The 72,089-nt window shown below is 40.5% G+C and overlaps 2 protein-coding genes across 2 annotated transcripts; one reads left to right on the top strand and one right to left on the bottom strand.

The window, feature by feature from the left end:
* Positions 1-17,774: 17,774 nt before the first annotated feature.
* Positions 17,775-60,529, bottom strand: LOC132991941 (probable E3 ubiquitin-protein ligase HERC1). Its single transcript, XM_061060952.1, has 79 exons — positions 59,529-60,529; positions 58,485-58,580; positions 58,205-58,387; positions 57,363-57,575; positions 56,677-56,775; positions 56,484-56,580; positions 55,900-56,043; positions 55,649-55,776; positions 55,194-55,338; positions 54,631-54,802; positions 54,165-54,299; positions 53,673-53,838; positions 53,316-53,441; positions 52,622-52,846; positions 52,318-52,470; positions 52,003-52,135; positions 51,126-51,329; positions 50,783-51,004; positions 50,371-50,544; positions 50,059-50,173; positions 49,719-49,836; positions 49,224-49,425; positions 48,843-49,131; positions 48,702-48,750; positions 48,342-48,387; positions 47,485-47,738; positions 46,705-46,902; positions 46,447-46,567; positions 46,083-46,323; positions 45,835-46,001; positions 45,535-45,687; positions 45,346-45,443; positions 45,082-45,177; positions 44,037-44,204; positions 43,693-43,932; positions 43,513-43,596; positions 43,026-43,251; positions 42,263-42,551; positions 41,173-41,927; positions 39,996-40,209; positions 39,235-39,404; positions 38,451-38,534; positions 37,168-37,354; positions 36,946-37,073; positions 35,503-35,711; positions 35,132-35,391; positions 34,746-34,798; positions 34,450-34,647; positions 33,525-33,690; positions 33,186-33,435; positions 32,473-32,701; positions 32,075-32,352; positions 31,188-31,315; positions 30,649-30,776; positions 30,172-30,399; positions 29,553-29,680; positions 29,244-29,443; positions 28,973-29,087; positions 28,681-28,809; positions 28,418-28,516; positions 27,733-27,906; positions 27,365-27,649; positions 27,198-27,263; positions 26,899-27,024; positions 26,666-26,804; positions 26,318-26,499; positions 25,648-25,803; positions 25,407-25,533; positions 25,149-25,247; positions 23,620-23,789; positions 23,348-23,486; positions 23,087-23,256; positions 22,764-22,933; positions 22,049-22,214; positions 21,859-21,935; positions 21,504-21,756; positions 21,273-21,425; positions 19,437-19,742; positions 17,775-18,323 (listed from the first exon to the last, which is right to left on the bottom strand). The coding sequence occupies exons 1-79, from the start codon at positions 60,498-60,500 to the stop codon at positions 18,138-18,140; spliced, it is 14,421 nt and encodes a 4,806-aa protein (XP_060916935.1). The 5' UTR covers positions 60,501-60,529; the 3' UTR covers positions 17,775-18,137.
* A 5,597-nt stretch (positions 60,530-66,126) lies between these two features.
* Positions 66,127-67,854, top strand: esm1 (endothelial cell-specific molecule 1). Its single transcript, XM_061061772.1, has 3 exons — positions 66,127-66,569; positions 66,951-67,094; positions 67,268-67,854. The coding sequence occupies exons 1-3, from the start codon at positions 66,263-66,265 to the stop codon at positions 67,360-67,362; spliced, it is 546 nt and encodes a 181-aa protein (XP_060917755.1). The 5' UTR covers positions 66,127-66,262; the 3' UTR covers positions 67,363-67,854.
* Positions 67,855-72,089: the final 4,235 nt, after the last annotated feature.

The raw sequence follows: 72,089 nt of genomic DNA, 5'->3' as shown, positions 1-72,089 counted from the left end.
TCCCGCTTCTAAAATATTGAGACTTTAACAAGCTGTATATTAGATTGACTGACCCAATCTTTATTTATTTATTTTTTTACTGCATTTCAAGCCCTTTTTTATTTGGGTGGTGTTATCTATCCTTTTATGAGTCTCTTTAGTAGTGGAGTGTAATTTGCTTGTTTCTGATGCAGACCTGTTTATAGGTGTTATTTTAGTCTGTTGTTGTGCACCGTGACAATGTAAACCTTATCAACCTGCTTTCAGATGTAACTTTACTAAAAGACTTAAAATATCACAAAAAAACAAATGTGCTTGGCACTCACAATTTAACTGCATCAGAAGCTCAGCTAAGCAGCATGCTATCTTGGCAGATTCATCACTACAGCATGCAGGAAAAAAAACATCTACCCTCATTATTTGTGTTGCTAACATGATTGCAGTGCTCTGAAAAAAAAAATCCATCCTAGAGATGTTGCTGCCCCCTATAATCAAGAGGTCAGAGGATAAATATTGGTTTCTTCCAAACAACAAAACAAGCTGTGGGAAGTGAGGCTCTGTCCTCAAGCTCATGCAAGCAGATAATACACAACCTGGACTACACAATATGGCAAAGGGCCAACATAAACAAGAAACTGGTGAAGATTGAAGAAAGCAAATTAAAAAAAAAAAAAAGAATTGCTTATTCTTCTCGGCACTGGCAGAGAACACCAGAGCTAACCTGTAATGACAAGAATGAATTAACATAGAGGGAAAAAGAGGAGCATTTAATTTCAATGCACAGTCCACTCTGCAATGTAAATAATTAAAGTGTATACGCTGTAGCTGGCTCACAAAGAGGTGAGCCAACAGGTTGAACAGTGTGAAACCCTGCCAACATCAGTATAAATGCATTCCCACACATAATCTATCAGTCTGGGAAGGATGGTGGACAACATGTGGGATAGTGGGTGTTCCGTCTTTCTATTAGCTGCTGCTCTCTCTGCCAAGCTTGCAATAAATCTGCTCTGCCGGGACAGACTATGGATGACTCAGAGTCAATCCACCTCCTTCCATCACAGTCATGCATCACAGGAGAAAAACCTTCGGCTCTGCAGCTGTAACCCCCACTGACAAAACGCTCTCAAGCAGTACAGAGGAGCTCCAGCTGAGGAGATACAAACTGTCGCTGTATTTCAGTTGGCGGTGGCGGGAAGTTGGCAGCGTCCAGCGGTTGACTTATGTTACAACCATGAGGAGGCTTTCAAGAAAATTAGGTTTCAGAGGCAGAACATGCAGCTGCTGATGGATTGCTCTCAACCTCAGACCTTTATGGACATCAGGGCAGGAGGCGCCTTCCTCTTCCCCGCCCCTTGATACTCCAAGCATAAGATGGCTCGATGGAAGGTCAGTCTGAAGTCTTTCCAATAAATCACATTATACAGCAGCAGTTTCAACCAAGTTATCTGATTGGACAAGAGGCTAATATACATGGGGTGCTAATATAGAGTTTAACAGCACTGGGACTTTTAACTATATGTATCACTCCGCCTCAGGCGTTATGAATACTGTTGATGAACAACACAGCAGATCATTTTTGTTTGTATCAACTACGGACCTCTGAATTACACCCAGTGGCGATTCGAGACTCTGTTGTGGCCCAAGGCAAAAATCAATTGGGGGGCCCTCGAACCAGCGTTCAGAAGGGCAATAAGAGTGAATGCTGCCAGATGGGGCCCTCTTAGGGAGGTTTTCTACTGCCATTGCAAAATTTGTACATTATGGTTCTCTGCTTTAGTTTATATTCTGTCAGCCCTCTAGGGCCCCCTTCTGGCCTGGGGCCCCAAGCAGTTAACCTCTTTGCCTGTTGACAAGCAGCGCCTCTGATGACACCAGCTGCCAAAGCAAATGTCAACAGACTCTTATTCAGTGGGAAGATAAAAAGAGTCTGAGGAGGAACATGTTGGCTCGAAACGTCACTTAAAAAAATCCTTGGAATGGGATCTTCTCGGTGTGCGGATCTTGTTTTGCTTTCCCTATAGATAAAAGGTGTTCAATATACAAAGTAGGTAATCTGCAGTAACGTTTGGACAAACATAGCTTGCCTGCAAGAAAATTATAACGTTTTGCTTTGTAATGGACCAGTTTGAGTCATGATGGTTTTGTTGTTTGAGATAAATTCATGATTAAATATACAAAGAAAAACAATCTGCTTATTTTATACTATCACATGTCCCTTCCAGAACTATCGTATATTAAATCCATAATGCACTCAAGGCTGTGCTGTGATCATCTGAGGAACTCAGCCTACAACTTTGTGCCTCTGACGAAATAGCAGCATTTCTCATATTCATCACATTCCCTCTTATGTGATGTTTTTTTAGTAACACGTGTTTCTGGCTGTGTATCCTGCCTGTTCTCAGACAAGTCAAGTCATACATTTGGATCTCAAGGCCACTTGACGTTATCCGAAGTAATGAAAACTGGCTGCAGCAGCTGTCTGAGACATGTGACTGAGTGAGGGAAGTAGCTATATCATGATTGATAAGCCCAAACATTGCAGTAATTGCAGACACTGTGCCAGCCCGCCATATCAGCTTGAAACAAACACACATGCACGCAAACTTTAAGCACCAATAAGCACCAACCACAATACAAATGGACATTTGTATCCCATTCATTCACTCATATTACTCTGTCAGCTTTCTTTTTTTTCTGCCGTTTCCCCATCTTTCCTTCCTTTTGTTGCTAGACAAAATCTCTTATGCAACAAACCAAAGAGCCTGTCTCCCTGTATGATCTGACTTCATGTTCATGATAATAACGCAGCCAGAGAAACACGTTAGGAACAGCTGGTACAGCTACCAGTCCAAATGTACCCAGTAACATCCTCCCGCTTCCTGCCAGCATCCGTGCCCCCAGAGTTCACCGTTCCCCTTGTTTCATTATGCAACTCTTTTTCTGCCTGGGATTGTTTTTTCGTTTGAGATGCATCATGGTCATTATGTATTTTCCAGGAGAGATGCAAGTTTGGTACTCTTTCTTTAATCCTGTTTACCACTGATAAGTCATGCTAATTTGAAATGCAGTTCTCTAAAAGCCAACGGCAAAGAAAAGGTTGATTCAGCTGCTGTATCTATTTTAAATGATGCTGTAATGTATCGTTTCTCAACATAATTGCTCTAACCTGAACACAATACAGCATCATATACCAAACTGAATCATCTGACTCTATATCTATTGTTAAACTCTCTCATAGTAAACACAAATTACACTGTAGGCATGCAAGGTAGGTCACACACTGTATCGTCTATTATTTAAGAAAACGCTCATGACTTCATGTATAGAGGTCAATGTGGGTTAATTCACAGTACAGGCTACAGTTTCTGTTTAGATAGCAGATGTATGTACATACACTGCAGGTGCATGTGAAATTACATTCCAATAGAGCCTTTTTCTACACCAGTATACTGTAATATCCCAGTAGCGTGATGGATATCAGTATGGGAACTCCACAACACTGTTATGTCACAGTATCTCACAGAAATCCTCCGGCTTATGTAATTACATTTAGCAATAATCTAGGTATTTACAATAAATTCCCAATTATAATTATTTTACAGCTCAACGCAAAGTGATCTGAGTATTTTACTATTAAATCATAGTTCAGTATAGTTATAGCCCCATAATGCTTTGACACAATAATCTGACATTTCTAATAATAATATTTGCATAATGTAAATATTAGAACAATGGGTCCATAATCGTACTTTGTTGTTACGGCTAATACCACTTTCAGAATTGTTACTGACATTGAAGCTATACATCTAACTTAATCTTTGTTGTTTTTGTTGTTCTATTTGTCTCTATTTCTTTCTTTCTTTATTCGTCTCCCACTTTCCAAGCCCGACACAGCTGCGGCAGAAAGCTGTTCCTCATGAGTCTGGTTCTGTTTGAGGTTTCTGCCTGGAAGGAAGTTTTTCCTCTCCACTGTAACTTTGCTAAATGTTGCCAAGTGCTTTGCACATACAGTAGTGGATTAATATTTGGTTTCTGTTAATAATATGATAAAGAGTAATTGGCGCTATAGAGATTGATTGATTGATTGATTGACAATACATCCAACTTGGCAGTATAACATTATTTCAGTTTGATTAATGTCTAATAAGATAAACCTCTTCCATGTAATCACACTGGCCATTTGTCCACTTAATTAAAACTGGCCTACTGTACCATGTTACCAGGACATGACAGCTACAGTACTGTACTCCCACTAAATGATAAATGAGGGAGACTTTACAGATGCCAGCAGGCACAAGTGTTTCCTTGTTAGCACTTTCTGTCTCCTCACACACACTGCCGGACCTTTGTGTGTATGTGTGTGTGTGTGTGTGTGTGCATGCTTCAATGATAATTTAAACATGTGTGCATTTGCATATTTTATATCTGTGTATCAAGCTCTTGCTCTTATTATCTGTGCAGTTTGACATTTCATGCACGTATAAAATAACACATTTGCATAAAGTCTTTGGTAAATAGATTTGATTTGAGGTAATTGGGAGATAATGGTGGTTTGTATGCTACAATCATTCTTGATTATTCTGGAAAGGTGGGCAGAGGCTCTCAGGTTTCTCAGTGCCCCCTGTGTCTCTCTGTCAGCAAACAGGAATGTGTTTACACGTTCAACCACCACCTGACACTTTGTGTGTAATGCTAGAACAGCACCCACAATAGTCACACCAGCACTGCTGGACAAGATTTGATCACAGACGTCTCCAACGCAAAGAAAGGACTATGAATAAAGGCTCAAAGTAAATATCTCAGATTGTTCTCCTTCATAAAGAAACATTATGTAAAGACTATTAAAGACTAATGCATTAACCATTTTATGCTTTTCCACAATCCAAATGTTTCATTCCCAGACGGTGCAACGTGCTTAACATAAACAAAAACATTATTGCTAGAGAGGAGGTGGTTGCATTTGCAGGTTTTGGATCATACTCGAGGCACAGTTCGCTGTATGATTAATATTACAGTTAACCAAGAAGCTGATTATAAATCACAGGCCCTGCTTAAAATATAATCCCTGAGTCTCTGATGTCAGCACAACTGTACACAAGGTCTTTTATGTAGGTCAGGTTCATAGATTGTATTTTTCAAACATGCAGTGGATTCTTAAATAACCTTGTCTAATTAATCAGTCACACATATTTAGAAATCCCTCTTTAATAAGAATAAAAATGTGCTCGATTTGAAAGGAAAAATGTAGAAATATTCAGTCTCTAAATGCCATCATACACATTTTCAAGCCCTCTCAATGCACGCAAACACATGCAGTAATGCTGGTTCTGTATTGAACGGCACACTTGAGTGTATGAGCAGCCCCATCCCAAGCCCTCTTGACCGTCACAGCTCTTCACACTAATTCCCTGATGCAGCAGCCACTTGTACATACTGCACTGATTCTGAATAAAGAAACCATTTGTTTGCCTGAGACTCTGTGTGCATAGACGAACAATCTCATCCTTTTCATCTTCTTGTTAAATGTAATTAAAAAGCCTAATATGTTTCACAAACAATGCATAACGAGGCCAGCAGACAGTATTCTTTCCCCTCATAGACTGAGTAAAGAGAATAATCACATTCTAACATCAAAGTTTATTGTGGTTACATTAAAATTCCCCTTCAAAGTGAATTATATTGGTTCTTGGACTTAATTGCAATTAGAGTTTTACTATGTGAGCGTCTTTGTTCTGAGAGTCTGAAGTGTGTACACAATGCTGTGGAGCCTCTAATACACCTGCAGTAAGGCATGTGTTCATGCAGTAAACTGTGTGTTCTCTGTCTGCGTCTCACATACTGTAAAGGTACTGCATGGATGCTCACACACTGCATTGCAGCACTTTACTGCCCCCTCCCCATCAGAGCCTTTGATATTCACTCAAAGGGGTTCACTTTGGTGATCCCTTTTGATAATGTCATGTTATGTCCTGTGCTAATCCCTCTCACTTTCTATAACCGTCCCTCTCTTTTCATCCCTTTTATACTTTCAATTGCAACTTGAAAGTGCTGAAATTCTGCTTATTTCTGTCCATTTTCATGTTTCTAAGCATGTATAAATCCTCAATTGTCTGGTCTACACCCGGAGACAGAAAAGGGGAGGTATCGTTCAGGGTTTACACGTTATAAATCAATCAGTTTTCATTTCTAATGCTACAAATGACAACAAAACTTTTCACTTACACTTACATAAAGGACAATTCAAGCTTGTACTCTGCAATATATTTTTTTTTACAGTGACCCAACATTGATCTGCTATGAGTACACATTTAGTTACAGTGGTAAGTGAAAATGTCAGGAAGAAACTTTGGGCAGAGCCAAACTCATTGGTGGAATATTGTCAGCCAGGACTGACTTGGTAAGAGATAGATGGATTTACAGAGACGAACAGAAAACAAGATAACGAGAGGTTTTTGTAGAGATTCATAATAATAACAGGCCCACAGCAGTAGGCAGTCCACAACAACAATCCACAGAAACCTTGAAAAAAAGAGAGAACATGAACTCTGGGGAAGAAGTAAAATTAGTAACATGCATGAATGGGGCATGAAGCTAGAGAGAGAGAGAGAGAGAGAGAGAGAGAGAGAGAAGGAGACTGGAGCTCCATGTATAAAGTCATGAGGAATCCAGTGAGCACTGTCTGATAATTATTTTTGGGTCATATGGTCAGTGAAAAAACGTTCACTTTAGAACCGGCTTAAAACCTCAAGAAACGTTTATTTAACACAAAAAAAAAAAGAAATCTGAGCCTAGCATAACTAGGTGCTGATTCAAGGCGAATCAAATCCGGCCTTGACAAAAAGCCTTATCAGAAAGGAGAACAAGGAAGAGTGTCTACCTTAGGAACAGAAAATTATAGATGATTCCAAAGAAGAGCGGCTGGAAAATTGAATGCTCTACCTCCCATACTACTCTTAGAGACTTTAAGCACCACAAGACCCATATCTCACTTTCAGAGCCGGACACGGTCTCAGCAGATGGCTGTTCAACACGTGTCCGATTCTACTCAAGGTATTTAAAGGACGTTTTTCCTTGCCACTGCTACTTTTCTAAAATGTGCCAGGTGCTGTGCTCAAAGTGGATGAATGTTGGGTCCCTGTAAATAATAATTATAAAAAGAGTACATGGTAGACCTGTTCTTTTTGTAAAGTGTCTTGAGATAATATTTATTAAGATTTGGTGCTGTAGAAATCAAAAAGGTGATTGAACTGATTGAAAATAAAGGTTGATAAACAGCTATTTAGATCTGTGTGATGACCCTGCAGACATAGCTTGGCAGCCTGTGTCGCTCACATGGCAACTGACTGTAAGCATGTTTTTATTGTAAAGCATTGTGTGCGTAGTATGCATACATTATCCCAGGTGTCTGGTTTATACTGTATGATACAGCCCTACTTTGTTTGGTATTTTAAGCCAGCAGGGAGCTTAACTAGGTCCCTCCACAACACATGTCGTCCTTTGCTTTCTCCTGCGTCATCATCTCTGTGTCCTGACCCTACACTATGTAAATATAGGGTTTGGATTTGTAAACTGTTGTAGTGAAGATATGTGGGCTTTTGTTGCCCCAGAAAATAGATCTTGGAGGGTCTTAAAAAACAGCTTCATATAATATTCTGAAACACATCAAAGGGTTGTCTCTTTTATTTCCGTTGCCAAACACACCAGACTTTTCTTTTATCCACTGTCTGCACCAACCAAAAGTGCATAAAGTATTCATTCATATTACGCTCCACTTCCTGTGCTTGGAAATATTTGAACATCTCTAATCTCGCCCAAAAATAGCTCACCCCAAACCAGCTTGTGCATTTATACAACCTTTTTTTTTTTAAACTAATAATAATGGTCAAGCCCATCAGACAACAACACGGCCAGATGGAGCACACCAGATGTTCATGATTACTGAGAATACGAAATGATTCTTGATCTGAACATCATTAGCAAATAAAAAAAGGGAGACAAGGGGAGAGGTGGGTGAGAGAAATTCCTGTTTCTGGCTCGGAGTCAACTAAGCAATAGGAATGCCCTTCATGTTTTGATCCCATTGGGAGAGAAGAGGCATGGGCTTGTTGGTATTGATGTAATCACTGCTTTATGAAAAAAAAAAAAAGATGTGCTTGTCTCGCAAGGTCCCTCACCCAGATGTTGTTGCGTAATAGCTCATTGAAATAAAGCTCTGTTGTTTAGCTTTGGCTTCCAACCTCTGTGAGCAGCTTTGGCTGTATGAAACTCTGCTGATGCCCACTGCCAGCCACAGGAGGTAAAGCCCCGACCATCGATAATGTAGTGAGTGTAAGCCAAAGGATGGACAGGCGCTCTGCTGGGCAACATCTGTAAACCAGATATATTAGCCAGCTGTAGCTTCATCCGTATTTAGCATGATGACGTATTATTACATGGCTTTAAAATAAAGAGGATTCAATGAGCCTCAGAGAGTATTGTGGATTTTATTGGCAGTCATGAGAAAATGGAGACAAAGAAATTTCCCCCCGTCAGTCCCTCTGTTTTACCTTAAACCTCATTAAATATCCAAATAATATTTTTAAGTTGTCACTTTAAACACATGAGCAATTATCTTCTCAGTCGCAAATATTAAGAAAGAAATTAAAAGTGACATGTTCTTTTCATTTAAAAAAACAACAACTTTAGTTTGATAAGAAATGGAGGGAACTATTAACCTCGATAATGATCCAAAAGATGAAAATGTAAAACAACAAATATCACAATAAACATTTTAAATAGCTATTGAGTCAACTATTGATTCAGTTACTACTGAGAAAAGTTCTGGAAACCATTGACAGGGCTGTTGGGTCTCATGTAACATGGTAATGAGCAACATGAGTTTTGGCAGGCTTTTGCCACACTAGTAAATTACTCCACTGCCCAGATGGCTTTTTTCCTGCTCTATGAATTATCAAAGTGCAGGAAAAAAAAAAACTAATTACTTGCCTCACCTGACAATAGCAGAGCTGTCAATCGAGCACTAATACAGACAAAGCTTTCCACCACCTGGTGTTTAACCGTCAGTAGTGGTCATAATGTCCTAGTATAAATGTATATTGGCTGGAGATGTTTGTTTGCTGTAAATGTTTCTCACAGATTTGTCGAAGTCAGCTGTGGTAAGTAGTTGGAACATTAGATTGGGTTCTAAGATTCATATTTGTAAGGTAGCTTTACAACAAATAGACACATTTCAGTTTATTTAAATATGCAGATGATATGGTCCTTGTTGGCCTGTTAGAGAAAATGCTTCTGGTGAAGCTGCATATTCACTCCGCATAAAGGCTCTGGAGACATGGTATCACACCAGCCAGCTAGAAATGAATGTAGCCAAGACAAAATACTAAATTATCTGCACTAAACAAGATCTAAAAATTGAGCCAGTTTCACTTGATTGCCAACTTGTTGAAACTATGGAACACTTTAAATACCTCGGCACAATTTTGGACCGCCAGCTGAGCTTCTCTGAAAATATCTTCAAGGTATATCTTCAAGAAACGCTCACAGCGACTTTATCGCCTTAAAAAACTCAGTAGTCTTTGTGTCAACAGCAGGAAAAATAGTGGGCAAGCCACAAACACCTCTGTCTCAATTATTAATGATAGGACGAGGAAGAAAGCAAGGAGTATTATAGCAGATAACTTCCATCCTCTCTTCTACCAGTTTGAGCCACTGAGCTCTGGGAGGCGCTATAGAGTCCTTCTGGCAACTAAAAATGTCTTTAAGAAGTCATTTATTCCAAGTGCAGTAAACATCTTTAATCTTGTAACATGACTGCAAATTCCCACCTGTAGTGGAAATTAAATATTTATTCTATTCTATTCTAATTACCAGCTTGGGAATGTCTGAAGATGTTACCTTAACTTAGACCTTAATTGGGAATCAAAGCGCAACATACCAAATTCCTCTAATGACCAATAATTGTCCAACAATTGAAAATCTCAATCAATGAAACAGGTGCAATGATAAATGTTTAACAGTCCTCTCTTAGAGTTATTCTGGAAAGGTCCAATAGTATGAGAAGATTGTGTTGCCCTTTCAGACACTGTTGCATTATTAATCAGAGCAGTCTCACATGCTTTGCCAACTAGTCTCACTTATCCTCCTTAAGTCCAATGACACACCTCAGCTTTTCACTCCACTGGCCATTTGAGGGGAATTACAGCTAAAGAGCAAGTTGGTAAAAGGTTGCTATCGTGACAGAAACATCTGCTCACTGGTACATCAGAGAGCAATAGGCCTACATTTGAATCTTTTGTTAAAAGAGAGTTTTTATAGCCGAACTGTTCCCCAGATTGAAACCATAAAAAAACTCCTTAACCTTTTCAAGAAGCCCAATCTAAATTGAGATGCATTTTAACACTTAACACTTAAGTTTTTCCTTAATTGAGCAGAAAACATGGTGGAAGAGAGTCATTTTTATTCTTTATCATTGTTATCCCATAAAGATCCTGTTTGAGGATTTTTCTTAAGATTAGCACTTTTTTGTTGAGTTGTTGAAAAAATAATAAAGACTCTTAAACTTAAGTCTTAATATTAAGCTAAAGCCAGCAGCCATTCTGCGTATCTATAAGATCTGGAAACAAGGGAAAATGACTAGCCTGGCAGTGAGGTAACAAACCTCCTGTTAGCAATCCCATTTAGCTCAGCCTAACAATAGGCTACATCTACAGTTTATTTTACTGTACTGTTTTGCTACTAGCAAAATGATTGGCAGAGGTCTCCACCCTTACCAAACAAAATAAATAAAACAGTTTTAAGTTACAAATGAATGTCCTTCCAACTTTACTTGGAAAAGCTAGCTTGGCTGTGAGCCTAGCTGCCGCCTACTTTAGCTCGCTAGCCGAAGAAAAGCTCTCATCTAGTCAATATAAAAATGCTGAGGCTATGTAGTTGGCAAGCAATGGCATGTACAATTTTTGTATTCTGATGTGGGATTAGATGTGTTGCTGAACGAAAAAAGGGAAGAAGAGCAGAAGCTTTGTACTGAACAAGCAAATCTGCTTTCATGTTTTGTGGCTAACTTAGCTAACCACCTGGCTGTAGCTTCATAGATTTGATTTAACGGGCAGACATCAGAGTGCTACAGATGAAAAGAAAGCTAACAAAAATGTATGTAAGGTTTGTGGACTGATAATTTACATTCTGGTAAATCAATCACACGGAACAAAGTGACGATCAAACGTTTAAACTTTTAACATGTCCAGGAAGTCGAGCTCATTCATAACCCATCTCCTACTGGAACTGTACCACAGTCTTAAGTGTCTTTGAGGTGCATGGGTCACATGCTGCTGGTCCTTTTCTGTCCTGTCCTGTAATAAGAGAATGAAAGGTGCCAGCCAGCATACTTAAACAGGCCCTTAGCAGACCAGGTACACATCACATCACCGCATTACCTCAGTTATTCACTGACCCGCGCCCAAGTGCCCTTGTTTTCAAAGCAGCCCTCATCCATTCACTCGGATGAACTGAGCTCCCCTGATTTTGGCGGGGAGTGAGAGGCGGTGAGGTAAAGGGGGGGTGGGGGGGGAATCAGGTGACCGGTTACACTCCTGTGTAGCCTCAGTGAGATAATGTAGGTCACACCCTCCTTTGACTAATTAAAAATTCAGGTTGGAGAGACCTTGTACATTCTACAGAGGCGTGAGTAATATATCAGAAACCAAAATTAAAGGACCAATATGTAAGATATCTACTGAAATAAACCATAAATTAACCTTACTATATCATCAGACATTAAGGAAACCTGCAATGTTGAAGGGCTGACTTCTCTGACAACAACGCAGCAGCCAGTACGTCCTACTCCAAAGTTTGGATTCCAGTGCTGAATGGTTTGTTTTTGTTTTGCCAGAGAAGGTAGGTAGTTGTGAGGCCCCACCAACACAACAGTTTTGGACATCCCTCGTTTTGCCAGGCAAACCGCAAACCAACAGGTGTTGCAGCGATGGAAGTGGGCAAGCTAACTGGTTCAGATAAAACTGATCTAACCGACCTAAAAAGTCTCTGCATTTTTATAAAGCTCCATGACCAGAAACTAAAACTAGGATAAATATTAGAGATGCTTTTGATAAAAAGAGAACAGAAAGGTTTCAAGACCAATGCACAGCTGGATAAATACTAAAGCTTCAGTGTCCGCTACATGACATCCTGCATCTTCGTTGACTCTGGGGAGGTTGGGGTGGGTGGAGACAACTCTCATCAATCTTTTGAATTTGGACTGCAGTATCTTTGGGCTTCAAAAAGCTTCATCATAAACCAATAGGTGTTGTCACCAGGACTACGTCCATGTTTATACAATCTATGATTTGTATACTACGTTATTTGCAGTTTTGAAACATGGACAACAATTGTCAAAATGATAAGTCCATAATGCAAATAATAATATATTGTCCCTGCATCTCTTTACATAACCACCCTGATGTAAGAGATGAAAAACAAAAGAGTGTTTGGTTGGAAAACAGATACAGCGATAAATGATTCAAATGACTTTACACTTTCCTTGCTGATATTGTAATTTTATTTTGACATCTGACAGATAATAGGAAGCTCAGTGGAGCAGGCTCAGATCTGCTTTTAGAGCCTCAGGATGTTATTTTCATGGTAAACACTCGAGCGTTTTAGATGTTTATTAAATAGAGGAGGATAACTTCCAACGTGGTGATATTGCATTTGCACAAGTCTGTTAATGGTACAACCAGAACCCTGCAGATGGAGAGGTAAAGAGTTCATTACAAAAAAAAAGAAAAAGAAACCTGATTTGGATTATTGCTCCTATTACAAGTCGAACAGAGGCCATAAACAATCAAGCTATTGAACTCCATAATCTAGAGTACAACTACATTTAAGGAATAACAAAAAGGTACATGTGAAAGGTTAGATTCCACGTGTGTGTGGTATTTCTTGGACAGTATTTCCTAAATAAGCTGTTTGTAACATTATCGTTTTCCCAGATGGAAGAAGCTGACACACTGACTAATACATGTATCAAAGAAGAACCAATTATCTCCAAATGATTCAGCTGGACGTAGGCCCTGGAACATGCTGGGCATTATTGACATTTTCTCTGCACAGGCTTTGAGTAATCTTAAAGTGGGAGTAGCAGAATTTAAGGCAGGGCTCGTTGATGTCAACGAAAGTAATGTTTCATTGTTTTGGGTAATCAATTAATTCGTCTGTTTAAAATTATGTATGTGCAAGTAGACAATTCAAAATATTTTAACTTGAAAATAAAAGCAGAGGAAAGCAGCTGGCCAACAGTACAAACAAAAGCTAACCCCCACCAGTGAAACTCACTAATTAGCACAAAAACCAAAGAGACACAAAGACGTTCTTGAGTCTTACATGGGATTACTTACTGACCTCCATAGGGTATATGCTGTTTTCCTGCAAACATCCAAATTGTGATATTTACATGAATAATCAGAATAGCCTGATCAGAATAAAAAGGCTTCATGTAAAATATTCTGTACTGTGTTCTTACTCTTAAAATGGCTGAATGAAAACACTAGGGTGTCATCAGCATAGTGATGCCATTCAGGTAGAAGAAAAGTTGAATAATTCTGGCAAAAACATCTATGGCTAAAGACATTTAAAACCAGTTCAAAAGTGAACGTTTTTCACAGACTTATGAAAGTGTCAATTACACGTCTCAATCTGCATCTGTCACACATGCACAGACATATTAACAGAGATTCCCATGTCATGACATATATAATGTGAAGATAATTTTTCTTTTACTGTGTATGCAGCAAATGGGCAGAGCTGGATTCCTTCATCATTTTGCCTATATGCAGCATACCACTCACCACCAATCAGCCACCATGTCCTCTCCTGCTCAGTTTCCCGTCAGATATCAATCAGCTGTCAGTTTCTGTCTCTGTATTCAGAGCTGTAAAGCTTCTTTTTCTTCTGAGGGGAATGTTTGTAAATGCTCTCTTTACAATGCCTCTTAACCTTCTTGTTAACATCACACAGCCAATAAAGCGCCGTATTTATGATTTTTGTATGAAACATAAAATGGTATGAAATTATGTATTCGCATCGATGGGATTTCACCCACCGCTGAAAATGGTTTTGAGAAAATGTTGTTACAATCGTCATTTTTTTCACCCTTTAAATTCTTAAAAGGAAAAGTTGTGTTTTCTGACACATGAATGTTAAAAGCGGGTTGAAAAAGGTTGAGAGGTAGGTCTTGAATCGACCGACCTGATTTCAGCCTGTTGTTAACCAAATTTCAAGGTTAAAGACACGGTTAGTGCTCAGTTGGGACAGTGTGATATTTGTGTAGCATATGAAGGGAGACTCATGAATTACATGAGCATTGATTAAAATTCATTTTAAAATACTGTATGCTAGTAAACTAAATCAGAGCTCGTACTCTCTTTAACTGGGTGCTTGCAGCACTGCTGCTGTCACAGTACTTATGCTGAATTGCTTTCATGCAGAGTGCTAAATTATTATGTCAACTCCCCCCTCTCTCTCCACAGTGCTGCCTTTATTCATGTAGCTCACTCGATAACAAACATGCCATCCTGAAGGATTGCATGCATAGAAATCCAGCTGTCTTTGATTCACAGAATAACATTTCTGTGTTTTGTAATGGATGAACTAAGTTGAACAAATTAAGAGATCATGTGCTTTTTGGAAACTGAGCAAAGATGTTTTTTTGTGAATTGCACCTGGGAGGAAACAAACCCCTCTGCCCTAGTTAGAGCAGTGACGCGCAAGCAATTCTTGTTTTGAAAACAAGTTCATCACGCAAACTAAAGCCAGCTGCACTTATATGACCTAACATGTCAATCCAAAGAGATCCATCTGTCAATGTTCCTCAGGTTGTAAAAGGTGTATGATCGGAGTAATTTGACCATGTTCTGTCTGTCGTCTTGTATGTTGTCGTCTTGTATGTTGTCATCCATTTGTACGGATCAAAACAGCTGATGGAAGACACAGAGTGACAGAGATTTGCTGACAGTGATATGCACCATCAGCTATATATGCTCTCTCTCCTCCTGTGTGTGTGTGTGTGTGTGTGTGTGTGTGTGTGTGTGTGTGTGTGTGTGTGTGTGTGTGTGTGTGTGTGTGTGTGTGTGTGTGTGTGTGTGTGTGTGTGTGTGGGTGTGTTTACTGATGAGCTCTGCTTAGTCTCAAAGGTCTCTTGAACTTTCCCATCTTAGCACAACTACCAGCCTGCCCTCCTGTGGGAATAGGAAGTATTACATATTTATAACCTTGTCTTTAACACGTCTGTTGTGGAGCATACCGTCTCCAATACTAAAATGTAGATTCTTCTAATGAATGTTGATGTCTTGGCCTAGAGAAAGGAGCACATTCCTCTTCCCTTAAGAGTCAAATGTGTATGTAGAAATATGAGTAAATAATTGAGTTCTCCAAAAGTACTTGATGAATTTGATTTTTTTTTTTTTTTTTTAAGTTAAAGAATGTTTCAGTGATGTATTTCCTTTATAAGTAAGCCATGTTTGGACTTCAGAAGGGAAGTTTGGTATTTTTTTCCCTTTGTTCAACATGTTTGAGTCTCATTCACTCCAGGGGGAGGAGAGATTGATTACACCTGCAGTCAATCTGTCCCTGATTACAGAGCTCCTCTCTGATTGGCCCATGAGGACAGGTGACAGGGTATTTAATGTGTGTGAGATCAGCAGACTGGTTGGTGTGTGTCACTTTTGAGAAGGCTGTGAGGAGAGCTGGTTTTTCTGTTTGCCTAACTCCTCCTGTTTGTGTGAGTCGCCAGCCTGAATCACTTTCTGTTTTATCTGAGAAATCTGCAACCTGGTTGTCGATCCTTTTTCCACTCACGCTGCCTTCCAGAAGTACAACAACTATGATATTAAAAACCTGAAATGAAGTCTTACAGTTACTGACAGTTATTGATCTGCCTTCATTCTTACTGTGTATTTAAGATGTTCTTTCTGCAGGGATAATATACCTCTGTCTTCTGTCAATCCAATATAAGGACTTTGCTTTATGATCGTTTCTATTGAGTAAACATGAGGTCCTTGTCATAGTTTTTTTCTTCATATTTAGTCTGAGTAAGAAAAAATCCTGTAAAATGATTAAAATCCTGACACATACAATGTTAATACAAAGACAGCTTTCAAGTCTTCCTGACTTCTTTTCTGTGCAGTTGCTGAACTTGTAGGAGACAAAAAAAATAAAACTGTAGGAATGAGTTGTTATTTCTTCTTTCTGAGTTCTTAAATCTATTTTAAAAAAGGTTGGTTTGAACATACATTCCCAGGCAGGATGGTTTTTGAAGGTTGTCAAAATGTTCACAATACTTTTAGATATCACCTGTTTAAAAATGACACAATCTTAGTTATTTTCATGAGCGATAGTATTGAAAATTGCTGAAGCTTTAAAAAACTACAGATCTTCACCGATATTTTTAACCAAGAGCCGCCACAAGGGAAAGAGAGAGAGAGTCTCAACTGCACAAATTAGTTGGGAACGTTTGGGTACTGATATGTTACTGCATCATATTTGAGCCTTTTTTAGTAATTAATAAAGAAGAAATTACCTGATATTGAAGCTTTGGATCAAATAAGGTTGAGCCACTGTTTGATTTTTACTTAAAACATATTGAATGTTGAAACTCTTGTATGGTGACAATCCTATTTGTAAGTGGCCTTATTTGTTCAGGTGGACCTACATCATGCTCCTCTCTCTTTCCACACGTGCTGTCAGATTAAATAGAATATACCTGAATTTGCATTTTTTTTTACAGCAGAAATCACGAGTGGACTTCAGGCAGTCTAATTCAGTTTTACCAAATTTTTTAAACAAAATCACAAGATTTTCTCCAAATACATGCACTAATAAAGGTGATAGATGTTTGTTATATTAATAGCTAGCAGGCGAGCGCCCTTAAGAAAAAGCCTCCCCCTCTCAGCTGCAGGGCTGCTGACTGCAGGTTGAATTCTGTATTACTGGCTGCACAGCACGCAGGGAAACAGATGGGTAATAAGGTCACAGCAGACGTACTTCTCTCTAGCACAGACAAATTGCAGACACACCAGCTGTGCTGACGCAGGACAACATTAGACTCAGGGGAATTGAATTAAGATCCCTTTTTATTAATAAGGAGAGTTGTAGCGCTGCGTGTTATTTGCCTTTCATGTGTTAAATAATGAAACACAAAGGCTCCTGAAAGCCTGTTAACCCAATCAGCTTCTTTTCAAATGAAAACTGATTTTTTTACATGAACAGTATTTATTGGCTGAGTTGTGAGATTTTTTTTAATCAAGACATTTCTGTTTTGAAATTATTATTTTTTTTACATTAAAGAAGATTTTAGATTTGAAGAGAATACTAACGTTATGAGTTTATGGTTGTCACTTTTATCCAGGTACTTTTTAGAAGGACATTCATGATCCTCAGGGGTTGATCCCTCACTTTGCCGTTCCTCTGATCATTTTTTCTAGCATCCCATTAAACTGGAAATAGTTATTTTGATTTACTGCAACAGCAAACAATATGAGACACTGACAACAACACATACTGTTCTGGACGATTACTTCTATACAAAATTCCTGTTTTCAATTTTTCCATTCACTAAAAGTTCTATGTACTTTAAATCCCATCCACTGCTGAGATGAGCGAGCTTTATGGTTCCCTTACTTTATAGAAAGTTTACTTTATTTTGATACTAAATGAACTTCTTATTATATTTATATTGATCCTTTCAGGAAAGCTATAAACAGGTGAATGTTTGATACACAGATTCCAAATATAAAACACTTAAATCCTTATTTAAACACTGTTTATTTTACAATAATACTGCCAGTGTGGGGCAGGACAATAAGTTATTACATGTACATTATTTCCAAACAAACAGGCACATGTACTCTTTTATTGTGGCTTATTCACCTTTATATTGAAAAATCGTATATTCTGTTTCCCTGTAGTTTGGTTTCAGAGTTGTCACTGCAATAATCACAACACCTTGTACTACAGTGGAAAAGCCAGAACTACACGTACCTTTAAATCAAGCGACATATAAACAGTACACTACAGTACAGGTTTGGATAAAAATCAGTGTTCAGTGCATAATGTTCATGGCATGAGAGAAGATACATTCATCACACTGGTGCCCACATGCGGCTGCGTCAGTCCTCTGTGTCCGAGCTGTCTGCCGGGTCCGTGTTGTGTGTCAGCATGTAGTTGTCCATGTCGATGGAGGGGCAGTTGTGGATGGAGTAACGCAGACGCTCGGCAAGGATGGCCTGGCTCGTGTACGGGGGGAGGCGGAACAGGAAGAAGCAGGTCTGAGCAGTGGGGAGGCCGTTGATTGGCTGAGGGAAATGAAAAGGAAATTAGTAAATTTTTTACCTGTTTGGGTATACGATCTTTTTTATTTTAAAGAATCCAACTGACCCCCATTATTAAACATAACATCAGGATGACTGCAATTCTATTATCGTTCCAAAAATAAATAAACAAGTCAAAATGTAAATAAATGCAGCAAGTGTGACATCACCAACACATTGTTTCAGAGGTTTTATGAGCCTGAATTATTTTCAATGAACATGGGGAGCTTTTAACTTCGAGAGTAGAGCCAGAAGATTATAAATATGAAAATGTTGAAAAAAAAAAGAACAAGCAATAAGATATGTGTTACAATAAAAAACACATAATACTCTGTAAAATACAGTTGGATCTGAAGCAGTAAAGTTTACTATCAGTCCTCTTAGTCTGAATTCTGAAAAATAAAAATCCTTTTGTGATTCATTGGAAAATAAAAGTTTTACATAGCACATGTTTCATCTGTTATTCTTATCCATTCAACATTGGCTGGTAGCTCTAATTCTAAACAGTTCTTGGTTACAGCCATCTCGCTCACATCCAAACATATTTGTAGAAGTTATTCTTAATATTCCACCTACCAGAAAAAACGTGTCCCATGTTTGCAATTTGATTTGATTGTGTGTTTGTGGTGTGGGTGTCTGTGTTTAAATGTTTGGTATTATGTTTTGGATTTACCTTTTTATTTTAATTTTGTATTATGATGATTAATTTATGTTTCGTAAGGACCCCCTTGAAAATGAGATGATGCATCTCAAGGGGCTATCCTTGAAATAAATTACAATTACAAATTACAATTTCACATCCAAAAATAATATCTACTTCAAATACGATGTTTAATGTTTATGAATTTACAGCAAATAAGACACAATACCCTGGGAAATACAGAAAATGTGGTTGTGATTTCATTTTTAAACAACTACCTCCTCGTCTCTGACGTCTTTTCTGTGTTGGAGTCATACAAGAAAAAGCTTCACAAAGAATTCCCAAAAGAATTCCTGCTCTGTATTTGAACCAGTTGTGCTCGATGTGACTGAGCTCATCTGTACTTAAAAAAGTGTTTATTCTGAACATGGCTGTTAGTTTGTTAGCGGTGGCCTCACCCTGTCAACCTTGATGATTTGGAACTTCTGCGTGATGTCAGCGGGGTTTGAGGGCAACCTGGACCGGCCAGAGACGAAACGCAGGAAGAGCACTCGCTCCTCGTTGGTGAACTCCTCGAGGCTCTGCCAGAACCAGCCAACGAGCTGGTGGCTCTCCGTGATGTCACGGTAACGCACCAGCTTCTTCAGCATCTCGACCGAGACCTCTGGCAGGCCGCAGACCAGCTGCTCCAGCTGCTGTGCCGTCAGCAGGGAGAGGAGGGGCACGGGGATGATGGTGGACATGCCCTCTCTGACTGCTGCCACCTGGACACAACACAACAACAAGCGAGGGTACTTTGATACTTCAGAGGGCGAGATAAAGGGAACAACAGCACAACAAACAGGATGTGCACTGAGCCCTAATGGAAACTGGTCGGCATGCCAGTTGTTTCCAATAGATGCAGCAGAAAACATCCACACTGAATTTATAATTGTACAATTCATTTATATCCAATGTGATCCAGGCCTGAAGTTCTATGGTTTAAGATGTCAAATAAATTCTACCACCTTAGTAACTGAGGACTATTTCTATTTTTTCATTGTTTTGGATATCATTTTGCCAATGAATGTCTACAAAGACTAAAACAAAAGCCAATCAAAATGACCCAAAGGCCAGCTCCTACAAAGATCTGAAAATTCCAGGATTATTTTTAGTTTTAATCGTTCATATTCGAGAGGCTGGAGTCAAATCATGCTTTAAAATGACTACTTGTTTTCAAACCTGTTATTAAAAGATTAGTTTTCTTTTGAATACCGGATTAAAGGCTTAATATTAACAGCTCTTGTGCATCTGTCTTCGTGCTGCGCTGCAGGTGCCCGTCCTCGATTGGGGAAAAAAGGATGACGTGCACGCCGGCCACTGATTGGACAGTGAACGGCCAGTTTAAAAAGGGAGCTGGGGAAGCTGGAACGCTGCCCTCCTTCTTCCTCACCTCCAAAGAGAGACGTGTTCATTTTTGAGATGAGAAACGTTGTGTCTTGTTTAAATTGAGATATTGTTATTACGTTGTGCAGTCCGTGTTATGTTGTAGGGGAGAGGAGCCTTTTCTTTCACTTAAACCTTTTCACCTGTTTTTCAGTTAGGGAGCAAGATGCCTCAATTTTCTTTTCTTTACTTTATTTGAGGTAAGGTAGTTCTGTGTTTTTGACTTAGATGCTATGTCTATTATTTTGGCCCGTGCGCTCCCTGATTGTTTGATTCATTTTGTGAATAGTGTGGACTGAAAATGTGTTGTTTTTGTGGCTCAGCATTGGGAGTGAGGAAGGAGAGGGTCACTTTGATGCTACGGCTGGTTTCACCGAAGCTTAAATAACAATAAAAATACAATTTTTCATTACACCGTCCTTATTTCTGTGGGTAAAAACTGAAAATGCTTCCTACAACAGATGTATTTACCAAAACCTTCTCTCTTTGACAGCTACTTTAAATCTTGTCGGTACATTCCTTAACTAATGACTTTGATTGTTCTGACAGAATCAGCAGAAATAGAAAACCTGTAGATGTAACAGAGAGCATCAATAGATTTTTTGTTTTCATTTTATGCTCCCTGGTTTTGACTTGACGGCAGGAACAGCTAGCATAATGTAGCTTCAAATCAGCTTGTGTAATGGTGGATGACATGAGCTACACAGGGCTGCACAATTGTGGACATACATGAGCTAATGAGCCATGAAATAGAGTTATTATGTGTTGTTTCCTAAAGAAATCAGTCTGTGTAGCATTCCTATAGGTTTCACAATTGTAGCTTAACACGTCTGCTGAATGCCCCCAAATCCTTCTGCAACCCCTCGAACCTGTGAGTCCATCTCATGCAGCCTGTAGTCCAGAGCTCGCTCCACATATTCATTCCGATTTGCAAATGTGAGGGAGATGTTCTGCCCTCCAGGAACCACAGGAACCAGTCGTCCATCTGCACTGTGGGCCATGAATGAGTCCAGTGGGATCATCTTCAAAAAGAGATACAGGAGTGTTAGAGAAGTTTCATCACTGAAATCTGCAGTGAGACAATTTCCATAGTTTCGTACCACATGGAAATTATCCTCTGTGATTCCGCTGTTTTCCAGGTGGAGGATTCCCTGCAGGGTGCGGTAGGTGAGCAGGTCTACCTCCTCCAGGTCTGGCCCCCCCAGTGGCATCGAGCAGAGCTGTTTCCACACCAGTGGAGCCAGATGTAAGTCCAGAGGTTTCTTGGTGCGGATAGCCACGGCCATGAGGATGCCCAGGAAGCGAAACTGGATCATGTGATCCTCTGAGAGTGCCGCCGGGTTCAAGAGGAACCTGAGAAGAACCGCAGCCAATGCCAGACAAAGACAGATTTTTAGAAAGTATGTATTTTTTTTAAGGATACTATGCAAGAAAAGAAGACTACAAAATGTGCACCTGTCTGTGTTACAGCCCACGTCTGCAAAACTGTTGGGAGTATGAATCAGAAGATCCACGACACCAGACTGCAGCTCCTGGATGAAAAACATAGAGTATATGTGGAGTGTCGTTTGACAGAGAGCAGAGAATGTTCCAGGCTCGTTATGTTGCTGTGAAACTTTTTCCCCGTGAGGTTTTTCTATCCTACCTGGCACATCTCAGTGATGGTGTCATCAAACACTCCTCCGGCATCGTCCGCTCCCTCTCCGACGAGCTTGACCTTCCAGGCTCGAGATGGAAGTCGCAGCTCGAGGGGGTTCAGGCTCACCACTTGCTTCGCAATCTGCACAAAGATGGGCTTACTCGAACGCCCTCTGTGGGAGTGGAAAGTTTTGATCAACACACACACTTACAGACTGCATCGAAAATTCACTTTTATCCTGTCTCATATTCTGTATCATTCTCCTGATTGCTTTATTTCCTTTGGCTTGTATTTATTTGAATTCCTTTATTTATTTGCATTTATCTCCTTTAACTGTTTTTGTCTCTGTTACTCTATCGTTTTAAAATCATTTTATTGCTTTTACTAATTCTTATAGCTTTCATTTCCTATCTTGCTTTCATCTGATTTTAATGCTCTTAGGATTTGTAGTTTCTACAGTTTATTTTTGATGTTTTTGTTCCTTTTAATTACTTTCATATCTTTATAATTGCTTTAATCATTTTTTATTTATTGTTACCTCTTTCATCTCTTATCTATCTTTCTTATCTCTATCTCTTATAAGTCTTAATTCCTTTATTGCTGCTTCCTTTTTTACTGCTTTTTTAATGATTTAATCTCTTTGTATTATTATTTATGATCTAATTTTATTACCAGCTGAGATGGTCCAGATTCTGCCAACATACCGAGCGGCCGTCCTTACCTCGTTGAAATCCGTTTCACAGTTATCTGTGGCCCATATGTTTTGCCCTGCGTCATCGTCCTGCCTATGGAGCGCACCAGAGGCAGGGTGTTGACCTTGGGTGATAAAATGCCTCTGAGTTCACCGCGGATGATGGCTGTTGTCCCTGAACTGTAGCGTGAAGTAGACACCTGGATAGAGGGAAGGACGGGGAATTAAATAGGGGAAGTAAATGAGGCATCACAATGGAAAGATGAAAACGAGGCAGCTAAAGAGGGGACTAACAAGCAGTAGGATTTTTTGTTTTTGAATAGCAAATGTTAGAAAAAGGGATCGAAGCTCACTGGGTTCCTGGCGTCTAGGTTGAGCAGCCTCCAGGACTTGTACATGAGATCAGAGAAGTGGTTGAGGACCCTGAGGCGCATGCTGAGGACGTCGGGGCTGCAGTCTTTCAGAGTGTTGTACTGAGGGGGGACTGACTGGGGAAGGCCAAGCTGGAAGTTCCCAGGGCCACCTGGAGATGAAGGTTAAAAACACGAGTCTTAAAGTGTGATCTCTTTGATGGATCATGGTGTTGAGTGTGTACATGTAGTGTGTGTGTGTACCTGAGTGTTTGATGGAGGTAGAGGGGGTGGTCCATGCTGAGCTGTGACAGCGACCAGCAGAGATCTGTCTGATGTTTTTCCCCTGGAGGGCTGTAATGAGTGTGGGCTCCTTCATGGGGTTAGAGTGTCCAAGGCCAAGCTGGAACAAACACACACACACACGCACACACACACACACACACACAAATTAAACAACAATAGTACAGGTGTCTACTGCGGAACTTCAGACGGTCAAGATGTAGAATTGTTGTATAACAGAGGATGTTTGTTACCTGTCCCTCGCTGTTGCAGCCCCAGGCATAGACATCTCCTGTGGAGGACAGGGCGAGCACATGCTCACAGCCCACGGCTATATCTTCTATGAACAGCCCCTCCAGAGATGGCACCACCTGAGGGCAGGATTTATTCTTCAGCATGGAGTCCGTCAGGCCGATCAGACGCTCTGGGGGATGAACAGAAGGAAGCCTGGTTATATATCCGTGTTCACTAAATAAACAACAAAACACATTGGGGTCTTTTCTACATGCAGCTTTCCAATTCTGCCAAGTCCCGGTAAGTTGATTTTTGTACAACTCATAGCAGTAAAGAGAGCATCTCCTCTGTGTTAAAGAGCCCATATTACGCCCTTTTTGGGGTTCGTATATTTAATCTATGTACATACTTTTGTACGTTCACAAACGCTAAAGTCCGAAAAAAGTGTCTGTTTTCATGTACTGCTCCTCCTTGCTCCCTCTCCGCTCTGAGTCTGTCAGCTGCACTCTGCTGAGCCCACACTGTTAGACCCCACGGGGGCCAAGTCTGCTCTGATTGGTCTGCCGATCCACTCTGTCGTTATTGGTCAGTTGCTCAGCACGCTTCTCAGAAATTTCAACATGAGCTGCAGGGCTTGCCACAACGAGCCAATGGGCTTAGATCAGTGATCTCACACTGACAATGACGCCGCACTGACAAATTTTTATCGAGGGGGGCTAGAACCGAGCGTTACATGCAGCTAATGCTACAGCTAACAGGAGGACGTAGGAGAAGCCGCGTTTCCGCGGACTTTGAATTTTTGCACATAGATGTGCCTAAACATGCACAGGACACTTGGAAAACACACTAAAGAGCATTTAAAACCAGAAAAAGCATAATATGGGACCTTTAAGTATTAATGCTTTTTTTTTTTTCAATTAAAGCTCTAGTGAAGAACTTTAGGTTTATATGGATTTTGGCACCCCCTTTGGACATCTCTTTGTTGATTTTGACCTGTACATGTGCGTTCTATCAGTCAAATGTATCACTCTCTGCAAACCTCTGCTGTGGGAAATATAAAAAAAAAAAAAAAAATCTGCAGCGTGCAGTTAATTATTTGGTCTGTCAGCTACTGTACTGCATTTGTTACAGGCATTTAAAAATAAGTATAAAAAATAATCAATCTACTCTTTGACGATCTTGTGAGAACATATGTGGACATCTTAATTTTTGTCCGTTTCATAACGGGCTAAAAACTTCTGACAGGAGCTTTATAAAACACAGAGTGAACCATCACACAGACAGTTAAACAATTGCCTGCCATGATGATTGATGACCATTGTGCAAAAGACCCCGGCCTAGAGTTATGTACAAATTAGATTTATTCAATTCTGTTGGAGTTTTTGTGAGTGATTATGTATTTCAAATTAAATAATTTATAATTTAAAAGTTAGCCATTTCCTGCTGGCTTAAGGCATGGATATAAACCACGAGTCGTTCTGAGAACTCAATGCAATAACCACATTTTAACTCACAGTGGGGATTTTTTTAACGTCACAGTAAAATGTACCTTGTCCAAATGTGTAAACATGTCCATCACAGCTCAACGCCACAGAGAACTGAGTTCCACAGCTGACCTTCTTTATACTCTTGTTGCAAAGCTGCTCCACTTTCTGCAAATAGGAACAGCCAGGAACAATATTTCATCAATACTGTAGAAAATCATGAAATATCAAGTACATTTAAAGAATACATCTGAGGGCAATGGATACAAAGAAGGTAAATACAAGAATTACTTTAATATTCCCCATGGGGTAAACACTGGGACTTGCCTGAGGGTAATATTTGGCTGTGGAGGAACCTGTCCCTAATTTTCCATAATCCCCATCTCCAAACGCCCACACAACCATGCCATCAAGTGACAGCACCAATGTGTGGTTGAGGCCACATGACACCTGGGAGAGGTAAACAGTAAGTTTGTTTAGTAACATTTTAAAATACTTTTCTTATTTTAATGTAGGGACTGTTTTAAACATCAGATTTAAAAAATCAAACAGTCCATTTCTTACCTGCCCCACATGATATCCTTCTAGTGCTGCCACCCTCTCAGGCAGCATCTTGTTGGATGTTGATCTTTGACCCAGGCGACCAGATTCACCGCTGCCGAAGGTGAACAACTTCCCATCTGCCGTGACGACAGCCGAGTGCCGGAAACCACAAGCAAGCTTGAAATTGAAAGGAGAGTTTAAGGAACATTTCAGAAAACGTAGAGTGAATCTGATTTTCACTAGAAATATTTTTTTAGGGAATAAAGGGGAAATAGTGGCTTTTGTCATGCGTGACGCAGGAGTATTAAAGCTCCTGTGAGGAGTTTCAGGGGGTTCAAATGAATACTGATGCCTCTATATGATGTTCAAAGGGATCAAGGCCTTCAGAGAGAAGAGTGATCATTTTGTTTTAGTTATTTTATATTCCATGGGCAAGGTGATAAGCAGCCAAAAAAAAAGCTTTGTCAAAATGTATCCATGCCAAAGATTCCTTGTGCACATTACATCTGCACATAAGTCATTTGACCTAAAGAAAGAAAAAACAGACTTCTTTCATGTGACAGGACAATATCAGCAAAGATATAAATCTGGAGCTAAAATAGTACACTGCCAGTTAAGCAGATTACCACTAATAACTCTCTTAATGCTTTGAAAAATACAGAACAGAAGCAGAAAAGTATCCCTGGATTACCTGAATGACGTCCTCTCCTTGTAAGGCCTCTATCTGTTTTGGTCTCCTCTGCCTTTCACTATTGCCGTGACCCAGTTTCCCAAAATCGCCATCTCCCCAACTGAACACCTCCCCGGTCTCAGTCAGAGCCATAGAGTGTCCATCAGACCCACAGGACGTCACCAGCTGAGTCACCACATAACCTGCACCCACAACATTGTATATATTACATCAAATCAGCATTGAAAATGATAATTTATTCTCTTTGGATTATTGATTCAATGTGTTTGAGGCAAGAATTGCCATTTGACAGAATAGCAGAACAGTTCATGGAGAATGGAGTTCTGAGGCCCTGTGTGAATATTGTACCTTGAAAAGCAGAGATGATAGTAGGGATGTAGAGATCATCAGAATTCCCTTGTCCCAGTCTGCCATATTGTCCTTCTCCTACAGCCAGTACCGTCCCATTGGACTGGACCAGGAAGGTGCAGTTCTGTCCACACACAACCTGAAACACAATGACCACACCCACAAAGGGGGAGAAACATTCAACAACTGATTCAAGGACAGAGACTTCATCCTGACTGAGGAGAAGTTTCTACCTGTTGTGTTTGTAACAGGGAGGATGCGAGAGCAGGAATCATGAGGTTGGTTCCCACTCCTGCCAACTGTCCGTAGCGTCCATTCCCCCACAAGTACACGTCACTCTTCCCACCTTGTTGCCAGTCCTGAAAAACAAATCAGATCACAGAGAAGGTTACAAAAATATCATAAAAATATACACACATCTTTAGGATGTTATTCTGGGGTCATCACACACACGCATCTCATTTTGCAAGGGAAGGTAGATCAAACAGAATCATAATCAAAGGAGTGAGTCTATATTTTGCTTTACTGTTACCTCTGGTCTGGTGGTTGCCCATGACATCAGCTGTTCGTCCATCCTGAAGCTCCACTTACTGTTGTCCTAGAAGAGAGGAAAGTTTCTCTCATTATGGGGACTGAATTCAAATTCCTCAAACCATTTCCCAAAATAATAATAACTCAAAGATAATTGCAGCTGCTCACTAGTGCCTTGATGAGTTCACACTCTTCAATCTCATGACAATCAGAAACAATGAAGGATTCTGGGAAGACTGTTCCGCTTGCGATAGCCTCAGCACTGCGGACAGTAGTGGCGTACGTGGCGAGCCAGCTCCACTCTGACGGGCAGGCGTGGGCCTCAGGATAGGTGTGGTGTGGCGGGCGTGGAAACCGGCAGAGGTGTTTCTCTAAGGACAGACCAACAGTCAGAGAGGCCAGACTCTGCAGGAAGACACTGTGGACGAGCTGGTCACCGGCTGCCACATGGCTCTGCATTTAGAAAGGAAATTCAAAATTAGATTTCAGCTGAGGCTCAGAAAAGAAAAGCTTTAAAATAAAGATTCAGTAATGACCCGCTCGTAGTTGTACTGATCCTGCAGCAGCAGGGGAAGCCTCTCCAGGAAGACGGACAAACAAGGAGCCCGATTCAGACCCAGGATGTTCTGGCTTCTGAGGACCATTCTACAGGAAGCCAGCACATGATTCTGACTGATCCAGTCAGGGGTGCAGCAGATCAACGACACGTCCTGGGAAAGAAACAGAGCCAGAGCAAAACTGTAAAGTCGCACAGGCAAAAATGTTTGAACTGCACATTATAATCCATTAAAAGTGTATCATAAAATACAAGGTTTAGCTGTTTCCCAGCTAACTTTAGCCCCTTTCACACAATACACGAAGTCCTGACATTCTCTTCAATTTCCCTCCATACATGAACCTCAAAGCGGGAGATTGTCATAGTTGGACGTAATATCACCATTGTTGAGGTATAGTGTGCATGTGAGGATGTTTCCACAATACAAATACAAGAGAGGAAATCAATATACAGATAAAGCTGATGAGCAATAAAGAGTATAAAGAGTTTTGGCATAGACCAAACAAGACATGTCTGAAAACTTTCAGGAGTGCACTGCATGTAAAAGAGGCTTTTATGAGTTAAGATGAACGTCTCTTTGCTGGATGACGGTGTTGTTTAAATCCCAAAATGTTCCTCTAACGTTTGATTATTATTGATATTAAGTTATGAGTGATTCACTTTACCTTCGACCTCCCAAAGCAGGCAGCTACACCCAAGTTTGGTATCCAGGTAGTGCTGACGACTGAACCCAAACCTGTAACCGTCTGTGAGACTGAGCCATCCTGCAAGACACACAGAGAGACACAGGATGATTTCAAATCTGACTAATTCATAATAAATCAATCAATACATAATAAATGTTGGATTCTTTTTATCGTAGTGTTGATTTTTAGGTAAGTGCTTTTCAAGTTAAGAGGTGGCAGGAACAGTGAATAGTGTTTCTGACCTGTAAGGACCAGATGTTGAGCAGTCCCCCTATCCCTCCAGAGACCAGAGCCAGTCCAGTGGAGCAAAATGACAGCGACTTCACTGCTGTAATGTGGCCATGCAGTACAAACACACAGTTTGCTCCCTCCTGCGGTTAGAAAGGAAACAGATCTTAAGAATTATAGGTGAAAAACATGACCAGGCAAAAATAAACCCTTTCTTAAAAAAAGTCCTGAAAAGATTCTATTTAAACCAAAAAAAAGGAAGGTAGAATCAGTGGTGAAAAGCTCCAACAGCAGATTGAAACTGACCTTGACTTCTGTGTTTTTATCCTGGCTCAGGGGGCTGTTGAGTATGTTAGGCAAAGATACAACGGTACCCCCCTGTGGCAATGTCCAGACATGCACAGAGCCATTCTGACAGCCTCTGCACAAACAGGGAGAGAATTAAATCAGAAAAGCAGCCATGTGAACAAAAAAAACAGTTATGTGCAGCTTTGATGAGACATTTTTTTTCCATACATTTTCCTCTACGTTCTTTGTACTGTTACATTTACAAACGTAGTAACTATGAAGTACTTACGCAGCCATCATAAGCCTGGGATCTGTTGCTCTGCCAGCGAGCGGACACCATTCTGCGATGTTAACAGTGCTGGTATGAATGATGGAGTGGAGGGTCACCCATGTGCCCTCAGTGCGTCCCAGTATCTTCACTACCTCTGACCTCCCCAAACAGAGCAGGAGGTGTCCTGTGGGGTCCCATTTTAGAGAAGTCACACTGTCCTGCAGAGTGAGAGAAGAGGAGGTTAGAGTGGTGAAATTGTATGTTACAATACTTGTAGTTTTCTTAAAACAAGGGCAATTGGGAGTGAGAGAGTATTTGAAACCAAACCTGGAAGATAGAGAGCTCCACAGGCTGCTCATTCTCGTACATCTCTGGTGTGGACAAAAGGATTATTCCACTGGGATAGCCCACTGCGAAAGGCTTGTCCTCACTGTGCCAGGCCACACACTGAGGAGCTAGAACAGATCAGACAAGATGTATGCCTTTGACTCCTAATAGTTTGACATTTTGAAAATACACTCAATGATTTCATACAAAAAATGATAAAATATGATTGATGCCATTTTCACATATCTACACTAAATATGGAGGTGAAATATATTATTATATATACAAATATTTCCAACAATTATCAAAGCCAAAAGTAATAGTATAGTTGTAACGGGACGTGTTATGTCGCGGCAGCCTCCATGATGAGCCACCATGACAGACACAAAATGTTTATTGTTGCCAAGGAAACACACTACGCTAATTGCCTCCTGACAGCAGATTTATAAACCATACAGATAGAAAAGTGTTTTTAATGTTCTCTTCTAGCAATCTGCAAAAGAGGGAACAAGTGTTTGACAAAATGTCAATTCCTCTAGGTTTCAAAGTGTATCAATGTTTAAAGAAATTGGCCATCTTGTTAACTAAACTTGAATTACATCAATAACAGTTCTCCTACCCTCCTTCCTGTAGCAGTGGGCGAGCTCTGTACTTTTTACATGCAGGTCGATCTCCTGCAGTGTGACCTGCAGCCAGCAGAGGGAGCCGTCCAGCCGTCCCACCAGCAGGCTCTCAGCAGGTCTGTTCTTACCGGCAGCTGGCTGCTCGAGAACCCACAAGCTGAAGGCCTGAGCCCAGCAGAGAGCCGTGACCCGGGACACCTGAGCCTCCACATGACAGTGAGACCCTGTAATGTAAAAAAAAAAAAAAAAAAAATTGATTAATAACAATAACACAAATCTTTGAAGTCCTTTTCTGGTCAAAAAAAGGGAAAATTGCTTCCTGTAATTTTTCAGGGTTTGAAGTTTCACATGTTTATTTACAAATTATCAAACTTTTTGGAGTAACAGTTCATTGCAACAGCTGAACATTTAGTAAGTTAGTTCTGAAATTAGACCTACAGCAGGCTTCTTAAGAGACAAAGAACTAGACTTACCCCTGATGTTCATGATGTTGATGTGTTTGTTCTCCGGAGCTGCCAAAAAGTGTCCGCCTGTACTCCAGTAGACGGGAGACGTGTGGGAACATCTACTGGACCGCTCGCTGCTCGATCTGTCCACCTTACTGGAGAGAGTCAGAGAAACAGGGAGATAACAACTTCAACGATCACCAGTTCTTTGACACCATATCATGTCATCTGTAAGATCCTATGTGGCTTACTTAAATACATTGAAAAGTGATATTAATGTATTATCTTGTACTACTAAGCTAAATGTCCATTTGTGTCCAACTGCTGTTTATTAATCAAATATCCTCAGACATTACCTGTAGATAAAGATTTGACATTAAAAGCATCTTCTAAATGAATTGCAACATTTGGTCACTAAACTAGTCGACAGTAAGATGGCCTAAAATTATCTCCACTTATATTTCAAAGGTTACCACAACAGATATCGTAAAATGCATGATAGCAATACAGTCCATAACAATAAACATCTGTATGACACAGTTAAACCCTCACGGCACAGATAATACCTGGTGATGCAGGAGAAGGTGGTCTGTAACTCCACATTACTCTGGCTGATGCTCCACAGTTGCACCACTTTGTCCTGGGAGCATGTAGCCAGCAAACTCTGATCACTGTTCCAGGAACAGCTGGTCACCTAAACAGAGCAGAAACAACTTTCTTTGAATTTTCCACTCATGATAGGTCAAGAAATGCCAGAGCTGTCACTGCTCATACTGATGTGTGTCAGTGGCAAGGATTTGCCAATGTCCACATTATTTCAACCCTCTCCTTTGTCTGTTTCTCAAAAAAAGAAAGAAAGAATATCAAAGAGGTCGTCCATAACTTGGTGGATGTTTTACAGGCATCACTTTTCATTTACAACTTAGGATTGTTCAAAAATAATGTCTAAAGCTTGTGATTAAAATAAAGGACTACATATAAATTATTCAATACAAAATAACTACATACAAATACTTAAATGGATAAAACTCTACCAGTTTAATCAATCCTAAGCCTTGCTCACACCTGAAGTTTTCAGGGTGAGTTGCATTATGTTCTTCTCTGCTCTTTTGTTGATATTGTAAGCACTGATATAAAGGCAAATATTCCCATAATAGTGTCATATAGCAGACTCTGCTGCTTAGTCCGCTTCCTCCTTGCCTCAGGAGACTCCCAGCCCCCCATCCTGTCTGACTGGGATAGTCCACAGCCAGATCAGGAGGATTTCAGGGGCAATCCTCCTAAAATTCTCTAGAAATTGCATATTGCACAAATTGCATGTGAAAACGGCTCTGATTTCTCAGCAGAACTTTTTCTGAAAAACAAACAAAAACACATCTCATCCTGATGTAAGAACAAAGGGAAAACTGTCTGGTGAAAAAAGTTCCTAGACAAAACATTTGAAGTCCTTCACCTTGTTGTAGTGTCCTTCCAGCCTCTTGAGGGGACATTTGCGCAGATCACCTGCCAGGTCACTGTATGTTTGGGGCCGATTAGGACTGTCCCGCCCTGTGGCAGCCAAGGCCTGCACCAGCTGCTGTGCTGCCCACTGACGGTGCTTATTGGTCAGCCTGGCAGACAGAACACACGCTGCCAGAGCATTAGCCAGCTCCAGAGGGCCAACTCTGGAGCTCAGGTGGGGGAGAGGGGAAGGAGGCAAGGACGAAGAAGGCATCCCCTGGTTTGCTGCATCTGGGTCAAACAGACACAAATTCAGAAATATCTTATCATCACTTCAAAATAAGATTTATTACATGTATTAATAAATACTTATAATAGAAAAAACTCATGAAGTAACCCTCCTTCTCTCACCGTTGGCCTCGTGTTCTGTCCTGTCTGAGCTGTAACAGTGAACACCCTTCTCAGTGAGCAGGGACACTAGACTCTGTGTGACCAGGAATGTTGGAGGAGTCTGCTCGATGGTGTCCTTCTGGTTCTGGACTCCTTGAGCTGCAGATGTTAGACTGAAGTTCAGACAGCCTCTCTGCTGCGGGTCACTGATGGCTCCTATGTTCACTCCTGTAGCTGCTGCCATCAAGTCCTGCAGCAGAAATATTCAAAGAATTTTTAAAATTTATAACTTTTCTCTCTTTTTAGGCTTTGACTTTGGCGCCCCCTGTGGACAGAGCTGTGTCGTTGTCCTGTATGTGTAAAGTCATTTTTTCTCAAGAAAAGTCTCATTCTGCTCTCAAGTCAAATGGATCATTCACTGAGAAAAACAAAAACATGGGCTGTTGGCAGTGTGCTGTTAATCATTTAGTTTGACACCTACCCCACGCCAGAAGTTTCAGACATTAAACCAGACCACAAAGAATCTTTATGCTGATTGTTTTATTGGCTTTAGTAGCTCATAAAGAGGATTTAATATTAGTTTCAGTCTGTTTTATAATTAAATAGAAACAACCTAGCAGCAGGTTTAAAGAAGAAAAATGTAACACTCTGAAAATAGTTTTTGTTGTGTAGATTTTGGTAATAATTATAAAACAGAGATCTTATAATGAAGGGAAAGATCAAAGAAATCTGACCTGAGTGCATATCTCCACCAGCTGCCTGTAAGCAGCGGGGCTGTGGGACACCACACTGCCGATGGCAGAGGACAGGAAGCTGAGGCAGGTGGAGTTGTTTCTCTCTGTGGTCACCCCCTTCACACCTGGCTGTCTGTCCATACAGGTGTGAGCTCTGCCTCCTGCTGCTAGAGTCATCAAGCGGACCAGGATACGGATATCTGCCAGACCCAACGACTCCAGTCCGTTTGACTGGCTGCACACAGATGCACTGCAGAGGAAGATAAGAGCAGAGTCTTTGAAACGTGATAAATCGCTGAAAAACATCTATCAATAAGGCTTTAGGCCGGGAAAACATACCTGGAGGCGGTCTGAGATAGAGCTCTCATCACCATGCTGTAAGCCAGCAGAATCTGGGCTGTGGACGTGACTCTTCTCAAAGCTTTTAGTCTGTCATGAGAGTCCCTCAGTGATACAGCCTGCTGTCCAAGGCTCAGGGAGGCCTTATGCTCAACAAGTGCATTCCCTGATAATGAAAAACAAAAATTAAAAGGCATTTCATTACAATCAATCATGGCAAAAATCCCTACAATATCTACCTAAATTTCCTTTTTTTAAAGCATGGTTTACATTGACAGTCTATAAGGGTGGGGTATGTAAAAATTCAAAATACTGGGAGAACTGTAAGTGTATGAGTTGTTGTGCTTCAGATACCCAGCTATGATAAACGAGTGATGAGTCACTCTGCTGCAGTACGCTTTGCTGTAGCAGGGATCTGCTGCTGCCAACAAGCACAGAGGGGATGTGGGTGTGTGTTACAAGTAGACTAAATCTTTCATTAGAGATAAAGTGACAGAAACATTCATGTCAACATGAAAAACAGGACAGTGAGATACTAAACCACTCAATGCAACCCAATGCTCTGGATCCGTCCGGCGATTTAATATTCAAACGTGTGAAAACAACAGAGTGTTAATCAAACTAAAACGCTGGTTAGTTTTATGTCACACCTTTTAATAGAGTCGCGATAAAGCTGCAGAAAATATACTGGTCAGGAAAAAGTTTTTAAGTGTCTTTTAAGCTTATTTGATAGTACAGCTTTGGCGAGACATAACGTGGGGAGAGAGAGAGTGTGGGATGACACGCACCAAATATCCTCAGGATGGGGAGTTAATCCCGCAACAAGCCTCCGTACATGTGACACCTGCTCTACCACCTGAACTTAACTAGCCCCCTGACATCCGTCTTCTTAGAACAAAACTAGCTAGGAAGAATGAAATAATACCTTTGGGAGCTATTGCCCTCCTAGGGTCATCCGTGCGGTAAACCAGAGCTCCGAGAGGATCCGGCTCAGTGAAGGGGATGGGGTCTGGCACCAGCTTCTTTTCAGTCAGTCCCAGTGGTCGCAGCAAGAGTCCAAAGTCCTCCAGTCCTGTCAGTTTGTCCGTGTCGCACTCGTCTTGGTGGCTAATTTCCCAATCATCTAAGCAAAAACACAAAAATAATTTCATATTAACAAATGTGGAACCACTCAACTCATTATTTTGTACCCTTATTGAAAGTTAAAATGTCCTTTCCTACCATCAGACGTGCTGTCCAAGTGGCCAACCAAATCAGATGTTAGACCCTTAATCCTACAGCAAAAGGAGGACGACAACAAAAAGGTAGATAAGCAGTTTTTATAAGAAAAAGAAACAGTCTTGAGATACTTTTATTGGATGTTAAATCAAGTGTGTTGAATTATTCCATAATTGTTATTTATTTAAGATTATTTTTTTGGGTGTTATGTGTTTATTGTAGAGATAGGACAGTGGATAGAGTTAGAAATCAGGTACAGAGAGAGGGGAATGACATGCGAGAAACCTGGGCCACCCACTTGGTGGATTACAGCCTCCATACATGGAGCGCACGCCCTAACCGCTGCGCCACCAGCGCCCCCCATATTTGTTCTTTATGATCTACTGTACCTTTCATATTTAGAGTTTGGGTCGCTCAGGTTCGCAGCCAGATACTTTTCCCTGCAGGAGCTGCACAGGAGGTAGAAGGGGAAGTTGGATCCACACTCTCCTTTGAACCAGACGTCCACATACGACCCAGTGCTGTCGTAACCTTTACGTGCAGCGCTCTGACCACACCCTGGGTGACGGCGCTTTATGTGGTTGTTAAACTGCAGGGTGAGGGTGTTGCAGAGCTCACACTTCACCATCTGACTGTGTTCTTCTCCAGCCTAAACAAACAGAAGAAGAAAAGGCATCTTTAAAATTCTTGTAATAGGCGAAAATACAATTTTTCTTTGATTCATGTCATGGAGCCGTGGGGATGAATGTGTGTTTTTGACCTCCACTATCTGCAGTGTGTCTCTCTCCAAGCTGAAAAAGGAAGGTGTGAGCAAGTCCTCGTAACTTTCTTCATGGTACGGGTCGTCCATGTAGCCCAGCTCTGACTCCTCCTCCGCAGAAAAGGGATGAAACTCCACCTGCTCCGGCCAATCACTGACAGATGTGTGCTGTTGGTAGAGCTGCGGGAGTGGGTTGGGTGATGGCAGGTCTAAAAAAGAAAAAGGATGCTAGCTTCAGATGAAATTGCGAAAAACATTTGTGACTTTTGTTTTTAATTTGCTAGAGAAACATTTCAGAGAAGGCCGTTATTGTGAGTTACATGACAGATCAATGAAAGATTTCAGTCAGAAAACTTGAAATCAAAGTTGATAAAGAATAGCATTCTAATATTTGTATGGAAATACACTATACTATAAAAAAACAACATCCCCCTTCAGGTGAAGCCAAGAGATACTGCCTGACTAGAGTATTGTTCATAAATCACTCCATGTTAACTTTAAAAGGTTTTCTCAAACCAGACTCTGTCGAGATAGTTAGTTATTATCACACACTGGTTTATGTCCAAGTGTTTATTTTTTTCTACAACTTTAGTTTTGATTGGTTATTTGATGTAAAAAGAGTGAATGTAACATCATGACTGACAGCTGTGTTTACAAATTCAGCTCATGTAGCATTCTTTACTGGATTAGCAGAGTAGATGACGAGCCACTAGAGCACATGTAACAAAGAGGCATTAGACTTTCAATGCACACAAGTGTCTGCTTCCAACCAACACAAGAATCTGTACCGACCCGAGGCATCTTTGCTGTTTTATGGGTATTTTAAACATGTTTTGGTTAGCAGAAAGGATGTGGCATTAGTTCCCTGGCTTCACCAGCTAGATCATTTCTGCACATGTCTTGGCTCCAAATGACTTCAAACAGAGCAACATGTCAGCGCATGTGGGAGTTATTTAGCTTCTTTTTTGTACATCAGAGGAGATGAAGACAGGATGTCCATATTTAAATACAGTCAATGGGCAATACTGTATCAATACACGGATGATCATTCACCACAGGAAATATCAGAGTAGTGTTGCACATACAGACCAAATATTTGAGTTATAGAATATTAAAAACATTTGTTTTTTTCTTGTAAAGTCAAAATGGAAGGATGACTGTTAAAACAGATTATTTAATGACTCATTTTCAATTTCAGAGTATGTAATTCCATTTGCTGATGAGCCTGCATCCTTATTTTGTTCACTGAAAACTAAATCTTTTGAAAGAGTTAAACAGGTTAACACTTGCAATGTATACTAGATGTCAAAGCAGTACTCATGATTTACATGATTTCCAAAGTCTCATAAGAATGTGGTCTTGGGTATCTTGTGATTCAAAAACCCTAGGAACAAGCCTTGCCTATTTGTGTTGCTTGATCTACTTCAATGCTGCGTCTCTGACCTGCCCTTCGGAAGGAGGTCCTCTGAGTCGGGCCTGAGCGTCGCCGCCGTGCAGGAGGAGGTCTGTTCCTGGTGAGGTGGACATCCAAGAAGTTCTCCCTCTCGATCCAGTCCAGCCCTGGCAACAAACTTTAAAACAAATCAACATACATCACATTATTTCAAAGATTTATATGATTAGATTGATAAAACCATGAAGTCAGTAAATGTATCTGTGTCTGACCTTTCATTGGGTTGACTGGTGGATCGCTCAGGGCACTGTACAGTCTCTGGCCCATCTGGTGACGGGGTGTCCGGGGCACGCTCAGGTCGAGCTGACTCAGCCGTCTGCTGCTCCTCAGTCAGCGGGTGCTCTAACATCCAGCTGGCCAACACCTCGATGGTTTGAGAGTCCAGGTCACCTGCTACATCTGGGAGGGACCACAAGGAAGGTGAACTGTCAGAGTTCAAACAGAAAAGGTGGATCATGGAGCGCTGCATTGCTAATTCTTGTTGGACATCCCCATCAGAGGATTTTGCGTCTGTGTGCTGTCTGAGGACATGTTTGCACACCTGCTCTGATTCAACACAGTGTGTGAGGAGGGTAGTGATAACAAATAATAAGTGAAGGAAAGTCTGAAATTGAATAATGTTCAAAAAGTGATACTGACCCCATTCCAGTGTATTATTTTATAATGTGTTGTAAAAAGTTCCGTGCCATGTGTGAGGAAACGATAAGAATGTGTTCACTTTCATCACTTTACTACAGTTGAAGAAATTTGAGCCAAAACATTTAAAGGCTTGAATGATAATATTTTATCTTTAATGAGAAAATCATTCATCAAATGACATCGCTCCAGAAGTTCCTCAGAGCCCCGCTAGTGACAAGGATAAAATGAAAATGAAGCCGTGGCCAGGATATAATAACGCATGGTCAGGAAATCATTTCAGTAAGTCAGCTCATGCAGAGACTGTTTATTGCTGCTTTAGTCGGTTTTTAAATGTCAAACCTGCGTTTGCCCCCTTTAATGGGATATATGAAGTAGACCGCTTTGTGTGATAGTTTTACAATACATCCTACTCCCATTAGGTCAGGGCTTTCTACCATTATAATCAAAGTCATCAAAGATGTCTACATTTCATCAGCATTGCTTGATTGTTTCTCTAGATGTCAGTTTTTTGTTTGTTTGTTTTAAAACCGACCTCAAGCTCTCATCATGCACACTCACTCCTTGGCCGAGCGTTATTATATCATTGCCACAATTTTTATTTTTTATTTTATCCATGTCACTCGTGGGGCTCGTTATATTAAGCCCCTGAAGTAATGAGTGTTATCAGGGAGATTAACAACACAAGTAACTTCCTTTATGTTAAATTAAAAGCAACTGTTAAAGATATGAGATAAAGTAATATATATATATATTTTTTTTTTCTTTTAGACACCAAAACTATAAAAAGGCTGCAGCACACGGTGAAGGACAGATGTTTGAAATAGAAAGCCTATAAAGCAAAAACACAAAGCAGTACCTGCTGCCTCCATGGCCCAGTAGATATGTCTCATAGTGAATCCCATTTCTAGCAACCGACTGGTGACAAACATTTGTGTCCGTTCTGGTTGAGGAGAAAAGTAAAAGTACACAAAAAAAACAACAGAAAACTGAAACAAGCTCACAGCTCCCTTTTTCATTGTTTTATACATGTACGTAGACTGGACTGCATTTGTTGTATAAACTTTTGTTTTTGTTGGTTCTTTTCCCTCAATGTATGCTCTACTAAATGTGTTATAATAATAAAATTGCTTGTTATATTTATAAAATAAATGTTTAAACCTACCAATACAACTAACCCTGATCATGTATGTATGAAAGTCAAAGCGATCCCCTTTAGTTTGATTTACTCCTTAAAACTGTTTTAAACAAAAATAACTGATGATGAACAAATGGTGCCATTCAAGCATGTGAGTGCACAAAGTGTAGTCATGCATGTGTTTGATTAATTACTGTCTGTTTTAAAAGCAGAGTAAAACGCATGCTGTTTTGATCGGCAGCTTGGTTGTGATACACAGCTGAACATAGAAGAGCATGCAAGACACAGACAGATCTCTATGATTTCATTAAAAAATTGCATTATTAGCATGTTTGAACATGAAGCCAGCATGGGGAAAGAGGTTTTTTTTTTTATCTACTTATAGGCTGCAATTATTAGCAAAGTTTATCCATTATAGATTACTATAGAAATTAGACAATTATCTTTCCTAGACACTGACGTCTGACAGCTTTCCCCCCATAAAGGTCACTGCGCTCATTCTTACCCAGGCTGCTCCTGGCCTGTGTGCTGCAGGGACCTGGTTCCATGAAGCTAGTCTGCTGCTCTGTGAAGGCATCACAAGAAGCAGAGCTGGCCAGGCTGAAGCAGGGGTGCAGCACGGGGGTGGTGCTAACCAGGCCAGTAAGCGTAGGGAACCGAGTTAAGACCATATGCCTAGAAGGAGTGAAGATACAGTATATATAGTAATACACAGAACAAGTGGGGCTACATGGCCACTTTTCAATTCTGACCTCATATTGCTGATATAAGGTAGTTGACAGACCAACAATGAGCTTTTTCTACCATGTTTTTTTCACTTGGAGGTGCCTGAAAAACACAATCAACCAAGAATGTACCCTTTGATCACATGCTTATGTCTGGTATTTGCTCTTGAGGTGGAATATTGAGAGTTTTATCCAAACTCTCCTGAAGAGCTTTGATTAATTTTCTGTTTGATTCTGCAGCACTGAAGCGGTTTGTTTGGCTTCCGAAGCAGGAATATCGCTGACACAACAGTCGGCTGGTTGTGTTAGGAGGAGTACAAGCAGGCAGAGCCGCAGCTAAGGTTAAAGACAGTGACAGGCAGAATCCTCACACTCTTATTTCTGTACATCCTAACTCACCCATTCCCTCGACTTCGGAATAGCTGTTGCTGCCAAAAGATACACGTCTGTGGTAATCAACAGCAACACAACAAAACCCAGAGTAATTGTGTTTATTCCTCCGAAAGAAAAAATAAACACCATTAAAATGATCTATACTCACTGGAGAAGGCTGATGGGAAAGAAAGGGTTGAAACTATCCAGGGTATCCGCCTGCAGGTGTGCTGGCAGAGAGGATGCTAAGTCAGTATTAGAGGAAGAGGCAGAGGCTCTGTTTGATTGGCCAAAGATTGCAGTGCCTTCTGATCCGGCGCTGTACAACGACACAGAGCTAGAGGACTTGGAAACTGGCTGAGAGGACGGGTGATGGCCAGATTCTGCAAGGAGAAGACAGAGAGGAAGGTTAGATTAACCAATTCCTTAATTACTGTTATACTAAAGTCTTGATTTTTGATCCTCAAAACAAAAATAAAGCTGTAGTAAGTCTGTCAGTCCTGCACTCTAGTCCCTCACAACAATACAGATTTTCATGAAAAAACTACAAGTTAAGATACAGCTCTTTCAACTGTTTCCTTTAAATTATGCTTCATTATGTGTTGAACAATCCAATTATAGCTGCAAAGGTTGTCTGTCAACAGAAACTCTATTTGCTAATTTTTCAGATAATGGTTCTGCTCCAGTCTGAGAATTTGATGCATCAACTTGTCTCTATGTTATCATCAATCCTATACATTAGGGGTTTCTGTGCAAACCCTCAAACAAATTAAATACAACAGTCAAGGAAATTTTACTGAGCAGAACAATATAACAATAACAATGAATACACACTGGTGGTGCTAGAAATTGATTGGCCGTCCCAAAATCCAAAACTATGATTGACTTTTTGTGCCCTTGTCAGAGGCGGGACATATGTTAAAATCCACTTTTTGTGCTATGTAGCGACATGCTGATAGTAGTTTTTATTGCGTTTCGCTGTTGCAAATTGTCTCTGTCAGTGCTCTTAATTGTTAATCACTCTGTTGTTTAAAGTTAAAACAAATCAGACACAGGAATATAACATATGTTTGCTTATTTAATTTAATAGTTAAAGTAGATCTGATAAGTGTCCACATAAGGGGTGAATAAAAGCTATTTGTGGGTGTGTGTGTGGGCACTTCACTCTTAAGGCTATCACTGCAAAAGTCAGAAGTCAAAAGTTTTTCCAGACTGTTCAAGGTCAAAACTTTAGATTTGACAAGTCCAAGTCAACCTTTGTCATTGTGATTTTGTTCAAAATAAAAAAAAAAACAAGCTAACATGACTACAAATGTATCTGAAATCTGATCCCTACATTCTGATACCTTTGTGTTCTTTGTCCTCCTGCATTCTGTTTATGGCTCCTTTGTAGATCATGACCTGAGCCCTCTCCAGGTCTGTGAGGGACACGCTCTGTTTGATGGGACACGGCCTGACCGCCCACTTCACCATGCTCTGCACCACGTACTGCAGCACCGACCTCAGCTCAGCGCTCTCATCCCACTGTTTGCTGCTAGCTTTGGTCTGGTCAGGGTTTGGGCTGGTAAGGGGACTCGTTGCTGGGTTGGACGGATCATGTTTAGGCACCAGGAGCAAATCCGAGAGCCTCTCACAACTGAAAATGACAGTCAGGGTTTTCAAAGCTCCAATGAGGAGGTATGAGACTCTAACAGCTCTCAATTCGAGGGCAAAGGCATCCAATTTGGAGTTTGTGTGGGTTACAGATGTCAACTCCTGATGGTCAGCGGTCTTTGAAGCAACTTTGTTTGAGGTTGGTGACGAGGAAGGGTCTGTATCAACATTCTGCTCTTTGAACTTCTTCCTCTCATCATCCTCAGTCATGTCTTCATCCTGACGACTCTGCATCTCACTTTCCTTCATGTTCTCCTCTGAATATTTCCTCTTTGGGGCAGGATTTGCACCCACCCATCCCTGCTCCTCCAGCAGCCCCATCAAATAAATCAGATCTAACAACACCGTCGGTTTGAGGCCTCCGAGCTGGGTGACGTTACAGCAGGATACATCGCAGGGCTCCAGAGAGATGATCGGCGTGTCACTGGGTGACCAAGAATTCATGGAGCTTTAGTTATTGGGAAGGATGGGAAGAACCCACAGATACAGCATGGAGTGACACCAGGACGGATTCAACAGGGATTAATGGGTTTAAGAATGAAGAGGAGGAAGCAAGAAGAAAGTAAGATCAGGGGGTTAAATGACGAAAATAAATTAAAATGTTAGACAAAGAAGAAAAAAGAAACACTGACAGAAAGAATTATACAGTCAAAAGCATGCTGAAAGGACCAAGACAAGAAGAATAAAATAGTTGTTTCAATGGATGTAAATGATCTTTAGAGAAATGTATTGAAAGAAAGTCTTACAGAAAATAGTGAATTTATGAGAATACAATTTTAATACCTGACAGAGAAGTCTGCCTCCTCCCACTGAAGCTTGGCCAGGGTGCTTCCTTCTTTCAGGACGCCCAGCAGGATGGCCCGTCGCCCGCTGGGTTTGTGCCTGCACAGACCTCCAGCCCGGAGACCATTGTCCACTCCTCCAATCAGGGCCAGGACCGGCCACACGTCAGCGCAAAGAGCAGCCAGCCTGGCATCCGACAGGGATCGACGATGTGACAGACTTTCCCCTGAGTCTTCACTGGGAACATCTTTCTCATTCTCTTCTTTCTCAAAGTGCGAGGGACTGACCCCTGGAGGGAAATTGAAAAAAAATGTAGCTGGGTCCTAATTAAGGTTGCGACAAAACAATCTTAATACTTGCTTGGAATACCGAGTATAACTGCCAGGGAGGCAATCACAAAAAAAAAAGAAGCCAGACAACAAAAATCATCTTTTCTCCGAGTCTTCAGAAAAAAAGAACTCATCAAGGAAATGTGGGAGAAATGGAAGTCATATAATTGCCCTAAATGCCCTTCTCTTATTTAAGCGATAAGCAACCTTTTTTATACATGTGTATCTCTTTATAAACAGAAAGACACCCCACATTATATTGTTTGTCTGTTATAATAACACTGTAAAAGTAAAACTGAAAAGATGAGATGATGACTGTATGTCATCCATGATTCTGTGTGATTCCAATTAAATAATATAAATAAGTATGGAAAAAGAAAATGAAACTAAAGCATGGTCTATTCACAAAAGAGCAGGCTACACACCTGTCTGACCTGGACTGAAACATCCTAAGTCGTCCTCTTTCAGCAGGGGACCAATGAGCTCCAGGTGTGTGTGGATGTACTCGTTGATGTGCGAAGCCCATTGTTCATACTGATGGAGCCGACGGAGGAGCTGCACTGTTGACTCCAGCAGCACCGTGGTCCGAGGGCTGCAGAGAGGCTCCCCGGGGAGAAGATTACTGGGCATGCCTCGCATTTGGAGATCCCGCAGCGCCACCTGTGGGAAATACAGCAGCACAACCTTATTATGCTATAAAATGTTCTCCAAAGCATGTGAACTTTCAGATCATATCCTTGAATTTCCAGGAAAAAGTATCTCAATTTGCTCCACATATTACTATATTAGAATTAACTGTGGTCAAAGATGATAAAGTAAACAAAATGAGGATGTAAAAAACACTCCTGGATTCAAAGAAGGGAAACACAAGTATCGCTTTCCCTGTGGAGTAAGTTACAGTATGAACAGTACATCAAGTACCTTCTCCCCAGGATTACTGCTGTAGAACAAAACACAGGGGTATAGTTCAGAGGCAACCACACCTTCAAAAGCCAACTTTGGTTCCTAGCAGAAAAACACAAACACACAATGATTATAAAAAACAGTCAACAGTCAAAAGCTTAAGATGTCTGAGTATTTATTGTCAATATTTGGTCACACCTTGTCATTCTTTGCAAATGAAATGGTGTGAGCCTCCATGTCCAGGATGCAGGTGATGGTGTCTCCCTGTGTGAAAGAAGGAAGTGTGCGGACCAGCTCCCCTCCATGGTACAGGTTCCCGCTGTAGGCGCGATACAGCCACATGTCAGTGGTGGTGTGGTGGTTGTGATCTCTGACCGGCCAACGGGAAACACCGAGACACGTGCCCTCGTTCCCTCGGTTTTCTTTGGTTATGTAGAACTGAGGATAAATTAGATAATGTCAGGATGTTAGATTTCAGAAAGTGTAGGGCAGTAAATAAAAATGAACCGTATGAGCGTCTTCATTTAAATAACGGTCCTCACCTTCCAAATGAAACAGCCAGATGTGATGGCAGTGGTTGCCAGTCCGTAACCTTTCCCTCCTGAGCCATGTGACAGGATGTTCCCACTCTCCAGAGAACAGCAGATCAGCTTGTGTGGGTCAAAGGAAAAGTCTCCAATGGGAATACATTCGTCATAGCTGCCATGATTCTGCAAAACAAAAGTGAAGCAGAAGAGAGCAATTATCAATAAAAAACTTTTTAAGCTAATCCTTTATTGATCCCCAGTGGGGAACTTCAAGATTTTTACAGTATTAGCAAACTGATCATGACAGTTATCCTGTATATTTCTCTTTTATATGTGTGCTCTTTGAAGTTGACACTAATCAAGTTTGTTGATATGTTCTCTCCTCCAGCCCCGTGATAGAGAACAGGCCCATCTGTTCTATTACGTAGTTCTGCTGATTCAACATTATTAGTGCCAGGAGTGAGTTTCACTTGTTCCTAAATGCACTATTTTGAGTCCTGGTTAACTGCATCCATTCAACATTTTAAACTGTGAAAAACACTGCAGAAACAGCCTTTATTTACCTTTTTTTCCATATCAGCAAATAGATAAGACATATGGCTTTGTCCAAAGGGGTTGTAAAAATCAAAACAAACCAAAAATTGCTCACATGAGCATAAACGTGGTGAATGCAATGTCTGAATTCTTATAGTGACCTTTTGAAGAGAGCGCTCATTCTATGTTGTGATTTTCAGGATGAATTTCATAACTTCTACTTGACAAGACGAAAAGACAAAAGTGTTGGGAGAGTTCAAACAAAAAAAGACTTAACAAGTTTCTAAAGCTAATAACTGAAGAAAAGAAGGATCTGTCTGCCATTTTCATATGTAACTTATCACTTTTGGACTAATTCATCTATTTCTAGATATTGCCAAAGAACAGCACTTATGATTTGTTTTACATTATGATAAACTGAAATATATTATAAAGAATTGCAGTCATATATTTAGAGATTAGGAATGGTAAGAAAGCAAGAGGTTTTTAAGTAAATAGTAAAATTTTTGCAAAACTGCAGTATTACCCCCTTATCTTTTTCAGCAGTCTCCTCGCGGTTCCTTTCTGCTAGTGGTTCCTTCCACATGTAAACAGATGAAAGCTGAAAGAGTTGTTTAACAATCTGTACAGGAAAGAAAAAAATAAAAAAAATAAAATGATAAAATGTAACATAACACCTTCATTATCACATTCACAATTTCAAATACTCTGGTGTCTGCCTGCAGTTTTATCTTGACAACTGATTTTCTTTGGGCACTTGGCTTGCATGTTGCATTTATTTGCATCATACCTGTTGAATTTGAGCGGGCTCAGAACAAGCAGGTAACAGTCTCTCTAAAACATGGAAGGCCAAAAGTTTTGTACGAAGGTTCTGGAAGCATGGAGATCCTGAAGAGAGGACAGGGGAGGTGAAACAAAAGTTCTGCCCTGCAAACATATGAAATGTACCTCTTACTGTAATTATTGCAATATGTCTCACCTAAAGTGCACTTGTGTGAAATTATGGCCATGAGGGGATCAACCCATTTGACAAAAGTAGAAAGTCTTGTCATAACTCTTAATGACAATACACGCCTCAAGAACACCAAGAAATCAGCCAGCTGAGATTCAACCACTTTGCTGCTGTCCACTCCTGAAACAACAAAAACAGAAAAAACACAAGTCTCAAAAAAAGATGAAATAATTTAAGAGAGAAGCAGTGCCTCATCTGTGCTTTTTTTCTAAGATTACTTCTCAACACTTGGATTTCAGTGAATATCAGTTGTTAAATTTGAAATACCATGTAGATTTGTGCTCTTGCTTCCACAGTCCAGATCTGTTGCCTCGGATGTTCCCCTCTCTGCTTTCTGCTGTTGGTGGAAAGTATACTGGACGTTGTGGAGCTGCTCACACATCACTTCCATCAACGCATGGGAGACATCTAAAGGCAGCAAATCCTCACAGGAGCTGCAATCACAGGGCAATTTTAAACACAAATATAAACAGGGTTCCTTTATAATTTAGAAAGTATAATTAATGCACAATCACCTTGCAGCCACCGTCAATATCTGTAGCAGGCGGGCACAAGCTAATCTAACAGCCCCACTTAAGAGCATGGATCCAGATGTTGAGGCTGCAAACCAGCCCTGGTTCATCAGAGCACAGCTGTTGTTTGTTAGTGTGGAGAGGATTTCCAGGATGCCACATTTGATGACCAGCACCAGGTCCACTGGTTGGTAGCTGAAATTTAGTGCAAACATTGTGGCTAGGAGGAGATGCTGGCATGAACCTGGGTAGAATAGAGAGAAAATCTTAACTCCTCAAACTAAAATACAAGCACAGAGTGGTACTGTACAAGGCATCTCAAAAGAATGAATAATTTGTTAAACACTTGAAACACCACGGAGCAAACCTGGATGTTCTCTTTCAAGCACGGCCCTCTGTTTGAGCACACGCACCACCTGTTGGTAGAAGATATGGGCTGCAGATTGAAGCTCTGTTTGAGTATCCACTGACGCTGACTGTGTACCAGACTAGAGCGTGATGAAAAGGATTGGAGAGTTAGCCATGAAACAACATGTTTATATAGAAAAACTTTATAATTGAACACAGTTTTTTTTCTCGGCTTGAATAAAATATTTATTCAGTCTTGCAATCCTTGTAGGCTTACCATATAATGTTGCATCTCATAATTAGCACCAGAGTGAGAGCTAATGATTTGTGTTCCCAGAGCAAAGCATCCAGACAGGAACTGAAGCTGCACGGACTGCAATAACGCAGGAAACTGAGGGGAGACGGTGAACCCGCTGCTCTTTTCCTCCATCTTCAGCAGGAAGGATGACATGTGACACAAGGCCTCCAGCCGCAACTGATAAAAGAGAATAGTTTGTGCCACTTAGGGGTGGTAATCTCAGGGTAAATAACGAAACAATACGGTACATTACCATACGACAGTACAGTACTATACGATAAGATACTATATACTATGCCATACGTGGCCCACAATTATGATAATATCACAACACAGCCATTCTGCAAACATATATATCCTGCAAGACAATCATATAATGATACATCCAAATATCTGATTATAACAATATAAAATGCCCATAAAAAGGTAAATTGCAGGATTCATATTATTCACAGTAACTTATGTGTTATGGGAGTTTCCCCTCTAAAACCGCCTTATCTTTTTACTTCATTTCCCCCCCATCCGACATGATCCAGCTCTCTTCTTTGCCAATTAAACTCTGTTCACGTCTTCCTAATTTATGTCATGAGGGCCACGATGAGGAGTCATGAAGTGTCCTCACCTTCCAAATGAAATGACTTCTCCCATCGAATGAATGAGACAATTAACACCCTAACGTTAAACACCACATTGAAATTTAAAAAGGAACAAACAGATGCAGATGTTTCGGCATTACATTGTGTAGAACAGAAACATTACCTCAGCCCTGTGCTGCTGCTGCAGTATAGCAGATGTAATGGCCTTGGGATCTGCGTGACTACACGTCTGTCCAGCAGGCAGTGTAGATGAGGGGGGAGACGAATGGCTCAGGCTTCCACAGGCAAATTGGAACGCCTGGTTAAGAATAGGCAAAGTGTTGTTGCCACAGTGGGGCATAGAGGCGTTCGGGCTGATACACTGTCGCAGGCGATCCCAGGCGTCTTTCATGATGCCCAGAGAACACAGAGGTAAGCCTGAAACCGACGGAACAACAGAAGAAAGTCCAGCAGTGTATGTGTCATTTCTGAGATATTAGATGTTATTCTTCCCAACACATCTTACAGTACATTCTGTATTTCATTCAAATTTGAAAATTAGTTGGTGTGATTTTTCGCACTTGAATGATGAAGAAAATGTAAAACTATAAGCACTGTCATGTTCATCTGGAAAAATGCAGCGAGACAGATATTATTAGATAATGAAAGATAATGAAACTGCGATTATTCATATTAATAATTTAGGCTGTCAACCTTTCAGCAGAAAGACTCTTATATAATAATAAAAAGACACATACATTCCCTCCAAACTTTGGGAACCTTTCAGCATCAAATTATTTAAAATAAGCCAGCACTAAGTAATGAAGAAAACAAAACAAAATAAATCCAGTTTATAAAATGTGTATTTTCTTGCTAAAATAAGCATACTCATTTCTGGAAACAGCCTTATATTTAGACATAGGAATCTGCAATAATCTTCACTCAAAAGTGAACTTTTCCTTTGTGAAGGACCGAGTTTCAGTCACGACTCTTAAGTAGAATTAACAGAAGGAATATTTAGTGTAAACATGATCCACTTACCCATTTTGTTCTTGGAGGATCCAAGGGAATTTTTTGGTAGGTCAGACTAAAAAAACAAAGACAGTGCATTAGGACTGAAAACGAGATGTGAGGCTTGATGTCAGCACAGTGAAGCTGTTTTCACACATGCACAGCCAGCCCCTGCAATCTTCCTGAGTTGCTTATTCACACATGTCCCTCAAAATGCTACGTGTAAATTTCAACTTTTGTCCGTTTTTTTGTAAAAGAAAGAGCAGAGAAGAACGTATTGATGAGCGGTAAAGAAAACAAAGCAGCTCCAATACATGCACAAAGATTGCACTGGTCGCTAATGGGACATTTTCAAGAGTTGCATGAGTGAATAGAGTTGAAGATATTTACCTGTTTACGTCCATCAGGAGATATCGCAAAGGATTCTGATGTTGATTTCCTAAAAGTGGGATGATTTGGACAGTTATAACACTAACAGCTTATTACAACAGCCCTAAAGAAAACAAAAGCTCCAGAAGTTTTTTTTCCCACCTCTTCATATCCTCATTCTCTCTTTCGCTGGGCTCCACCCAAGCAGGCCTGACTGTAAGCAGCAGGAAGAGACAGCGGGACACCACCAGATGGCAGGCAGCAGAGAAAGACATGCTTTCCTCGGATTCCCTCTGTTTGTCCCACTGCTGCTTGGGATCCAGCTCCCTCTCCGGGCTGATCGGACTCTCCATGCTGCTTGGGAGGGCGGAGGTGCCAAAGGACTCGTACACCGTCACACTCTGCTGGACCTGCATCGCCTCCCGGGTGGCCATGAATGATTCCAGAACTTCTGCAGAGTCCGAACAGAGAGATGTGTGTGTTTCTAAATGAGATTTTAACATTCCTAGAGGTGGGGCAGGAATACAGATATACAATTCTAACCTGACAGGTACATACGACTGTTGCCAAATGTGTCCTCCTCTGCAATGTCTTCCTGGTTGTGGTTTGCCGTTGGTGTTGCGGGCACCTGCACCTCCCGGCTGCAGTGACCTCTTGACTGCTGCTCATGATCCTTCCCTGCCTGCTCCGCTGAGGTGCTTGGCTCCTGACGATCTGCTTCAGGACTTTCGGGAGATTGAGTAGTCTGCAATTCAAGAAATCTGTTAGATACACAGATTTCTCCTTATCATAAATAATAAAATGATGTCCTTTTTTATAAAGTGAGAAAATATATATGTAAAGTCATGCCTCTTAAAAAGTACAACAGTAACCCAGACAAGCAACATGTTCTGCATTTTTTGGTCTGAAAATTGATCTACTGTGTGTATTGTTCATAAATCACCTTTTTATGTTCATTTACCGTTTTACTTTGTCATAAATAGCTGCATTGCATGTATTTGATTTTGCCATTAAGTTAAATTGTTTAAGTAATAGTACCTGTTTTGCAGCAGTCTGCACCTGGGACATCCTTGGAGAGTTTTTATAGGCCAACAGAGTGCTTCTGATTTTATAAACAGTTTCGTAGAGGTCTAAAAGTGTCTCACTGGGCTCATATCTGTCTCAGAGCAGAGAGGATAAATAAAGAGGATAATTAGCTTCCTTCTGCACTGCAGATTAAATATTCCACACTGTTGCTGTTTCATTCACATCATTTAATGCCTAAATTAAACCTGTAACACATAAAGCTCATTAATTAAAGAATCCCATTTAGGGTTCCAGTATGTAGTCATATGTACAGAGAATCATTTTAGTTAATAAAACGTTTTGAATTACTCACCTGTCCTGCCAGCAGGCCTCATTCTGCAGCCCAGTGTGTTTCAGAAGAGCTGCCAGACTGCAGCGACACACAGTCTGCAGCAAACTGTCTGCTGAGGAGCCTCCACTCTCCCACTCTATCCCAACAAAACAACACAATTAACAACAAAAACACAGAAAAGAAAAAAACAACCTGAAGACGAGAATCTTAAAAGTTCATCTATGATGTATTGTTAAATCAAAGACATGCAGTGTTAAGATTCTAAATGTATTGTTTTTCTCTTTTGGATTATTAGATTTATATAAAACAAATAAAAATACACAAGTCACTTACCTTTACTGTGTGCATACTCCTCTATGTTCTGCCACAGGCACCCTGCTGCTCCCCTTGAGGACCCCAGTGCAAGTTCCAGCAAAGTCCTGGTTTCCTCATTCAGACTGAGCTCTGCCAGCCTGGCATCACTACTGCCCAGAAGCACTGCCTCAGTAAGCCATGCCATGCTAGAGTCTGCAGGAGACAGCATTACAAGGGAAAAAATACATCTGAAAATACCCACTGCATCGAGACAGAGACAGATATTTTTTTAATCATTTGCTGAAATGAAAAACTGTTTTAAGCTAAGGGAGCATGTTTTCAAAACAGAATGGGGACACATGGTTGCATTATTATTCTGGGGATGAACATTTAGATTTTCAAAATAGTGATAAATATATAAATAGTGAAGACAAGCAGTCTGAATTCCTACCCAGTTGTTCGTAGTCAGTCTCCAGGCCATTCCTGAGGAGGACATTTGATAGCCAGATCTCTGACATTTTCTCCTGAAGTGAGGACGGAGGGCCTTGAAGCATACCACCAAGGCAGCGGCCAACAGCCAACGCTACAGACCTCTCCAGGTCCAACAGCCAGACCCATTTACACTCCTCCTCTTGGTACTGCTGTCCAACACATGTGTTTTCTTCATTTTTATCTGTAAGAAGGATCCCAAGTCATTAACGAATAGCTGTATTCTTTGAGCAGTTATTCATGTTATGAATATCTTAAAGCTAGTGATACAATGGGTAATGTTGGTAGATTACAGTTTCCAGAACCTGAAGAGGTTTTCTCAGCCTCAATCCCCAGCTCTTGTTCCTCCAGGAGGCCTGTCTCTGGCAACAGCCTGTTGAAATCATTAAGGTGCTCCAGCAAGGCCAGTAAATGGCTCAGGAGAGGTTGAACTGTGGCCAGGGGCAGCAGAAGCAAGGAGTACATGACCTGGCACAGCAGGCTGCCAGCAACAGAGTTGTACAACACCACTGGGACAAGAGTTGAGACAAGAGAAGGGGGGGGGGGGAGAGAGAGAGAAATACAGATAGATATAAGACAGAGAAGCAATCGAATAAAAATAAAAAGGAACACCTTTTCTATTGTGATTTTTTAATTGTGACTCCCAGCTACTGCTCGCATCAAATTTCAAACCCCACTGCTTGCTTACAACACAGCGACAAACAGCTTCTCTTTACCTAAACTCTCTCATCCAGGTCTATATTCCCTCTGCCAATGAAAGGTGTCTGATCCAGCCTATACAACTGGGCCCTTAGTAGCTAACTAGACTCATCTCCTCCGTCGCCCCCCCCCCGGTGGTGGAACGAACTACCAAACTCCATTAGACTCCCTTTGCACCTTTAAGAAAAAGCTAAAGACCCCTGTGGACAAAGTCTTACCTGTTTGCTGACCTTGTCCTGTACAAGTGTTTGTATTGATGATTATGACATTATATAAAAAGGCTGATTTAGACATTATATAAAAAGGCTGATTCAGCAATTTGCTGTTAATCACATTGTCTGCCATCTACCCCTCAGCATTATAAAAGCTATATAAAAGTAAGCAGTTTAGTCACTGATTGTTCACATTGCTTTTGTAGGTCGTACAGAGACATCAGTGTTTATAACAGTCTGTTTCATTGAAAGCTAAAAAGGAATTTCTTACTGTGCAGCTTCTTGATTATTTGTTTATCCAGGGAGCTGTCTTTCAACAGTTTGGTGGATCTCCTGAGTGTTTCAGCAGCGCAGGGAAGCAGCAGGTTAAGATGCTCACGAAGCAGCGTTACACTGCTGTCATCCTACAGAATGAACAATTTTAAGAATAATGCAACAACATGACTAAAACGTTAGAGTCAAATACATCTGACTGCAACATAGGACTGTTATGTTTGTTTCAGAAACATCTGTGTTGCTTCACTCTCAGATTAGTTTTTCGGTACAAAGCCAATTCTTTAATGATATAGAGCTGATTGTAGTGTACCTCAGTGCTACAATGGATGTAGCAATGTGCCAGCAGGTGTTTTTGAAGTCCAGACAACAGCTGGTGGAAGTGAGAGGGAGGATCAGTCTGTCCCTGGTTATCACTTGTGAGCTGCTTGTCACTGTTTTTTTCCAATTCCCCAAACGCTCGCTCCTGTATGAGCGTACAGAAAAATGGAAATCACGTGGCGGTGGAAGAAAATCCCTCTTACTCAACAGTAACAATGTGCACCACAAATGTTTAGACAATATATAATGTGAAATTAGATCATTCCATGGTTGCATTATGCTCCTCATTTCCATACCGTGTAAAAGCCAATACTGAGCAGCAGAGTCCTGAGCAGCACTTCTGCTAAGTGCAGAGGGTCATAGGCCTCAATAGAGCTGGATGTGGAGGCTGCCCTGACAGACATAGCGGGTGTCAGAGGGGGTCCCAGTGTTGTCACCTCTCCGAAATTGCTGTAACCAAGAAGAGAAGCTACATGGCTCTGATCCTGAAGGCTGCTGAGGACCATGTCCAACTGCAGACGCTTTAAAAAAAAAAATAGAGAGAAATGGACGGGAGTGAATTGTCCAGTAATTCAGCATTTAGATGGGAGATTGCAAAAAAATATCTGCTGAGGAGGAATAATTATTTCACAACATTTTTTCACAACATTCAAGCAGTCTACTCATATTGCCTAGCAACGCTTCAAGTCGACACACTGTGTTTGTTAGCTCAATCCATTTATTTTCTACCCAACTATCAGCATCATAGTCCTAGTTTAAATGAGGACAATCAAGCAGCCAAAGCAAGAAACAAGTCTTTTATTACAGCAATTTGAATGTAATCATGTAAGAGTGTCCTGTATTTACCCAAACCTCTTCCATAAAAACCACATTCCTGAGCCAAAGAGGCAAATTTGAGCCAAACCACCAAAATTGGTACAAAAAAACAGCAATACTGCAATAAAACACATACTCTGCTTAAAAAAAACAGCCAATCAGAACTGTGCATACCTGTCCTTTGGAGAGGACATTTAAGCTCTGTGGGCCCTGAGGAAGGAGGGAGAGGAGCAGTTCTGTTCTTTCTCTCAGTGGAGGCAGCAGTAGGGACGCCCCGATGGACAATGTGTTCAGGACTGCCTGAAGAGGAACAGAAATGTCAGCATGATGCAAAAAAGAAAAAAAACAAAGACATGCAGAGGCAATGACTACTTCACATTAAGCAAAGAAAAGCTCTAAAAACATTATTTAGACCTCAGTTTAGTGTTATATATTTTGTTCTTACACCAACTGACTCCAAATTCCCACAATCATATGTTATAGCAGGCTCATTAAGAATAAACTGTGATCAGGGACGGACTGCTAGTTTACCTGCTGTATGGAGTCTGGCATATTTGTATCTATGAGTCTGAAGAGCAGGTTTCTGAGAGGTCGGCCCTGAGCCCCTAAAACCATGGCACCAGTGCCCCCAGCGTGGGCCAAGGACAGGTGGATGGACAGCAGCTTCATGCACAGCAAGAGAAACTGATGGTGGTCCCTGAGGAGGACATACAGAGGGTATAAGGATGTCAGTGAAGTGAAGAAGAGGCAATAGGAGGAAGTGTGGATGTACATGTTTCACCCTGTTGGTGATAATGCAATAGGACTAAAATATTTATACACCGATTGCGATTGATCAGAATAGACTGCAAAGATTCCCACAACAGAAAAATATGCTTGCATTTGATTTTACAAATAGGGCTAAAGTTAGAGACTAATATAACAGGCTACAGCTCTCTGTAACAGGTTATATAACCAAATCACAGTGATGAATCTTGTGATTTACATCCCCACATCATATGGATTGTTCCTTTAATTTCATACCCTTTAGATAAGAATGGAGCAGGAGGTGTGTCGTTCCCAATTCCATCACAGTAACTCTCCAGGAAGTTGCGCAGGTAGGTGAATGTGCTCTCTTCCAAGTCGACACAAAAGGGCCTGTGCCATGCCACCAGTTGCCTGGAAAAAAATGCCAAGTCACTTAAAAAGAGCTTTGCCAGCATGAATGTGTCAGAACTAGAAAGACAGATCCACAGATTTAACAGCGGAGGAGAAAAGAACAGATCAGCAGTAAAGGACAATGCTGAACACAGAAGTCTTGCGAGACAGAGCTGCCACTCTGATTTATTTTGTGAAATCAAATATGTTTTGCAGCATAGAGGAAAAGTACATCTTCCACAAGACGATTAGACGCAGAAAAAGGCAAAGATTGTGAGACTTAATTAGTTAAACGTGGATAAGATTGTGAGAATTAACATGTGAATTTCTTCAAGAAAAAATGAGGCCAGACCTGTCGGTGGGAACAGCAGTCCAAGCCAGGCTGTGAGAAGTGCCAGCTGTGATTTGCTGGATGGACACCCCCTCTAAACCCAGCACTTTCTTAGGTTTGGTGATTGGTGTTGAGGTGTGGCCCTGTCCACACTGACCCATGGTGTTGTTCCCCCAGGCATACACTTCGTTCTCTGAGGAAAGTAGACAAGTGTACAGTGCAGTCAGGGAACAATTACTATTAAAACATTCCAAAAAGGAAACTATCAAAATCATTATTCTTTCATTGAATTTTTAAAAATTACTGCAAATTTTCTTAACACTAATAATCTGAACACCCCACTGTTTTATGTTCAGTTTATAAAATATCGTAGTAGCTTATTTGGATCAGCATTTACAATTGATCCCTATGAATACCATTCATCCTACTTCATCTTTCAATTCAATTACCATTTAATTTTTTTAACAAATGAAGAGAGGAAACTACACATTTTTAATTCCTCGTCACTGTTGTTCCACAGGTTAATCCCTCTGACAGATACACATCTCTGCTTTGTTATTGTCCGTGTTATTGTTTTTCCTTACCATGGGACAGAGCCAGGCAGTGGCTGTCTCCACATGAGATATCAATGATCTTGGTGATACTCAGGTCTTCTATAAACCTGGGTCTCAGGGAGGTTGTCTCAGAGGATCCACATCCTAAACATGAGCCACAGCCCCATGCAAACACCTAAATGAATAAATAAACACAAATTAATGCAAAACAATATTGCTACTTCCATCTCCATTTTTGTCTTGCTCCATCCTTGTATGTGAAGAAATGCTAAAACATCATTAAGACCAACTGTATCAAGTGCTAATGAAGAAGAAGAATGGCAACTGTTAAGTAGATTGGAGTCTTTTTTTAAATAAAAGCTTTTCATTGAGAGCAGAGGGAATAGGTAAGATATGGTGATATATATATATATATATATATATATATATATATATATATATATATATGAGGTACACTGGACATCTATGTCCATGAGTCATCTCACCTGTCCTGCAGAGGTAAGAGCCAAAGATGACTGGCTGCCCGCACACACTTTCCTGATGATGAATCCATGCAGGGCCTCTACGACCTTGGGCCGATACACACGGTTGGTGTCTCCATGACCGAGTTTACCTACGAGTCACGTGAACATAGCAGGATAAGTTCACACTGACTCGAGACATTTCTGCCGTGATAGACCACAATTAACACATTTATGGTACTTGGTCCTTCAAGTGTAACAAAAATAGGAAATACCATTGTCCCCTCCGCCGAAGGACCACACAGTGCGTCCATCCTGCGCCACAGCAATGGTGTGAGAGCTGCCGCAGGCCACCTGACCCACACCACTGATGTCCTTTACTAGTGTAGGCACGTTTCGACTCTGACTGTCACTGTGACCTGCTCACAGGAGACGCACAGAACTAGTGTTGAAACGGTACCAGGAATTAAACTTGTATATACCAGAGAATTACAATATCATTACCCATTTATATACCTATGCAACACATATAAAAGTCCTATGCACCCAATATTGAATATTTTCGCATTTTTAATTATCAAAATTGCAAAGGAACTCCAGCAATGCATTGCAACTTTATGGTTAAAAATAAGAGTTAAGATCTGACGTTTTTTTAAGCTTTGGTACTTTTTGATACTATCGATTATTTCTACAATTATTTCATTTAAATAACAGAGATTATATTGCCGTGGTAAGTCTTGAACATTTTGACAACCTTACACAGAACAACAGAGGGTTGTTGCTGACATATCAGAGAAGGGTTTTGACTGAAATGGTTAAGACAATAAAGGCAAATAGAGTTAAGAAATAAAGCATGTACCAAGTCTGCCAAAGTCTCCTTCTCCCCATGTATAGAGCTCTCCATCATTAGTCACAGCAGCACTGTGTCTGTAGCCAGCAGACACACAAACAACAGCCTGGCAGGGAAACAACAACATATGAAATGTATGCACTTAAGGACTGAATATCACATCCACTTCCTCCTTAACAGGTGTTTTGTTCTGCGTACTCACCTTTCCAAGCAGCGGTCCTTGTATGATTTTGGGGTATTTTTGTGTAGCACTGTTGCCATGGCCCAGTTTCCCATATTCACCATCACCCCAGCTGAACACCTGAAAGAAACAATTTTGAGCTTGACATGGATGTATCTGTAAATCATAATCTCACTGATATTTACAGAGGTGTATTTTCTAGGGGTGGGGAGAAAAAAAAATATTGAAACATATACCGTAAAATCTGGAATATAAATCACAGCAGTATATATAAACTGTCTTCTTGTGTGATTATTTTTATTGTGTTCAGCAAAGTCTACAACCTGCAGCTTCTGTGCAGCTGTGTTGCTCTTTTAGTACCATCTGTTTTCGCTTTATGGAGTTTGCACTCCAACTAGCTACAATACGGTAGTTGAGCTCTCAGCCTACGGTCAAAGTTGTGATGTACAGACCCTCGTCCCTCGAGTCGTGCTGCCCACCACCGCTGGTCACTCGTTGCGTGTATTAATATGTATTAACATTGAGGAGTCAAATTAGCACTCCACAGGCTTTTTTTGTTATAATATTAAAGTACAGTAGGAGGAACTGTCAAATGTTAATGTTAAACTCTTGTTAACCTCTGATATATCATATACAGGTATCATAGGTTTGCAGAGTTTATTATACAGTTTATTATACATGTACCAGTAGTCTTTCTAATTTATTACCTCGCCCTCTACAGTTATAGCGAGAGTGTGACCATCAGAGCCTTTAGAGGAGGACACTTTCTTCATGTTCCTGTGTGGTTCCAGCACAAGTTTCTTGGGCATGGACTGGTTGTTGGAGTCCCCCAGGCCCAGGCGACCGTAGCTGCCTTTTCCACATGCCTTCACTGAACCATCAGCAGACACTGAGAAGGTACAGTACTGGCCTGCCTCAATCTAAAAGTGGAAAGAAGTAGAAAAAAGAAAGGTCACAAAGAATACATAATTACTAGATTAAGGAAACTTGTGGTTTTTTTTATAGGGCTACTTTCCAACCCATAGACAAAACAATGCTTTCAAAGACTTCTGGTATGTTGAGTCAAATTTTTATCATGATATTTTTGTATGTACATTTTATCTTATAATGTCTCAATTATTTTTGTGACAATCCAATGAAAGCTAAAACCCATCTCGGGCTTAAGGGATTTATATTCCGGTCATCAAAAAACATCTTATTGTAAAATGATTTCAATGCTGGCTTAATGAATGTGGATGCATCTCAATGACACTAAGAGGCAGATGAGATCTGAAGGTTTCAGGAGGGACAAAAAACTATATTCAAGATGAACATGTGTAGAACTTTATTTTTTTCTAAAAGACGAGGCATGTACATGACATGTATTAACAGATAAAGTAAGTATAAGTGAAGAGATGCCCTTTAAATTCATGTGGAAAAGAATAAGAAAACTTTTGGAGGTTTAGACTATATGTCTAAACCGTACTTGAGACAATGAGTAATGTGTGAATAAGAGTAAACATGTAAAGTGAATAGAATGTTTTAGTCCCATCCTCATGTGAAGCGTTACCATCTGAGCATCACTGAAGCCCTGAGTCAGCTTTGGCAGGAGGATTTTCTCCAGAGTTCCCTCTGCCAGCTGGTGACTGCTGTTGCTCCCCCACACATACACCATCACTGTGTCACTATCTGTACCCGGAGAAGATGCATCTGTGCTGCAGGAGCACAGGCAGTAGGACGCAAGGTTACAAATCTGTGATAAAAGGAGGAGGATGAGGTCCATAGAGTCAGTTAGGTCAGTTCTCTTATAGTGTCAATATGTTACAGCGTATGACTTAAATCTTTCTTACCTCCTCAAACAGGCAGAGAGCTGCCTGAGAGAGTCGACAAAGTCCATCAGCATCCTTTTTTAGCACCTGAGTATTGATGGAGTCCCCTCGGAAACCCTGGAAAAAAAGATCTAAGTTTAATACAGTGTCTGTTACGACAATAACCTGTGACAATCACCGTGTGAATGCTTGTATCGCCTAACTTTTTTTTAATAGTTTCATGCACATTTTCATTCTAAACCAGAAGCAGAACAAGAAAAGCATTTCTTCTCAGAGGAGAAGCATGCAACTGGTAAAACATATGAGATTCCAGTCCTTAGATGCAGATCTTATAGTGTTTAAAGTAGTATGAATTTCCTGTGCATTCAAATGCTATTACATATGTAGCTCTAATTTACATGAACGGTGTTGTAAACAGGAAAAATCCATCATGAGGTTGTTGGCAACAAACATCCCTGGTTGTAAACTATCCAGAAGTATTGCGAAGCTGATTAGCCTGCTGAAGGATGACTCAACATGCATATCAAGAGACAGCAAGAAGACTGACTCAAACATAATCCTTATCTGCACACGACTGCATCACTCTGAGCTTCAAATGAGTGTGTACAAATGAACAGGAAAGCCTGCAGGAGGGAGCCATTTCCCTACTATGCAGACAATGGGCCTTTTTCATCAGAATGTTCATACATGTTTTATGTTGGTTGCCTCACATAACTAATGAATCAAGCAGGAAGCTGGGAAATCACAAGGCATATTTCCAATGGCCAGAGAAGAAGCAAACATACTGTGTTGTAAAAACACCTTAATTCCTGCCTTTGCCTTTTTTATGAGGAATCCATAACAGAGAACAAGATTTTTCACTAAAGAAGTATTTTTTTCCACAATCAGAACTGGGGTTATTGGTACAGGTTAAAAGGCCAAACTTCCCAAAACAAATAATCTAAACTGTTATAAAATGTCAGATTAAATAATAAAAAAATATTACACAGGCAGCTTGATAAATGCTGCAAACAATCTGAAGTTAAATATATATATATTACAAAACAGCAGTTATGAGGAACATACCGAATATTGCCTCATTTGAAGAAGGGTTTGATGGATCACATCAAAGCCCACACCAGCTGACTGCTGGGAGCTCAGTGAAGAGGAGGAAGACAGTGTAGAGGTGGGTGAGGACATGGAAGCAGCCAAAGCAACCTCCACCCACTCCAGTAGGAACTTCAGGGAGCCTCTCTGCATGGCCAGGCCGAGGAGCAGCTCCAGCGCTAGCCTCCGTCCGGTCGGGTCTGCCCCACCAGCTCCGCTGCTTACTGACGTCTTCTTCAGAAAGTCAGCCACCTGTGCCAGGCAGTCCAGCCCAACAGACGGGATCTTGTTCTCATTGGCCAGAGAGAGCGGCGGCAGAGAAGCCAGCACAGACGACGCTGTAGCGAGGACGTCATTGCAAAGAACCGACTCTGGATGCACGGAGGCAGCATATCTCCAGTTTTGCTGCAAAAGGGAGAAGAGCAGGCTCAAACCTGTCCTCACGCCCATCTCTATCAGAACATCAGTACCCGATTTGACTTTGGATGCAGCGCCTGGCAGGCAGGGCTCTGAGGCCAGCTCAAGTTGCCCACAGTCAGTCCCGCTGTCCGTGGACTGGGAGGGCATCTGCACCCTGAACTTGTCATGGTATTTGCTGTGGAGTGCGTAGTAGATCCTCTGGAGGACCACCAGCCTTTGGTGGAGGCCGAGGGTGTAGGAGGTTTGCGTCAGCATGCGGTGAGCGAGCCATCGTTGGCTGTGAAGCAGGGATGACAGGTACTCTTCCTTCTCTGCAGAGGCGCTAGACTCACACTCGAAGTCTGGCAGGCGTGGGCCGACGAGCTCTTGAACAGGTTGAGCCAGAGTCACCACCTCCTTGTTGTGAAGAAGCTTGTTGTAGAGCTCTGTAGCTCCATGCCTTCTGGCTGTCTGTACACTGTCCTCTGAAGCCCAGGAGCTGTTAAAGTGCTCCTGCCACTTCAGCAACACATGGGTCTGACAGGGCACCATGTCTAAGCATTATATCTATACGGTCATGACCACCTGAAAAACACAGACAAAATATGATTAATAGAAGCAGAAAAGGTCTGTATATCTGCAGATTAATAAATTCACACAAATCATTCCTTCACACTTAATCAACATAATGAAATGACTCATTTATAGGCAACACTTGCAGCCAAAAGCTAATGTGCTAATGCTTTTCTTGCCAAGTAAATTCACTGTAAAAGTGTCAGGTTTCTCCTTCAATGATGGCCCTTTTCCAACATAAAATACATCCAGGCTAGTGGCATAGGCCCAGTGGGTATCACTGAAATGGGTCAGCTCACCCTATGCTCACAGCTAATCAAGACACCCACACTAATGAGGGACATTCTTGTCTTATAAAATGTTATATCACACAGCACAAGCAATGCTTTTGGTTTGTCATCATTTAGAAGTCTTGATATGGTCAGTCAAAAAATGAAAAACAAGCCCATGACTCCAAATAATCAGATCCCCTGATATTTCATTCATATTCTCAGTCACCGTGCAGTTATCATAGCCAAAGTCTCCAATTCTGTCACCTAATGCTGTGAAACACAAGACCACATTGGCTCCACCTCACCCTCAGTCTGTCTGAATTTTTTCCCTCTGCTTTCTAAACAAATACAGAGAAGGTGTCTTGTTGCCATTGAGTGGAAATTACATACATTTACAGGAACAGTTTTTCATTGACATCGACAGATTTGTTTTTTTTTGGTTCTTTACCTTAGCAAATCATACAATGTTTTTTTTATCTGGACTCAGCCACGTGACAACCATGTAGCCCAATTTGTAGTTGAGATTAAAATGTAACAGCACCGAGTTAATATGATGATAATAACATCCTTTGATTGATTCATACTGATTGATTTTGTATCTTAAAGCTCCTCACATGAGCTTTAAGGAGTCCTGTTTGTTACCGTTCTATGAACATTTCACCACTTACTTCATTCTATTGGCACTATTACAATAGTATAATATTGAATATTGATGGTAATGGAAAAGTTAATGAAAAACTATCACAAATTGGAAGTCCGAAATCTTCTAACAAAATGTTAGATGAGACAAACAAAACTATGTAAAAGACAGGATTTCATATCCACAATGCAAGATACAGAAAGCCAAAGGAAACATAGGCCTGTCATTAAAACTACATATGATGTGCTATAAAGACCCATAGATATCATGGATTATATTTAACTAAAACACTGGGATTAAAGTAATTAAACTAATTGGTTAAATCAGTTGTTCAGTCATAAGATACAAATTTCCATACTCTTCAATCCTGGCTTAGAATCTTCCCATAATTAAAACGTGAACAAAAAAAGCACAAAATGTCAGAGGAGTGAGAGAATGCTAGTTACAGGCTGCACAACATGCGAGCATGCCACTTTGACCATTCTCCACAGTCACAGAGCCTCATCCGTCTTCCCTTGCCTGAGGCCTGTGGGGCTATATGGTTTCTACTTTGGCCAAAAATAACATCAAGCATTGATATAGTAATGAGCTCTTTGGTGAGACAACCTCCAGCCAGCAACCACCAGAAATGCTACTCTTAAATTGCGGGAAATTAACATTCAGAACACCTCTTGGCCTAAGTTTGACTCTCTTTTTTTCTTCTAGCTCAGCTCGTTTCAGACTTTTTTTTAACCATTCACTAAAGCTGACAAACACCAGACTATCTTTCTATTACCACACCGTGTTGGGGATGCACGGAGTGAAGTGCGGACCTGGAGTTCTATTTATATACACAGACATAAAAACATATTGTATTACGGGTTATTAATTACGATGACAAATTGAGACGAGCATTTTGCCAGTAAGCTATAAAATCATATAGGAGTCATGTGTTGGTCTTGAAGCTTAAATTAAACCAGTAGCATTAAAACACTGACTTTGACTGCATGCAGTATCTTGTATGAAAATAGGAAAGTAAATGTCAATGATAAGGGAGGGCTGACTGGAACTGGGTCACACTTTCAAGCAGACATGCAGACCTGTGGAGTCACATACTTTCGCCATAATTTTTCTGTTAGGTTTCACAACAATGACAGGATGAAGCAATACAATTTATTGCACCTGTGAATTAAAATGAAAATAAAATATAAACATTGGGAGTAAAAAGAGGTAAGTTTTGTTTTAATTTATTGATCACTAATGAATAAAATTAAAGAAAATAGTGAAAAATCTCCATCACAACTTGATGTGAGTCAGACTTTTACTTGTTGTTCTTCTTTCTTCCAAAACTCAAAGATTTTAAATTTACTATGTTCCAAGAAAGTCAGAAATCATACCCCTAGTGTCATTAAAACATCTGTTTGGTAAATGTAGGCCAAAATAATAAGAGTAAAGTGTATGTCTACTCACTCATTCGCTCCATTTTTAATAGATCAATGCCTGTTTCATTTAGCTGATAGAGGGTTAACATTCTCAGTCTTTCTATTGAATGTATGTGTCTAAGTGTGTGTGTATGAATACGTGTATAGGTTACTGTATATGTGTTTATATTTATATTTTTGTTTTGAAATCATGTAATTTGATTTGTTTAGTTGATTTATTTGTCTCTTAAGAGGTGAGGTCCCTTGTATAAGCCTGTTGGCTTCTTGACCTCTCCTGACACACCTTTTATGTTTTTGTTAATCCTATTTTGATGTATTCTTATATGTGTGCTAATAAATAAATAAATACAAATAAAAATAAAAAATACTGCAGGATAGTCGGCCTCAATCGTCACCAGGGTAAGAAGCTCAGCTATTTGGGAGTAGGCTACCTCTAGACTCCTTAATCACTTTGACTGAAGTCAGACAAGGTGGTTCTGACACCTGAATGACCTATGGTCCCCCTGCCTCTCCTGACCCTTTGGGGCTGACCTCAGACCGGTTGGAGGTGTTACATTCCCCTTGAAAAGGCATGCTGTTACCACGACAACAATGGCAACACAGAGCATAAAACAATGGATGCCTAAATTAGTCTTAATAAAATGGCTCACCACCATCATATGAAAACACCCTGCATATATTGGTTATCTTGAGCTGCTTGGGGAAAATCTAAAATACCGTTAGTTCACTTATAATGTCGTATCAGAAGTTTTGAGTTTGGCATTAATGCGAATAAGCCGAAAGCATCGTAAAATGAATTCACAATTAATGTCACAGTCCAGCTCCGCTATCTGCCTTCTTCACTTTGAAGCATCTGTCAACATTTCGCAGCGCCTACATGTTTTTTTTCCCCCCCCTGTCTAACGGCGGTTACGTTATAACCATTTGCTGCACCGACATAAACAACCAAATGTGTGACATTAAAACGCAGTCTCCGCCGTGACATTCACAAACACCGGTAACATCTTTTTTTTTTTCCTGCATCTAACCGTGACAGCTGAGCTAACGCTGGCTGCAGTGCAGTTGCTAGTCTGCTCCCATGGCTGTCAAAACCCCGACCAAGCCCCTCCGCTGGTTGGCTGACAGCTCGAAGCAAAACACTACCGCGGCTGGTTAACGTCCGAACTGTATGTCAAGCTGGGTATTGTTACAACACAATAGGCTACAGACGTGTTAGTTACCTTGACTGTAAACCCCCGCCGTTAAATGGTTTGCGTTACCTGTCCCGTCCCAGTGAGGTCTCCCTTGGACGTGAATATCATATCAACCTTCTCCTCTTTCCTATTTCTTCTTCGTGTGTTTGGATGACAAACAACGGTGGCCACCAGTGACGCCACCCTGTGTCCAGGAGTATGAACTGCAGGCATTATCAGCTTGACCGACAACATAATCATTTGCTTATTCATCCTGCTTTAGTATTTCCTCTATTTCTAAATCTAGCCTGACACAGACAAAAAAAATGACAAGGTCGAAACTAAAAAAAACATATTTTGAATGTTGAGTCAAGGGGAATCCAGCAGTTTGGACCTGAGCCCCTAAAGTACTAAAGACTATAAACACATCTTGTGAATTTCCCAACATTATGGAATTGCACAAATAAATTGCTTGATTGTATCTCTAGTTTTGTGTGGTTTAATGATTATATAATGTTATATTTTTCTGAATTATCAATTGGGCAACTTAAATAAAAAATAAACAAAAACACTTTTACTTATTTTAAAAAATGTTAAGAAAGGGAAGAAGAAAACAACAGACACTCAAGATTGAAATAGTGTTGTTACATGTTACTTTTGGTTACATGTTTTTATTCATCAGGTTCTGCTTTCTGATGTTTGAATTGCACTGTAGCAACCCTTAACATTAGAGAGAAAAATGGTGAAAAAAATGTTTGACTCCCCTTATGGCAGATGAAACACCATAAAGCATTATAATGAATTTCTTTAAAAGTTGCATTCCAGAGAAGAAAAGTGATGAACCGAAGAGCTGCTTTTTCAGCAAATCAAACTTTATCAAGGGCCTTTTGGGTGCCCCTCCAGTGGAGAACACATGCCATTACATCTCCATTATGTGTATGCCCCATTAAAATGTAAAAATATAAACTTTGTGTTACACCCTGAAAATGGGAATTAAAAACCACTAGAGAGAAAAAACAGTGGAAAATCTTAAAACATATTTATCTGTAACACAAAACATTTCACACATTAAGATAAAAATGTACAGACAATGTCTTGATCAAAATCCACTCTGATCTTTTATTTTAGCCTTATGCCTATAAACTCCTCTATTTCAGCCCTGTTCAGAACAGACTGTTTCTGTGTCTATGGCTTTAAATGCAGGTTTGACCACGCCCTTCTCTGTAACCGCTTGGGCTGTCTTGCACCATGCCCTTTCGTTTACGATGAGAAGGCAGCACCTATCATACACCTAGCTGTAGAAGTGTCACCCACCTGGGGGAGGGGTTACTGCCCTTTGTGATGTCACAAAGGGAAAATCTCAAAACGGCCTGTTTGAGCACACACTTTCTGAAAAGTGAAGCAGGCAAAAGACAGAGAGGATGGACTTTTCTCATAATCGGGGGGTTTGTAGGCTAGCTAGGGCCATATGAATGTCCGAAAAAACATTGGAAAAGTGTTTTTTGCATTATATTTGCGTGATAAGTAGGCTATTAATGCAAGTCTGTCAATGATAATAATCCCTACATGAGGAAGTTATATTGTGTTCTCTTTTCTGATTGATTGAAATAGATCTTGCTCTTTTTGTTAAGGATTTTTTTATTTCTATTTTTATTTCTACTTATTTATTCATAATTCTTTATATTGTGTTGCCTCCTCGTGTGCTTCATGTCTTGGTCATTTATTTTTATTGTATTGTGTGTTTTTTATACATCAAAATAGAAGTATTTTTTTAATTGTGTTAAATGTTTTCAAAGTTGTTTTGCAATCTTAAAATGTTGTGACTGAAAACATCCTACAGCAAATGTAATCCTTTAAAATCCAAGCCAGTCACGACAAACCTGATGCAATGGGATGTTTGGGGGTGCCGTCACTTACTAACTAAGACAAAAACAAACCAAAGATAACTTGTGACATCATGTCACACGCATTTCAATTCCTGAACGGCGGTGCAGAGTAAATCCCACTTCCAGGCCGGATTTCTAAAAAGGGGGCTGACTGGCCAAAAGGACGACAACACCGGAATGAGGAAATTGACGAGGGTAAGTCATGTGCAAAACAAAGTTGTTCATTGCTGATAACCGTACAACCTGATGCACCACAGGTCACTCTGCACATTGCTCCCAGAGGTGCTCCGCATCTCTGTCTCTCTATCGAAAACTCAGCAGTCCTCCAGGCGCTCTCCTTGCATCCAGCCATGTCTTTACTCCTCCTCACAGTTTTGTCTTCGCTTCTAGTGCAACATGCGGAGGCGTGGGGCAACAATGTCAAGTACGCGGTGAACTGTCCGGACAGATGCAACGCGGAGCGGTGCGGCGGGACGCAGCGCTGCACACGGACCGTCCTGGATGACTGCGGCTGTTGTCAGGTGTGTGCAGCCGGCAGAGGAGAGCACTGTTACCGCACCGTGTCGGGGATGCACGGAGTGAAGTGCGGACCCGGATTATTCTGCGAGTTCTACAAGGATGAGGACGATTATGGAGACGAGTATGGGATCTGCAAAGGTAGGATTACATTCAACATTTTCATGTGCCTGCATGCTGCATTTGGGACATATGATGCCCTGCTGCACCAAACCCCTTTATGTTTTTACAGTATTTTAGATGCTATTGATTGAATTGTCAGCATATTTGCAGACATGCAGATGGTTCTTTAAATGTAAGGAGAGATGCTTTGACCGTAAGAGGCTTGGAGTTTGTCATCCAACCATCAATGCTCCTGTAACTGCTCATTTGCATTCTTTAATGCCACCCCTTTGTTTTTATCGTTGATTATCATTATGTGAAGTATGAGTATGCATCTGTAACACTATTAAATAGAACTCCCATTTCTCTTCTTCTTCTGTGAATTTAACTGACACTACTCTAAATGTTTTTGCTCCACAGACTGCCTGTATGGGACATGGGGAGTTGAGTGCCGCAAGACATGCAACTGTAAAGGTGGCATATGTGACAGGGAGACAGGAGCTTGTCTCACCCTCAAATTCTTTGCCAAAATTGCAAGCAAGCTCAGGACCGAGCCACAAACAGGTAAAACATTATGAAAAATGTCAAATGTTATGTACATAGGCCTACCTGTATTTTCACTCAGTGTTTGTCTTTGTAGTGCATTCATAAAATGGACAGAATTTGAGTCCTAAAGAATGACATGTCATTTGTGAGGTTGCACAGTCGCATGGATTAAACGCTGTTTTGTTTTTCAGGGGGAGAGTTGGGCTCCGGAGAGGTCAGCGCTGCTCAAAGCACAGATCAGCACACGGACAGATCCGCAGCCCCGAAGAGGCTCAACCCTCGCTGACAAGTGCTGAGAGGACGGAATCTGTTCAGTGTGAATGTAGCATTAACTTATAAATGAACTGAAAGATATATTTTATTATTTTAAACAATGATGTCAACTCCTTTTTTTTTTTACTTTTTTTTTACAGCATTTAAAAGCTTTACCTGGTTTGTTTGCTCCTTGTTTGACACGTCATCTTTTTCTAATGGAATATGAAGATGAAATATGTTATTCGTTTCAAGTTTTGCTCTGACTTTTATTGTGTTTAATTTGTTTCTGGATTCAATTCATTCAAATAATCCCTTCATCTGTACCCATTAGCTGCAGCAGATCCCTTTCTCTTCTCATTATTGTTGAAGACACCGCAATATTTCTCATTGATTTATTGTAGTGAGTAAGTTTTCAACAAATATATTTTATTTGTACTGTAAAAAGCCGGCATGTTGAATATCATGTATATGACACCAGCCAATGTAAAGAATGCTCTTACAATTAAACCAAAGTTACCACTGAGTGTTGTGATTTGATTTTTAATGCTTCTCTATCAACTAACTGATCGAGTAATGCACCATTCAGAAACATAGCTGTCTTATCTTGAATCCTTGACATAGAGGGGGTTAAATATGTAGTTAAAAAGTGCAGCTGGGGGGGCGTCAGTAGCCTAGTGGTTAGTGTGAACACCCCATGTATGGAGGATATAGTCCTCCAAGCGTGTGGCCCGGGTTTGAATCCGACCTGTGGCTTCTTTCCTGCATGTACTTCCCCACTCTCTCTCTCCCCGATTTCCAACTCTATCCACTGTCCTATCTCTCTAATAAATGCACAAAAAGCCCCAAAATAGCTTTACCGCTTTAGCTGTGTTAATATTTTAGAAAAATAAAATTAAAGGCATCTTAATGAGTGGAATATAAAGCAGACTATTAATGCAGTTTGGTTCATTATAGTGAGTTATAAATGTCTGCATCTTAACAAATGAAAGTGCAGTTAAAGACCCATGACTAAAAAAGACTTCAATTTGCATGTATAAAAGGAGTAAAGTGTAATATAATAGTAAGTATGACTTTAAAATGGAATAAAATAATAAAAAAGTAAGATGTCAGCATGTGGCGACTTGTAGCAAAGCCTCACACATTATCAGGGCTGTTCATTTCATCTTATTTTCTCACTTCTTCAGCAGCCTTTATTTGTGAGCCTGTGGCTGGATTTAACCAGTTTTACACGCTAGACTTCAAGAACACAGATTATTTTTCACTTTCATGTTCTCAGTATTATCTCAGGCTCTTTACTGTGAAGGCTCAGTCGTGGGATTCACAGGAGTCTGATGTCTAACACTTACAGGCAGATTTTGCTCTGCAGAGGAGCGTTAAATTCACTAACAAAATATATAAAACAAAAGCGTAAGACTGGAAATGGGAATCTATACAGCAGGCGAGTGAGTTGATAGAGATTTGGGGTCAACTGTGTTGAATTAATGGGAAGTTCTGTCTTTTAACATCTTGAGACCATGCTGGAATAAATGTTTTCGCTCTAAACCTCCTGGATGTGGCTTTGTTTAGTTTATGTCAAATCAAATCAAACCAAATCAAATTCTAGTTGTATTTGTCAAAAGAGTCCTGAAGATGTGAAGCACCTGGACGTTTTGGACCCCAAATTGATGCAAATACAATTCTGAAAGAAGTTCAGAGAAAAATAAAGAGATGTTGATTTTCTTCGAAAGACATTTCAGGGCAAAAAAAAAAAAAAATAGGATTGATTGAAGGAAGATGGAAAAGGCTTCTCTGAGCAGTGAAAATGTTAAAAAGTCTGCATGAAAGTATGAAGGGATTTCTGTTTCCCATGATGATATGATATACAAACTGCAAAACTAACACAAGTGGTTAGAAGTGCTGAGAATTCTTCGGGCATCTTTGACTCTTAAGTCCTGGTATGCCCTCCATATCTCCACAAATGGCAAAATATTCTTTATTCCCATGCAGAAAAGAAATCTCAGGAATGTAAAAAATATTCAACCACTAATAGCATGAGAAAGGACTGAAGAGAAGAGACTGGCTTCAGATGGAATATGTATCTACTTGGAGCAACTGATCCTTGTTTGGAAAACAAAGTGAAAAAGAAAGCCATGAACAGAAATGACTTGATTCCAGATAATGCTGAGGGTCTTTGTTCAGAAATGCATGTGAGACCTTCAACTCACTGGAAGAACACTTTCTAAAATCTTTGAACTCTTTTCTCAGCCGTACCAAGTTTCATGAGATCCTCAGACAGAGGTCTTCTGGTCGTTCCAAACTCCAGACTAAAAACTAAAGGGGGTAGAGCATTTACCGTGAGGGATCCAAAACTATGGAACGACCTGCCCGAGGAGATCACGTCAGCCGAGATTTGTTTTATGAAAAATGGAGCAGTTTGGACTTCAGACGGTAAAAACATACAACAGATGAAGAGATGATCCATTTTAAAACAAACACGTTTTAAAAGTGATTTTTAGACTTTTTGACACTTTCGCGACCCCTGAAAACAACTCTTAGACCCTCTTGCGGGTCCTGACCCACCAGATGAGAACCACTGCTTTAGAATGTTTAAGATGGACTTTAAATGTCCAGACATAGTATACAGCCTTTCAAGAACATGTAGTAAATCTCATTTCATCCAAGTCTCAAATCATTTGATAATGAATTACAGACTACCTTAAAAAAAATCAAAGGATTGGATAACAGAAAATATCTTGTTATACTTTGGTCTGTGATAAATGCACTGTAGACATTTGATTAACTATTCATTTTATTTTTTATTTAGACTCTTAAAATGTTAGAATGAACACTCAAACATAATGTTTAATCTTTTGTTAATTCATTATTATATAATAGAAATACATATGCAGTATGAAAGTGCAAAACATCAGATTCAAATATTTCAGCCCAGACTGCGTACATATTCCTGTCCCGTCTAAAAATATCTCTTATGAGCCTCACCTCTGACTCTTACTGGTACAAAAAGAAAAAAAAAATGTTTTCCAGTATTCAGCTTGTTTATTTCCCCTTGCTTCCTGACACCTGTGAAAATGGCCCTTCTTCCTGTTGTTGTTGTGTCTGCAGAGGACGGGAATTTAAAAGCGTGCTGTTTTTTTCAGGAGACCCTCCAAAAGCTTGGAATTTACAAGTGACACAAAAAACTTCCTTTGTCGGGTTGTTGGAAGAGGAAGCTTCCTATCCGCTTGATTGAATTTGTATTTATATGACGGCCTGACACCAACGCACACGTCAACAAACACGCTGCGGTCACTGTGACGAGGTAGATATACATTTTTTATGTACTTATAAACAAGAAATATAGGGAACAAGTTTTTATATTGCTTATGCATAAAAAGTAATAAATGAATCTCCTCAGTCAATAATAGATTGCAATATTTATTTTACCTAAAGAAGCCATTTTTTTTTCTTTAAAACCCACAGTAGAAAATTCTGAATCAATAAAGGAGTTATTCTTCTTCCGTTTCATTGTTTCACTGAAACAATTAGAAATTTAAACCACCACTTTTTTTAATAAAAGTGAAATCATTTAGTTGTTTCTAACATTTTGTACAAGAAACACAACTTCTGAAAGGTGTACAGGCCCCATGAGTTCCCTGAATAGATATTTATCACTGCAGGGATGTATCCCATCAACCCAAGGACGAGGGGACACTCACACAAACAATCACTACCACACACACACACACACACACACACACACACACACACACACACACACACACACACACGGTGACACAGACAGGTATGGGAGCAGTCCACTTTTGAGGACCGGAGTGTTCACAAGTGCTCAGGCGCAAATGTTCCTCTCATTCCCCTGAGAACCGACGGGCCGAGGCCTCGCAACCAAACAAAGGACCCTGGAAAATAACAGGAAAGAGTTGGTGAGAAATACCCTTTATCTGACTCCCTGAACACGTCACTGCCGCTTCTGCAGAAACAAAGGTGCGTGAACGGAGTAGTAAATAACACTGATTTACTGCAAATAGATGTTCTGGTATTTACAGTCTGGCCCGGCCTCAACAGGTTGTTTATTAGAGCTGTGGAATGACACGGCTTAATGGAGACAACACATAAACAATGTGAACAAGGAAATGAAGCAATTAGATTGATTACATTGATAGCAAATATCTTATCTGCACTGAGACACACAGGCTGTCATGTCACTTGATTCAAAATATCATTTGATTCATCAATTATTTTCTGCATAGATCCAGACTATCCTCATCATTTAGCACATCCTTGTTTCCTTTCTCACAAACATCTTGTAGTGAACTTCCACAACAAGAGTCTGCAGCCTTGACCTCTTTGACCTCACAGATTTCTGACCCCTGGAAGGATTGTCGTTTGCTTGTCTGACGTGACACTGCAGGAGAAACATTTCCTACAGGGACCTTCAGGTTTATCTTCAGATTTCTAAAATCGTCTGTTTTAGTGAGTAGTGAACATAAATATGTGATGTGCTCAAGTACACTGTAAAAAAAAACCTAGTTTCTATAACTTAAAAAAGTTAGTGTCCGCCCGGGCAGTTAATTGAACTTAAAGAGATACGTTGAGACAAATTTGTGATTATTCCAAAGAAATACAATTTTCTAGTCAAATGAACTTGACATCAAGTCACTTGTACTTAAATCTTTAAGTTAACAAAACTTGAAATCACAGTTCAGTTCCTGTGATATTATCTAGTTAAGGCAAAATGGTCTTTCAATTTCTTTTGACTTG

The sequence above is a fragment of the Labrus mixtus genome, chromosome 17 (genome assembly GCF_963584025.1).
Source record: "Labrus mixtus chromosome 17, fLabMix1.1, whole genome shotgun sequence".
Lineage (NCBI taxonomy): Eukaryota > Metazoa > Chordata > Actinopteri > Labriformes > Labridae > Labrus > Labrus mixtus.
Note: the sequence above shows the minus strand (reverse complement) of the source record. Positions and strands in the feature narration are given on the sequence as shown.

Coding starts and splice junctions, on each gene's coding strand:
- LOC132991941 (XM_061060952.1), bottom strand. CDS start 60,500: ATGGTGCCCTGTCAGACCCATGTGTTGCTGAAGTGGCAGGAGCACTTT. Junction 29,088..29,243: donor CCCAGGCTTATGATGGCTGC/GTAAGTACTTCA, acceptor CTGTTTGTGCAG/AGGCTGTCAGAATGGCTCTG. Junction 21,426..21,503: donor CAGAGGATAATTTCCATGTG/GTACGAAACTAT, acceptor CTCTTTTTGAAG/ATGATCCCACTGGACTCATT.
- esm1 (XM_061061772.1), top strand. CDS start 66,263: ATGTCTTTACTCCTCCTCACAGTTTTGTCTTCGCTTCTAGTGCAACAT. Junction 66,570..66,950: donor CGAGTATGGGATCTGCAAAG/GTAGGATTACAT, acceptor TTTGCTCCACAG/ACTGCCTGTATGGGACATGG. Junction 67,095..67,267: donor CAGGACCGAGCCACAAACAG/GTAAAACATTAT, acceptor TTTGTTTTTCAG/GGGGAGAGTTGGGCTCCGGA.